A 72,089-nucleotide genomic window follows, 5' to 3' on the forward strand; every position below is an offset into this window, starting at 1 on the left:
TGGCTCCTCTCAGATTCCAGAACTTTCTGTCACCGAAATGACAGGAAAAAGTGTTTTTTTGGCCAAATTTTGAGGTTTGCAAAGGATTCTGGGTAACAGAACCGGTCAGTGCCCCACAAGCCACCCCATCTTCGATTCCCCTAGGTGTCTAGTTTAAAAAATGCGCAGGTTTGCTAGGTTTCCCCAGGTGCCAGCTGAGCTAGAGGCCAAAATCCACAGCTAGGCACTTTGTAAAAAACAGCTCTGTTTTCTTTCTGAAAATGTGATGTGTCCACGTCATGTTTTGGGGCATATCCTGTCGCGGGCGCTAGGCCTACCCACACAAGTGAGGTACCATTTTTATTGGGAGACTTGGGAGAACGCTGGGTGGAAGGAAATTTGTGGCTCCTCTCAGATTCCAGAACTTTCTGTCACCGAAATGACAGGAAAAAGTATTTTTTTGGCCAAATTTTGAGGTTTGCAAAGGATTCTGGGTAACAGAACCTGGTCAGAGTCCCACAGGTCACCCCATCTTGGATTCCCCTAGGTGTCTAGTTTTAAAAAATGCGCAGGTTTGTTAGGTTTTCCCAGGTGCCGGCTGAGCTAGAGGCCAAAATCCACAGCTAGGCACTTTGTAAAAAACAGCTCTGTTTTCATTCTGAAAATGTGATGTGTCCACGTCGTGTTTTGGGGCATATCCTGTCGCGGGCGCTAGGCCTACCCACACAAGTGAGGTACCATTTTTATCGGGAGACTTAGGGGAACGCTGGGTGGAAGGAAATTTGTGGCTCCTCTTAGATTCCAGAACTTTTTGTCACCGAAATGACAGGAAAAAGTGTTTTTTTGGCCAAATTTTGAGGTTTGCAAAGGATTCTGGGTAACAGAACCTGTCAGTGCCCCACAAGCCACCCCATTTGGATTCCCCTAGGTGTCTAGTTTTCAAAAATGCGCAGGTTTGCTAGGTTTCCCCAGGTGCCGGCTGAGCTAGAGGCCAAAATCCACAGCTAGGCACTTTGGAAAAAACAGCTCTGTTTTCTTTCTGAAAATGTGATGTGTCCACGTCGTGTTTTGGGGCATATCCTGTTGCGGGCGCTAGGCCTACCCACACAATTGAGGTACCATTTTTATTGGGAGACTTGGGGGAAAGCTGGTGGAAGGAAATTTGTGGCTCCTCTCAGATTTCAGAACTTTCTGTAACCGAAATGACAGGAAAAAGTGAAATTTTGGGCCAAATTTTGAGGTTTGCAAAGGATTCTGCGTAACAGAACCTGGTCAGAGCCCCACAAGTCACCCCATCTTGGATTCCCCTAGGTGTCTAGTTTTCACAAATGCACAGGTTTGGTAGGTTTCCCCAAGTGCCGGCTGAGCTAGAGGCCAAAATCCACAGCTAGGCACTTTGTAAAAAACAGCTCTGTTTTCTTTCTGAAAATGTGATGTGTCCACGTCGTGTTTTGGGGCATATCCTGTCGCGGACGCTAGACCTACCCACACAAGTGAGGTACCATTTTTATTGGGAGACTTGGGGGAACGCTGGGTGGAAGGAAATTTGTGGCTCCTCTCAGATTCCAAAACTTTCTGCCACCAAAATGGGAGGAAAACGTTTTTTTTTAGCCAAATTTTGAGGTTTGCAAAGGATTCTGGGTAACAGAACCTGGTGAGAGCCCCACAGGTTACCCCATCTTGGATTCCCCTAGGTGTCTAGTTTTCAAAAATGCGCAAGTTTGCTAGGCTTCCCTAGGTGCCGGCTGAGCTAGAGGCCAAAATCCACAGCTAGGCACTTTGTAAAAAACAGCTCGGTTTTCTTTCTGAAAATGTGATGTGTCCACGTCGTGTTTTGGGGCATATCCTGTCGCGGGCGCTAGGCCTACCCACACAAGTGAGGTACCATTGTTATCGGGTGACTTGGGGGAACGATTGGTGGAAGGAAATTTGTGGCTCCTCTCAGATTCCAGAACTTTCTGTCACCGAAATGACAGGAAAAAGTGTTTTTTTTGGCCAAATTTTGAGGTTTGCAAAGGATTTTGGGTAACAGAACCTGTCAGTGCCCCACAAGCCACCCCATCTTGGATTCCCCTAGGTGTCTAGTTTTCAAAAATGCGCAGGTTTGCTAGGTTTCCCCAGGTGCCAGCTGAGCTAGAGGCCAAAATCCACAGCTAGGCACTTTGTAAAAAACAGCTCTGTTTTCTTTCTGAAAATGTGATGTGTCCACGTCATGTTTTGGGGCATATCCTGTCGCGGGCGCTAGGCCTACCCACACAAGTGAGGTACCATTTTTATTGGGAGACTTGGGGGAACGCTGGGTGGAAGGAAATTTGTGGCTCCTCTCAGATTCCAGAACTTTCTGTCACCGAAATGACAGGAAAAAGTATTTTTTGGCCAAATTTTGAGGTTTGCAAAGGATTCTGGGTAACAGAACCTGGTCAACGTCCCACAGGTCACCCCATCTTGGATTCCCCTAGGTGTCTAGTTTTAAAAAATGCGCAGGTTTGTTAGGTTTTCCCAGGTGCCGGCTGAGCTAGAGGCCAAAATCCACAGCTAGGCACTTTGTAAAAAACAGCTCTGTTTCCTTTCTGAAAATGTGATGTGTCCACGTCATGTTTTGGTGCATATCCTGTCGTGGGCGCTAGGCCTACCCACACAAGTGAGGTACCATTTTTATCGGGAGACTTAGGGGAACGCTGGGTGGAAAGAAATTTGTGGCTCCTCTCAGATTCCAGAACTTTTTGTCACCGAAATGACAGGAAAAAGTGTTTTTTTGGCCAAATTTTGAGGTTTGCAAAGGATTCTGGGTAACAGAACCTGGTCAGAGCCCACAAGTCACCCCATCTTGGATTCCCCTAGGTGTCTAGTTTTCACAAATGCGCAGGTTTGCTAGGTTTCCCCAGGTGCCGGCTGAGCTAGAGGCCAAAATCCACAGCTAGGCACTTTGTAAAAAACAGCTCTGTTTTCTTTCCGAAAATGTGATGTGTCCACGTTGTGTTTTGGGGCATATCCTGTCGCGGGCGCTAGGCCTACCCACACAAGTGAGGTACCATTTTTATTGGGAGACTTGGGGGAACGCTGGGTGGAAGGAACTTTGTGGCTCCTCTCAGATTCCAGAACTTTCTGTCACCGAAATGACAGGAAAAAGTCTTTTTTTGGCCGAATTTTGAGGTTTGTAAAGGATTCTGGGTAACAGAACCTGGTCAGAGCCCCACAAGTCACCCCATCTTGGATTCCCCTAGGTGTCCAGTTTTCAATAATATGCAGGTTTGCTAGGTTTCCCCAGGTGCCGGCTGAGCTAGAGGCCAAAATCCACAGCTAGGCACTTTGTAAAAAACAGCTCTGTTTTCTTTCTGAAAATGTGATGTGTCCACATCGTGTTTTGGGGCATATCCTGTCGCGGGCGCTAGGCCTACGCACACAAGTGAGGTACCATTTTTATCGGGAGACTTGGGGGAACGCTGGGTGGAAGGAAATTTGTGGCTCCTCTCAGATTCCAGAACTTTCTGTCACCGAAATGACAGGAAAAAGTGTTTTTTTTGGCCAGATTTTGAGGTTTGCAAAGGATTCTGGGTAACAGAACCTGGTCAGAGCCCCACAAGTCACCCCATCTTGGATTCCCCTAGGTGTCTAGTTTTCAAAAATGCGCAGGTTTCTAGGTTTCCCCAGGTGCCAGCTGAGCTAGAGGCCAAAACCTACAGCTAGGCACTTTGTATAAAACAGCTGTTTTCTTTCTGAAAATGTGATGTGTCCACATTGTGTTTTGGGGCATATCCTGTCGCGGGCGCTAGGCCTACCCACACAAGTGAGGTACCATTTTTATCGGGAGACCTGGGGGAACGCTGAGTGGAAGGTAATTTGTGGTTCCTCTCAGATTCCAGAACTTTCTGTCACCGAAATGTCAGGAAAAAGTTTTTTTTGGGCCAAATTGTCAGGTTTGCAAAGGATTCTGGGTAACAGAACATGGTCAGAGCCCCACAAGTCACCCCATCATGGATTCTTCTAGGTGTCTAGTTTTAAAAAATGCGCAGGTTTGCTACGTTTCCTCAGGTGCCGGCTGAGCTAGAGGCCAAAATCCACAGCTAGGCACTTTGTAAAAAACAGCTCTATTTTCTTTCAGAAAATGTGATGTGTCCACGTTGTGTTTTGGGGCATATCCTTTCGCGGGCGCTAGGCCTACCCACGAAAGTGAGGAACCATTTTTATCGGGAGACTTGGGGGAACACAGAATAGCAAAACAAGTATTATTGTTCCTTGTCTTTCTCTACTTTTTTTCCTTACAAATTTAAGACAGTGTGTAAAAAAGACGTCTATTTGAGAAATGCCCTGTAATTCACATGCTAGTATGGGGACCCCAGAATTCAGAGATGTGCAAATAACCACTGCTTCTCAACACCTTATCTTGTGGCCTTTTTGGAAATACAAAGGTTTTCTTGATACCTATTTTTCACTTTTTATATTTCAGCAAATGAATTGCTGTATACCCGGTATAGAATGAAAACCCATTGCAAGGTGCAGCTCATTTATTGGCTCTGGGTACCTAGGGTTCTTAATTAACCTACAAGCCCTATATATCCCCCCAACTAGAAGAGTCCAGCTGACGTAACGGTATATTGCTTTAAAAAATCTGACATCGCAGGGAAAGGTTACAGAGTAAAACGTGGAGAAAAAATGGCTGTTTTTTTCACCTCAATTTCAATGTTTCTTTATTTCAGCTGTTGTTTTCTGAAGGAAACCCTTGTAGGATCTACACAAATGACCCCTTGCTGAATTCAGAATTTTGTCTACTTTTTAGAAATGTTTAGCTTTCTGGGATCCAACCATTTCTGTCACTAACTGGAAGGAGGCTGAAAGTGCAAAAAATAGTAAAAATGGGGTATGTCCCAGTAAAATGCCAAAATTGTGTAGAAAAATGGGGTTTTCTGATTCAAGTCTGCCTGTTCCTGAAAGCTGGGAAGATGGTGATTTTAGCACCGCAAACCCTTTGTTGATGCTATTTTCATGGGAAAAACCACAAGCCTTCTTCTGCAGCCCTTTTTTCCCATTTTTTTGAAAAAAAAATAAATTTTCACTGTATTTTGGCTAATTTCTTGGTCTCCTTCAGGGGAACCCACAAAGTCTGGGTACCTCTAGAATCCCTAGGATGTTGGGGGAAAAAGGACGCAAATTTGGCGTGGGTAGCTTATGTGGACAAAAAGTTATGAGGGCCTAAGCGCAAACTGCCCCAAATAGCCAAAAAAAGGCTTGGCACCTGAGGGGGAAAAGGCTTGGCAGCGAAGGGGTTAAGCAGCCCCAGATTTATGTGTTTTTGTAGACCTGAGGATGCGCCACTATCTATCACCTCCCCAGTGGTGAGATTAGCTGTGTGCAATGTCGACGTATACTTTATTTCCTCATCATGTTTTTCTTTGTCAATGTGTCTTCATTAAATTGCAGACATGGACCAAGCAGATTGCCATATCAGTTTCTTGTTGTGCAGCAAAGTCCTCCTTCCTACACAACAATATTCTCCCTCTCAACGCTGCCTTCCTTGCACTATGGTGCAAGTGATGTGGCGTTGGTGCTGGACAGCTAATGTACCACTGGCACAGGGGTGGACAAAGGGATGGCTCATATGCTTTACATTTTTGGTCAAGAATGCATTTACTGAATGTCAGTGCACGATCCAGCATAAGTTGATACACAGGCACCCACATTCACTGCCAGCGTGACCAGCGCCTCTATCTAGTTTGATGGTGTGATTGCAGCTACTTGTACTACTGCACACATGGGCCCTCATGACGAGTCTGGGGGTCCTGTGACCACCTGACTTGCAGTGGTGCTCGGAACAACGCAGTGGTCCAAAAGGCACATTGGGACCATGGTGTAAGCACCACAGTCCAATGGCCTGGCACTGCCAGGTTGCTGTCAGCCTATGGGCTGCCAGCGCCACTGGTCTTGATCCTCCAGGCCAGCACTGCAATCAGTGCTGTCCTCCAGATTATTATCCCACTTTCCCACCAGTCTTTGCCTGGCAGTCGATCGACTATGCATTAGCTGGTGGTAATGGGGTGCCCCTGCACTGCCCATGCGCTTGGCATGGGGAGTGCAGGGATCCCCATGGGCAAGCCCCTTTGCGCTTTCCAGTGCCCAATTTACAGGCAGTGATGATCACACCCCAGCATTGGCACTGGCTACGTTACAAGCCAGCATCAATGTTGTGGTGAGTTTCCCACAGAGCTGGCAGCTCCAGACACGGTTTCCACCCACCATCCCAGCCAGAATCTCGTAATGCCTACCGCAGAGGGAAGACCGTACTGGCGGACTTTCCATCACAGGCCTTTGGCGGGCAGCCTCCACCAGCAAATTTGGTAATGGGCGCCATTCTGTTCACCGACATGCACCATGTGTTGTATTTGTTCAATTCTTTGCCCATTCCCATGTGTGTAATATGGTTGTGTCTGAGTTGTTGTGGGTTCACCCTGTATGTGTTGTGGTGCACTGGTTGCAAGCTTTAGTGCAGGTATTGCTCTTGTGGCACCGTTCAGGTCAACAGCAATATGTGTAGCTCAACACTGCACCAAGTTAATTACGCAGGGAAGTGCCATGTTTACTGAGATACGGGACAGCCCTCAATTCCCTCTGCAGATGCACTGATTTGTTCTCCCTGCACCGAGACAGGCACTGTTGATGCATGATGTAGGTGTTGCTGCCTTCAGGGGTTGAATTGTTTCTGTGCCGGGTGGTGTCCCTTCCTGCACATGTACAAGTAATGTTAGCTAAGCTGGCATTTCAATGTGTGCTGCAAGATGTGACACACGTGTACTGGCAATGCTACAAGGTGGTAGGGGAGCATTTGTGTGAGATACACCACCCTGAGCCCACTCAATGGTATTGGCTTCCGTCCTAGTGTCAGATGTCTAAGTTGTGTTGGTACAGGAGGTTTGACAATATAAGGGGTGTTGTGATGGCCCAGCCCCATGGTACAGTATATACACGTCCCTCCCAGCCTATGTGTTGTATATTTATGTGGTGGAGTATAGCCCTGGTGATTGGTGTGTAACCACATTGTGTATATGTTGGGGGGCATGGCACAACCAAGGCATGTGTACATGTGTTGATTGTATGGGGATGGGTCTTATGGATTCAGGGCACGTGTCCCCATGTACTCCTTTAGCATGCACTGGATGTGTCCTATCTACCTCCCCCTTCTGGCATTTGTAAGATTCCCGTTAATTCCCCCATGCAACTTACCCTGCATATGTGGTTGGTAGTCTGCGCTGTCCTGTTCTTGGATTCTTGTGACCCGCTCTTCCAGAATGACCACTGCAACCATCTCCTCAAGCTCATCCAGGTGCTCCTGTCGAGCAGGACTTCCACCTCCAGTCTGCAGTGCTGCCTCTCTGTTCTTGGCCAATTTCACCTTAGTTCTACACTTGCAATCATGCCAGCGCTTCTTGCACTCAGTGACAGTTCGCTTCACCTCTGCCACACAGTTGATTTTGTCCACTATTTGCTGCCATATAGCCTCTGTCTGACCAAATGCCAATTTGGAGGTGACAAAGAGCTGGTGTTGGAGCTCCGTCACCTCTCCTTACAAGGAAGTTGTGCTCCTCCTCACTGAAGCAACACTTGCGCTTTTTTTCTTGTTATAAATACTACTTAACTCCTGTTACTGTTGATATGAAGTCAGTTATTGACAAGATGCATAAACAACAACCTCCAGCCCCCACCACAAGCGAGCATTTCTCCTCACAGCTGTTAACTGTCACTGCAACGGTAATGGGATGCTGGTAGGAACCAACTGGGAAGACAATGGAAAATGGGGGAGGAATGGAATGGTACACTTGGGAAACATATAGGCAGGTGTGTACAATATAAGAGGAACAGGGAATCACGGAATGTACATATTATAACAAAACATTACTATGATAAATTACAGCACTTCTCCTTCCCATAGAAGACGTTTGTAGAATGTATGAAGGCAATACCCTATTGAGAAAATCAAGTGAGCATGTAATCTTTGTGCCAGACAGGAAAAGTGCGAGCCCTAGCTCTGCGATTATTAACATCTTATTTCAATACATCAACTGACTTTCCATCTATACATTAATTCTTTTGAGTCGGACAATGAGGCGTTAATCTGTCAATGCTCCACGTTCTACCGTCCTCTAATGTTACTACTATTTTCTTCACCTCTGTTATTTTTCTAGATTTAGAAAATTTAGTTCCCCCTGCTTGACAGGTGTACGGCAGTTTAATCATCACCCATTAACCAATCTTCCATCTCCCTGACTCGGAGCCATGCTTTTGGCCATATCTTTTCCTGTACCCTTCCTGATGTCTTTTGACTTGATCCTTTATTTTATCTCTATGAACCCATTTAGGCTCTCCCCCAGCCAGCTGGGGGTCAATTTGGTGCTATAGTACTGATGTTCAACAGTGAACTTTAAACATTAACGAATGTATACCAGTAATACAAATTCATTGATATGATACCTAAGTATATTGTTAATGGTTTACTTTATACATGGTGGCCACAAATATGTCTCAACCCCACCCTTTTTGGATGAAGAAGGAGAAACAACCATACCCTGGAAGGAATGAGAGAAAATATTCCTCTCATATCTGATTACAATAGGAGGAGAAAAATTCTCTCTCTTTAGGAAGCAACATATTTTACTTCACAACTTAGATATTCAAGGGAGAAAAGTTTATGAGAATTTACCAGATCCTGAAAGCGAGGATGAAGTTGAGGCTAGCCAAGCAGGTGTTTACTATAAAACTTTCAATAAATTAGAGAAAAAAGTTTTTCACCAGGGACTGAGTTGTGTTTAATGCTCTGGAAGCAAAAGCTATCATTTTTTCCTTACCTTCCACAATTTGAGTTATGGATGCTCCGATTCCCTTCCCACTGGCATCAGTAGTTAGGATGGTTTTACGTCTGGTGTCAAAATTTCCTGAGGAAGGGGCACAAACAATGGCGCTTTTGATAGATTCAAAAGCTCCTTGGCATTCCGCATCCCATTTGAAATGAATACCTTTTTTAAGAGGGTTCGTAAAGGCGTGGTAATATCTGCAAAATTCTTGATAAATTTAGTCGTCATGTATTTAACTAACCCTAAAAAGGATTTTAATTCTTCCTTGTTTATTTGAGGAGGACGAGCTTTTACAGCATAGATTAAATCAAGTTTAGGTTTAGTTCCATGTTTGGAAATCGTATGTCCTAGGTAATTCACTAAATGGACTCCCAAACGGCATTTGTCTTTTTTTTATGGTTAGACCTGCTTTTTTGAGTGCTGACAGAACTTTTCATAATGAGTTGTCATGATCGATTGTAGAATTGGCATAAATAAGAATGTTGTCTTGGAAACATAAAACATTTTTTATCCCTTTCAAAATTTGTTGCATAACTCTCTAGAACACTGCAGCCGCTCAAGCAAGACCGAATGGCATTCTGCAGTACCTGTATGCTCCTAAAGGAGTTATAAATGAGGTTAAGGATTTTGAATCCTTGTGTAATTCTATTTGGTGGTATGCTGAGGAGAGATCAATTACACTAAAGTGATTTGCCTCTCCAATTACGCTGATCATTTCATTTATTCTGAATAGCGGAAATCTATCCACCCAAATATTTGCATTTAGGTCTCTTAGGTCAACACAGAGGCAAAGACCCTCCATCCAGACTTTTGGGTGACTACAGTTGTACTAAATATATTTAGCCAAAAATCACATTGAATGGTTTCATCAGGCTGATAAATTTGGCGCTAATGCGAGCTGAAAAGTTAGTAACCCTTTTGCGACATGTTTACGTGCCTCAAAACAGTTTTGTGCCACTGTTGCAGCATTAATGTCATTTTTCTTTACAACAGGGTGCAAGGGTTAACGCCATGTTTTTGACGCTCACCATTCCTTTGCGCCAGCTAGCCCATTCCATAAATATGGCGCCCGACTTGCGCTCAGGAATGGCACTAGCAGGCGCTAATATTTTTGAGGCAAAACTGCGTCATCGCAGTTTTGTGTCAAAAAGTATAAAAATGCCCCTATATGTGACAACATGAGTCAGACAGTCGAGCTACTACAACAACAAAATACACTAACAACACGCCATAGGATGCAATTGCAATGTGACATGAGCTCAGTTAAACATCAAAGACTGGTGGATCTTGCTGAATAAAGGGCCAATCAACGTATTTTCCACCACGTGACGCATGTAGTCAAACAGTTCACAAGCATGGTGGAAGAAGGCCATGCCTTTATGCTTTGTTCATTAGATGCATATTCTCGTGCCCTTCAGGATACAGAATCGAGACAGTTGCCAGGTTGACAAATCCATCTACCCACCACAAGCACAAGTGCCAGTCACCCCCAGCATTCACTTGTTCAACACCTTCTGAACAGATGTTCCCCATCAGGCCTCGAAGAAGATCTGCACGTATGGCGAATGTACAAGGAAAAGATACTACCCGTGCAAAAAATAGTGCATCAAAAGCATCATTTCTAAGAGGAAAGTTTTACAATTTTGTGTGTGGTGTTGTATTATATATATATTTATGTATTACTATATTAATTGTTATCCTTGATTATTTGTATATTGTGCTAAGAATTTCTGCATTTTTTATATACATTGATATATATATATATATATATATATATATATATATATATTACCTAGTGGCGGTCGCCACTAGGTAATTATAGTTATGACCTAGTTTCTATACAAAAAGTGTTTTTTTACTTGCCTATATCTTTGGTGCCGCTTGATGAATCTTCACGAGAGTTTCTTTTTCTGTGAGAAAAAGGGGGGAGGGGGCTTAAAACACTTTTTCCCCATTCATTTTTCCATAGGGATTTTGAACAGCGATAGCGCAGAAACTATTGGACGGAATTACACCAAATTTGGCAGAAAGGTAGGTCTTGGTCCAGAAAGCAATCTTTTTTGTTTTCCGCTCAGTAGTTTTTTGAGAAATTAAAGGAAAAACAAATTTGTATTAATAGAGATGCAAAGGATTCGTGACCCCTCCCAATCTTGTGCTGAGATCTGATTGGCTTCCAACACTTCAACTAGGAGGTGTTAGCAGCAATCTTGGGACTCGGCAGCCAAGTCCCAGAAAAAAATGTAAAAATAAAGAAAAGGGGCCAGGGTACAGACACCTGGTGGTGGGTCCCAGAGAGATCCCCCGGCGCTAAAAAGCATTTTTTTTCATTTTCAACACGATTCGTGGCGCATCCGGCTAAAATAAAAAATAAAAAATGAAGAACGGGCTCCAGCGCTTCATCTTTTTCAAAGCCCCTGGGTGGGCTAAGTCCAGGAGGTATTTTTTAAATGAAGTGCCGGGGGGTGTTGTGATAGTTGTTACAACTAGTTCTGAATTAAGAAGTAATTCATAACAATAAGGTAATTCAAATGCACTATGTGCTCCACAAAAAGTCTTACCAGTCGGCCTGCTCATTATTGTTTTAAATATTTTCTGTGAGCCTCTTCGTATGACGTACCAATAATTTTTATTTTTTTTAAATAGACGTTAGGCTTCAGTGACATAAATTATTGTGATGTCATCAGTATCATGCCGTCAATTCCTGGGATTCAGGACCAAAGGGCCATTAAATGATGTTACGTTCTGTGATGTTATAGAGGTCAAAAGGTGCATCCTATCACTTCCTGGCAGTTTGGTGAATTGACGGTCATGGGTTAATCCTCCTGGAGAATAACAGGAAACTGGCACATGAGTATAAGTAACATCAAGGATAGCTTTACTGGATCAGGAATGGAATCAGTCAAAATAAGAGGAAACAGGACATGGTACAAAGTGAGGAGCAACACAAAAGAGGGAACTCTCTTTTATGTAAGGAGACGAGTAAGGCAAGGTGAATGCAAAAATCTAAATACCAAAGCAGTCAAGGCAGAAAAAGCAGGAGTAGGCCTGATCAATGGACAAAGTCTTAGCAGGCTGTATCTCCTACTGAGGAAGTTCCTGAGACAGTGCCCTTCTGCGGCTGTGCCTTTTTATAGTCTTTTTTCTGACTGCTAATTGGTGATGGCTGGCTGGAAGTGCAAGAATGAGGCCTTACTTGCATCACAGTGGCCTGCATTATGGAAGCAGAGGTAACTTGCCAGCAGCTTCTAGCTTCCTAAATGTTATTGTTTCCTGCAGCCCCTTGCTATGTGGGTTGTCACCTCCCACAGTGGCCACAATCCCCATGGGGCTCTGCCCCACTGCTGCATTTTCCTGACACCGAGTCTTCCCTTGTGGCTAGGGTGAGTGGGTGAGTGCTGGTTGTAAGTACAGTTGAATACCACACAGGCTAAGTTCAGTATATGAACTTAAAATGTGACTGTGAGATGCAGCAAAATATGATTCAAAACACACCCCTTTCCTTTTCTTTTCTTTTTAAACAAGTCAGCAGTGGCAAATACCGCCGATTTGGTATGTTGCACGCTACGCTTACTTGAATGTCTTCGGCGCACATAATATTAGTTGGTGTGCCCAGATACCATATTTTGCCACACACCTATGAAAAAATAAGAGGGCACATTGCTAGAGATGTCAGCCTAAGGCAGTCACTGTGGAAAGTTTTCAGGGAAAAGAGATATAGGCCCTCATTACAAGAACACCAACACCAACAACAGCGAAGACGAGCACGGTGAGCCGCCTAGCACACAGGGGAGGGGGGGAGGAAAAAGAGAGTGATACACACACGCAACACCCCCCCACTCCCAACACCATACACACATACAGCTGCAGTAATAAAACATATTTACCCAGTACCCCTGAGCAATAATGCAAGGACAACAGGAATGTGCAAAAGTGAGTGTAATAATAACAACACAGCAGAAATACGAAAATGAAATGTAATGGTATATACATATGGACAGTGCAAGGGACACTGCGTAGTTCTCTTTGTGTGTGGGCCATAGGGCCACAGGCCAAAGTCCAAGGCCCCACTTGTCACCTGCACCAAAATGGAGAGAACACTGCAGGGGCATCAGTTGGAAAATAGGCAGGCACCTCAGGGGGACGGGGAATGGGGGGGCAACTCAGCCTGCAGATGGAACAACACCACTGGTTCTGGAGGGGGCAACATGCCCGTGCTTGGTCCTGGGGAGTGCAAGGCCACAGTCTCTCAAATGGGTGACTTGCCCACATACCCTGGAGGGGGCAACATGCCCTGTGCTTGGTCCTGGGGAGTCCAAGGCCATAGTCTCTTGAGTGGGTGACTTGCCCACTGGTTCTGGAGGGGACATCGTGCCCTGTGCACTTGATCCTAGGGAGACTGGCATTGGTGGGTATCTTACCCACTGGTTCTGGAGGGGGCATCGTGCCCTGTGCACTTGATCCTGGGGAGGCTGGGGTTGGTAGGTGTCTTACTGGCTGGTTCTGGAGGGGGCATTGTGCCCTGTGCTCTTGATCCTGGGGAGGCTGGGGCTGGTTGTGTCTTACCCACTGGTTCTGGAGGGGGCATTGTGCCCTGTGCTCTTGATCCTGGGGAGTGCAAGGTCACAGACTCTCAGGTGGGTGTCATACCCACTGGATTTGCAGGGGGCAGGCCGCACAGCAACCCATGGAGGCAAGACTACAGACTGTCCGTCGGTGGTAACTGCTGCTCAATGGTGGTGGTAGTGCAGCTGCAGCTGCTGGTGGTAGGAGGCTCCGGCCCATCCCCTGCAGCCTCAGACAGCTGCCACTGGTGATGGTGGTGGTGGTGGGGGGAAGCTCCTGCCCATCCCCTGCAGCCTCGGACGCCTGCACAACCATGATTGGTGGTGGAGGCTCCGTCTGAGTCCCTGCACCAGGCCCATTGTCCTTTCTCCCTGCTGGTGCTGGCTCCTAGCCCTTCCTGGCTGCAGTTGGGGCAGGCTCCTTGCCCTTCCTGGCAGCAGCTGGGGCAGGCACCCTTTCCTTGAGGCTGCCTGGTGGCCTGGATCCTTTCCCACCACGAGTGGGTGTGGAGACTACTGGACCCGTGGACTGGGTGGTTGAGGTGCTTGCCTGGGTTTTTGCCACCCTGGCCAGATGTGAAGGACGGGGGAGGGGTAGGGAAGAGGTCAATGGTGGAGAGGAAAAACTTCTTAGGGACATTGGGGCTGGAAGAGGGAGAAGGTTTGGGAGTGGAGGGAGAGGGAGTGGTTGTAGGAGGTGTCTGCATGGGTGCAGGTGCATGGGCTGGATGCTGTTGTGAGGTGGATGGCTGTTGGGTGTCTGAGTCTTGGGTTTGTGTACCTTGGGAGGGGGAGGGACAGACACAGGGGGAGAGGACACAGGAGACGTGTGCATGGCTGTTGTGGAGGTGTCTGCCAGTGAGGTGTGGGTTCTGCTAGGTGTGGTGGTGATGCTGGTAGTGGATGAGGATGTAGTGCATGCAGGTGTGAGTGTGGACACAACTGGGAGGGAGATGGAGGAGGAGGAGGGGGAGACAGTGGACATTTTGGATGTTGGTATGTCTGCATCTGGATGGTGATTGTGTGAGTGCCTGTGGGATGATGTATGGTGCTTGTGTTTGCCTGTGCCACTCTTGTGTGTTGTCTTGTGTGCATGCTTGTCTGCCTGTGTGCTTGGGATCGGATGGGGTTGAGGGGAATGGGATTGGGAAGAGGAAGTTGGAGGGGGAGGGTGGAAACAGGGACAATGGCTGCCATCAGAGAGGAGACCAGAGCCTGGATTGATCTCTGTTGGGCCACCAAGCCAGTGTGAATGCCCTCCAGGAATGCATTAGTCTGTTGCATCTGGGCCGCCAGCCCCTCTATGGCATTCACAATGGTTGACTGCCCTACAGAGATCTCAGGAGGTCAATAGCCTTCTCACTCAGGGTAGCAGGGCTAACTGGGGCAGGGCCTGAGGTGCCTGGGGTGAAGGAGATGCCCACCCTCCTGGGTGAGCAGGCACGGGCAACTCGCTGAGGGGCTGCTGGTAGGGCGGTGCTGGTACAGGGGTTGGTGGCTGTACCTGTAGCTGGGGTGGGCACAGAGGTGTCTGCCACCACCAGGGAGCTTCCATCGGAGGACGTATCTGTTCTGAACTGTCCCCTCCTGTCACCGCTATGGTGCTCCCCTCGCCCTCCGTCCCACTAGTGCCCTCAGCGTCGGTGGACTCTGCCTCCTGGGTCCTGTGGGATGCAGCTCCCTCCATCGCCGGTGCCTCTGCTCCTCCACCAGATGATGCTATTGCACATAAGGACAAGGTGACAAAACAAAAAGGGGGGGAGAGCCTTAGGGTACACTGGGTCAGTGGCAGCACCAACACCACCGTTGGCGTACACACCACTGTTACACAAAGGGAACAGCCCCAGGCACTATGCATTGCACTACCAGTTATAATGCTAGCATCCAAGGCATGGGGAGGGGCACATACCGCCAAATGCAGTACATCTGGGACCCACACAGCCCTGACCAGTTGTGGATGCCTACGAGCTAGGAGCAGGATTATCACTTCAGAACCCTGACCAACATGGGACCTACTCAGCAATGTCAGGCCTGGCCTAGGGGCATCCAATGACATACATCCCCACATGGGTCCCCCTCTACCATGCATAAGTTGTAATGATGGGCACTGTTCTCACCCCCTTGTGGCTGCTGTGATGCCCTCAAGCGCCCATCCAGCACCGGATAGGCCACTGCCAGTATGCGGGCCATCAGGGGGGTCAGGGTTCGACGAGCACCCCTTCCTTGTTGGGAGGCCATCCCCAGCTGGGCCTCTGCCATCTTCCATGCCCAGCGTCTCAGGTCCTCCCACTGTTTCTGACAGTGGGTGCTCCACCTGCCGTAGACCCCCAGGGTCCGCACCTCCTTGGCGATGGCACGCCATATACCCTTCTTTTGATGGGTGCTGACCTGCAGAGAATTGCACACAGGAAATGGTATCAGTCAGACCGTCCTGCCTGTTACACTTATGGCCCACCATACCCCTTCACATCACCATTTGCACACACATGGCCCAGCTTACAAGCTGTACGCCGCCCAGGGGACATTCACCCACCCCCCCACACGAGGCCTTCACACACACCACTCCATGCATTCATGCCACATGCATCACGCTCACAGTGTACTCACCTGTTGGTCTGGAGGCCCGTACAGCAGTCCATACTGGGGTACGACCCCATACTCCAGTCGCTCCAACTGCGCTGAGGTGAAGGCCGGGGCCCTTTACCCAGTCACACGAGCCATGGTAGGTTCCAGACACAGGTCACAGCAGCACATGCAGTGTAGGTCCTCTCCTGCTGAAGGTCAGATAGCAAGTGAGTGATCAGATAGAAAATGGCGGTCATGTCCGCGGCGGTGCATACCGTCACTGCGGGCGTAGATCACCATTGGCCACTGTACCCCATAGGGCACAATGTTATCCAATGAGGAGTTGCAAAGCAGTTCCCGACCGTCACTCGCAACGGCGCACAACGTAAGCGGAATTACCTCAATTCCACCTGTCCCTCTACACAGGACAGGCGGACGCCATTTCAGGAGGGGCAGGCCCTGTATAATAACTGCTCACAGTTAAATATAGGACATACAGGACAAATACCAGTTAACCATTACACATTAACATCATGCATTGTACTGTTGTGGCTCCGATGTTCATTTTGTGACCGGCTCCTCACTCTTTTGTCCCTTAGACTGCAACCGCTGCAGATGAATAAGAGATGGAGACATTCCCCTGTGTACAGACCCCTGGTGGACTTGGCAACAATGGAGGACAGGCACATTAACCTCACCTATAGACTTGACAGGGACACAATCACAGAGCTGTGGGCCCAACTAGAGCCTGACCTGATATCTGCTATCTGTCACCCCGCTGGGATTCCCCCTCTTGTGCAAGTCCTATCTGTGCTCCATTTCTTGGCAACTGGTTCTTTCCAAGTGACAGTGGGCTTGGCAGCAGGAATGTCACAGCCAATGTTCTCAATAGTGCTGACAAGAGTGTTGTCTGCCCTGATTAAACACATGTGCAACTACATTGTTTCCCACAGGTGGAGGGTTTGGCCACAGTGAAGGCTGACTTCTATGCAATGGGACATATCCCCAACATAACTGTGGCGATTGATGGAACTCATATTGCATTTGCCCCCCACCCCCCTGGAAAAAATGAACAGGTGTTCAGAAATCAAATGAGTTTCCACTCCATGAATGTTCAGATGGTGTGTTTGGTGGACCAGTACATCTCCCTTGTCAATGTTAATTATCCTGGGTCGGTGCATGATGCCTTTATCCTGAGGAATAGCAGCATCCCTAATGTGATGGTCCAACTACAGAGGCACCGGGCGTGGCTAATAGGTGAGCCCTGGTTCCCACCCAGTAGATGTTGGTGTATGGGTATGGTGTGGGACATATAGGATAGTGTTTGGCTAAATGTTGTCCATCAATATTTGCAGGTGACTCTGGTTACCCAACCTATCATGGCTACTGACCCCGTTGAGGAATGCCAGGACAAGGGCAGAAGAACGTTACAATGAGGCACATGGGTGAACAAGAAGGATAATCGAATGGACCTTTGGGCTCCTGAAGGCCAGGTTCAAGTGCCTCCATCTAACTGGGGGATCCCTGTGCTACTCACCCAAGAAGGTCTGCCAGATAATCATGGCATGCTGCATGTTGCACAACCTTGCCTTGAGACGCCATGTGCCTTTTCTGCAGGAGGAGGAGGCTGGAGATGGCCGTGTGGCAGCAGTGGACCCTGTGGACAGTGAGGATGCGGAGGCAGAGGATGTGGACAACAGAACAGCAGTCATTCGGCAATACTTCCAATGACACAGAGGTAAGACAGTGTTACTTCACATTTCATTGTCATTATTTAGATTATCTTTGGCACTGGCATGCTGTTATTTCCCACTTCTATGCCTTTGGCAACTCATTTTGCAGATGCTGGTGTCCCACTATCGCTCCTGGTGTGATCACTGCAGCCAACTACAAGTCTTTCCTATGTGAACATTACTGTACAGTTGAATTGCAATGTTTGAACCTGGTTAAACGGATACATACTTAAATAAGTTTGACATACTCCTTACTTGTTTTTTTTTCCAAGGGTGTTTATTTAAGTGCTAAGAAGAAGAGGGACAAGTGCATTGGGATGAGATGATGATGGAGGAAAGTCCAGGGTATTGTTCCAGTCTATTTATAGCACAGGTGCATTGTCCAAGGGGACATAGGAAGGGGAGCAATGGCAGTTCAAGGTGGACAGGGTGACAGAGTGGACACAAGGGTGACAATTAGGAGATTCTCATTTCCTGGCGGGGGTCTTGGCAACAGTCTCTGGCTTCTGCTTCGATCGCAGGGAACATTTGCGGGGTGGTTCACCTTCTGCAGGGGTAGGGGTGTTGGTGGCCTGTTGGTCCTGTGGCATGGCCTCCTGTCCACTAGCGGCAGCGGAGATGGAAGGCAGTTGAGATGACTGGCTAGTGGCAGGGGCCAGCTGTTGTGAGACTGCCTCCCTCATAATGTTGGCCATGTGTGCCAGCACCCCTGCTATGGAGACCAGGGTAATGTTGATGGACTGCAAGTCCTTCCTTATCCCCTGGTACTGTCCCTCCTGCAGCCGCCTGTTCTCCTGCATGTTGTCCAAGATCTGGCCCAGCATATCCTGGGAATGTTGGATCTCGGTGAGTGGCTCCTTGAGAGTCGGTTCCCTGGGCCTGTCCTCCCCAGGGCGCACAGCAGTCCTCCCAGTTTCCCTGTTGTCCTGTGCCTCTGTCCCCTGAACTGTGTGCCCACTGCCACTGACCCCAGGTCCCTGATTGTCTTGGGGGTGAGGTGTGCCCTTGAGTCCCTGCAGTGGTGGACACACTGCTGATTGACGTGTCCTGGGGACAGAGGTATGGGTATGCTGGGTGGGTGCTGTGGTAGTGTTTCCAGATGGGGGAGGCTCTGTGGTGGTGTATGACTGTGGCTAGGTAACCGACTGTCCAGAGGTCCCTGATGGGCCAGGTTGGTCATCCAGATCCAGGCGACCAGAGTTGCTGTCATCACTGTGGGCCTCTTCAGTTGGGGGACTGGATAGTGCTGGCACCTCTTCTCCGCTGACATTGGCTGGGATACCTGTGGGGATGTAAATGCTGTGTTATTGTTTCTGTGTGTGACATACAGTGCATCGTGGGTTGCCCTCTTTGTTTGTATTTGCCCTGGCAGCTTTCACTTGTGTACGTTGGTGTATTGTGGGATGATTAGTTCTCTCTAGTGTGCATGCTTTAGTGATAGGTGTCCATGCAGGTCTGTGAGTGGTGTCCATGCATTGGTATGACATGCAGGGCTTGGATTGGGATGAGTGAGATGTGATGGTGGGAGGTGTGGTAGGTGTTGGAGTGATGGGAGTGAGGGTGAGGGTGGGGGTATGTGATGGCATGCAGGTAGGGGGGTGATAGTAGTATAGAGTTGACTTACCAGAGTCTAGTCCTCATGCTACTCCGGCCAGGCCCTCAGGATGCATGATTGCCAAGACTTCCTCCTCCCATGTTGTTAGTTGTGGGGGAGGAGGTGGGGGTCCACCGCCAGTCCTCTGTACAGCGAGTTGGTGTCTTGCTGCAATCGAGTGCACCTTCCCCTGTAGGTCGTTCCACCTCTTCCTGATGTCGTCCCTGGTTCTTGGGTGCTGTCCCACGGCGATGACCCTGTACACAATTCTCCGCCATAGCTCCATCTTCCTGGCAATGGATATCTGCTGCACCTGTGCTTCAAATAGCTGTGGCTTTATGGTGCCATGGGTGTTGTGTGAGTTGTGTAGGTGAGGGTTTGTAGGGTGATGTGTTGAGGTGTGTGGTGTGGGGTGCGTGGGTGGTGTATAGGTGTAGGTGGTGTGTGGCTCTGGTTTTGTCTGTAGTCGTGGTGTCTGTCTCGTGCCAATGGTTTGTATTTGTAAGGGGTTATGGGTAATGGGTGTGTGTTTTATAGCGGTGTGTGTGTGTGGGTGTGGAGTGTGTATGGGTGTCAGGTGTATGTTATTTAAATTGTCCAATGTGGTGTTGTTTTGTATGTGTGTATTTTGAGCGCAGCGGTATGTACCGCCAATGGTTTACTGCCACTGAATGTCCGCCGTGGTGATTTGTGGGTCATAATGTGGTGGGTGTTGTTCTGTTGGCTTAACGGTGTGGGTTTTGATACCACCAGTTTATCACTGACCTTTGGTGTGGCAGACTTGTGTCTGTGGCTGAATAGTGACGGATTGGTGTGTGTATGTCATAAAATGGTGAATGGATATCCGCCGCCGCGGCGGTATGTTGCCAGCAGTCAGCATGGCGGTAAGTGGGATTTACCACCAATGTCATAATGAGGGCCATAATCTGCTGATGCTGACTGATTAGAATAACCTTCAGCCATGGTCAGACCGTAATGTGTGAAAGTGAGGAAGGACTTCTCATGTCTATGTTTCCTGCCTCTTTTTCATTCTGTGTGTTAAAACTGAAAACGACTGCCTCTGTTGTTGCCTTAAGAAGAGTCACGTCTGCGTGGACAGGTTCATTGTTTGGTAGTGAGCTTGTGGACAGTGTATACTGGATATGCTGAAAAGCATCTGTTAACGCTGAATTTTACTAGTGAATATTCATGTATTCTGAGTGTTGAATCTGCATTGAAAATGAGTTAACGTAGAGAATTAATGCACACATTTGAAGTTGTGCCTACCTGAGTGGCTATTAGTGTTCACGGAGTATTCTTATTAATGGCTTATTAATGTAAAATGTTGAGCCAATGTTTGATTGATGTAGTAGTATGTTATATTAAAGGTTATGTATTAGGTATTAGCTTTATTAGTTGTACGCCTTAACTTTAGCAAGGTCTTGGGCCTAGTTTCATGGCCTCATGTCAAGCTGCATTTTCTGGAAACGTATAAAATGGCTGCTTAGACAGTTAAGTTGTGCTTTCCACTGTACTGACCAAGTACTCATAGCTGAAATTCTTTCTCATGAGAACTGCTTGCTAGAAGATGTTGTACCAGCTAGGGAGCCAATGTTTAATGTAGTATGTGTAAGACTGACCTTCCCATGAGATGACAATGGATGCACTGACTGGAGTACAAGCTGATTCAATAGTGATACCTGACAAGCTGAATGATGGGAACAAGAGAAGTGGAGCCAATCTTCGACATGTGAACCATGTACTAGTAAATTAGTAGAATTGGAGTTTTATTTTAGTTGTACTAAGTGCAACCATGCAATTCTCTGACCAATAGGCACATGGGAAGTAGTTTTAGGAAATTTAACTTAGCCAGACTGCACCGAAAGGGTGCCACCATTTTTTCCATTATGCCATTAGCTCTATTCTTTCGAACTGCCCAGAGAGCCCATGTTTTGATTACTCTTTCCAAACTGCATGGAGAGACTTTGCTTTTCTGAATTCTAATGCGGAATTCTGATGCCTCACTGACCAAATTGATGTCCAATTGACGAAGGCTGTCACAGCTTGCTGAACCATACTGAGGCAAGGTATAAGACGATGTTACTGATTGTTATGTCTATTTGCTTTTGTTCCTAGGTACCAACCGCTATTTTTTATAGGGCCATAGTTAGATGTTTTTCCAAATTTGTGTGACTAAATTGTTTTGTATGAAGGACAAACATGCTATTCTAATCTGATGTTAGTTAGGGTTCTCACTGATGAAGTTTGCTACATGTAACAACAGCTGATGTCTTTTCTTTGCTGAATCTAAATGTATGACATTTCTTTTGCGCAGTTATTCTTGCTATTAATTTGTACTGTAACCCTAGAATGTGTAGTGGCTCAGGCTTTGATTAGATTGCGGTTCTTTAGGCGCTTTCGTCAGCCAGTATTGTTTTTGAATGTGTATCATTTGATTTTGAGATTAAGTTACGTGACATTAACATTGTCAATATAGGGAAATAAAATTCGAACTTTCAAAAACTGTAAACTGTAAACTTCGCACTTGTATAGCGCACTACTCACCCGTTAGGGTCTCAAGGCGCTGTACGCATACCACTGTGGAACCCCTCCTGGCTTTTTATGTGAGGCGCCCTCTCCTGGGCAACCCCCAGGGTGAAGCCAGGCATCCAAGCACTGTCAGGGCAGTTGTGAGATTAAGCAAGCTATTGCCCAGAGTTACAGAGTGGGACCCATTAATTAGATTAGGCACCGCCGCAAGAATTATCTGGTCCAAGGGAATTGAGCCCAAGACCCGCCGAGGTGGGAATTGAACCCTGGTCCCAGGCCAGATCTCTGCATCAGGGACTGCCGCTCTGATCATTGTGCCTTTTACATAATGGTGAGGTTATTCATGACTGAGAGGTCATGCTGTGTAGAAATTACTGACTCCTATTGATTATCAATGTCATTGGTTGTTATTGCTATTGATTTGTATTGGTACAGGGTTATATGGTGGGAACTACTTGAAGCTCAGTCAAAAGGTTCATCAGCCTATACGCTTCCCCTTATAAGTTTACTTAATGAGGTCTGATGCGCTAACAGGGATAGTAGCAGAGATTAATGGTTTGTCTCCTTAAGAGCCCATCATAAAGTCCACCGATAGGTAGTAGAGTATTTGGTCCCAGAGATAGTAGGTGAGGAAAAACAGGTATTCTCAGAGATGGTAGTACGGTAATGGTTAATATCCTACAAAGAGAAATGTAATCCACAGATTTGGTGAAATTTTGGAATTTTTCAGATTCAATGATACAAAGTGGAGAGAAGATGTGCCCCTAAGCAGTTAAAATGACTTTCCCAGAACCTTGGAGCTTGCCAATGATTGAGGATGTTCTCGGCCTTCTAGTGACAGTATGAATAAAGTAGATGTTGCGCTTGCACAGCTTATGCGTACTCCAAAGTGTGAGAGTAGGGAAGTGGTCAAACTTCACATTTGTGAGGCGCTGTGTGCTCAAAAATTGTCCATGTGGTTTTTGGTATACGGACCCTGCGTGGTCTAAGACTCCGGAGTATATTGAAAAAGTGTATGAGACACTTGGTTTTTGTTGTAATTTGTCTTGTTTAATAGGTCGATCGGGCGTGGCCGACAAGTCAAAGTGTGAGTCAAAGTGAGCGAAATACGTTTTCGACTGAGATCTGGCGAGTCCTATGTGACACCAGGACAGACCCACTGACCAGCTGAGAGTGAAAATTATGGGTCGAATTTTGCTTGCGATTCAGGGAAACTGAGAAAGAAGGAGTAGCTGCTAGAGCAAAACACTGTCAGTGAAAAATGGTAAACTTTCTGAAGAGATTGTATTACCTTACCTGTAGTAAATGGACAATTTGGGTTTTGATTTTGTTTAGTGCTCACAATAAATTGCATTAGTTTCGAGTGAGTCTGAGTTTAGGAGGACAAGCAGCAAGACTTTGAGTGCGTGTGATGTCAGTGGAGCAGCACTGGGATAGGTTGGTTAGTGAGTAGGGTCGCGCACGGATTGACAGACAACCGTGAAGCGCAATTGGTTGAGAAAGTGGGTGAAGAGAATTCTGGGATTAAAAGTCACTTCCTGATTTGATTCACAATAACATATAGGTTGAAAGGATGAAGTTTTACAAAGCTTTAAGGAGTGCTTTAAGGGGAGATACGAACGCAACAAGTATAGGGGATATTGCACCGCCAGAAGGTACACCAGCTTACATTATAATTGAAGAAAAGGGAGCTGCGCCATGTCTTTGGCTGAAACAGTGGTGCAAAGTGACAGAGAAAGATGGGAGATACCGTTTCCTGCCCACAGAACATTTAATTTGAGGAGTTTAGAGAATTTGAGGAGGGTGCTGTATGACTTGAAACCTCCTCCGAGACCAGCACAGTTCGAGGCCTTAGCAATTTGTGAATTAGTAGCTAAACAACAACAGCAGCAGAAATTTGAGCAAAGGATGAAAAAGGCTGAAAAGACACTAGTGGAGGCTAGATGGGACAGTGATCAGTGATTTTGGAGAGCCAAGACTTTACAGGGTATTAAGATGTTTCCAGTGATTACACAAGACAGTGAGAAAGAAGGAAGGAAAGCCACTAGAAAGACAAACAGAAGCCCTTCCGAGAGTAGGGAGTGGAAATCAAAGAAGTCTAGGACATTTCAGGAAGAGTCAGATGATTATGAGTTTATTTTGCAGTTGTTGAGAAATCGTCCCCCACCATATGCAGCACAAGAGATTGGTCCGAGCACCAGTGTAAATCCTTCAGCTCCAACACAGGTTAACGTGACAATGAGTTCAGTGCAGATTAATCCTAGCATGACACTGAGCCCTATGCAGAGAAGTCTTAATGCACCTATTACTCCGGTGGCACAAAATCAGGTGCCACAGCCAAATGTCTCGAGAATTTACCCTGATGTACCTATAGTGAAAACTGCCACAAACTTAATAGTGCCTACAGGACAGTTTTTTCCGAAACCGACATTGGTTCAGACAGAACCAACTCCACTTTTACTGCCTCAAGTGCAGTCACAAGGAATGCCAAGTACACTCTGATAACAGGGACACAGTCAGATATGTCTGTACTGATGAACCAGAATGCGGGAATTACACACCCACAGAACCTGAATGTTAGGCCAAGTCCAGATGTTGTATCTGTACCTGTCACCATTGGTCCAATCGGACCTTTGTTTGCTCAAGAGAATAACAATGCAAGGGGACATAGAGTCCTGAGTCAGAATTCAATGAGAGGAGGACCTAATGTGAATATCCGAGTAGTCTCTCCTATGGGACAGACCTTCGACGGAACAAGATCGTTGCTAGATCTTAGTACATTCGGAGTTCCTCCAGAGGCTAGCAGATCTGGCAGAGAAGTACGACATAGACATAGAGAAAACAAAACATTTGAAAAAGAGTTACAGGTTAGATTTTGACACAAAAGATTTTGAACACATGAGGTCTGCAGGAATGAAGGCACACCTTAGGGAGTTACTCCAAAGTGTCTAGACATGGGGCGCATTAGACAAATGGGAAGGCAGATGGGTAAAGAAAAGAGATAAAATGAAAAGGGATTCTGTGGAGCTGACTGTAAATGCGCAGCAGGGCAAGGATCCGGTGAAAATCTTACCAATGGGAGAAATTCCAGGAGGAAATTCTGTTCTTGTCCCTTGGAGCAGAAGTGATATACTATCTTTTACAAATGACTATCCCAGGTTGAGAGAGAAACCAGTAGAATGGTACCAATAGACAGACAGGTTCGTGAAACTTGCAAAATTCCTGTGGAAGGACTTGAACACTCTTTTAGAGATAGTAGTGCCAGCCGATTTATGGATAGAGTGTAAGAGGAGTATAGATTGGCCGACAAAAGAACCAGAGAGAGATCCGAATATGGGTGCGCCATCTCCTGAGGGAATGAAATATTATTACAAAGCAATCGAATTTTTTAAAACGAGAATTTCATCCAAAAACATTGACTGGCAGAGACTAGACAGAACAGCTCAAGAACCAAAAGAGTCAATACATGCGTATTATGAGAGATTATTGCAGGCGTTTAAGTATTACAGTGATAAAGAAACGATTGAGCCGAAAGACATGATCCATTTTGTATTCAGATTTGTGGAAGGATTGAGACCTGAAATTAGCCAGATGATTAAGAGTCATTTGAATTGCTGCCAAGCAAAGCCGATTGATGAGGTATTGCAGTATGCTAAGTACTGTAGTGATGAGATTGAATTGAAGCAGAGAAAGTTGAAAGAAAAGGCGATGGTGATGCAAAGTGGCACAAACAGGGATGCAGGGAAATTTCCCACAGCAGCAGCAACAGCAGCAGGGGAATGTGGTCTTTCAAAACCAGATGAGAGATAGAGGTCGCAGAGGAATTGGTAATGGAAATCGTAGTCCGGACTTGGGTACTGTAGTAGCTCAGAATGATATGCAAGAATGAAGAGAGTGTTACCTTGTCATGCTTGCGGAGCGGTCGGACATTGGAAGCTGGAGTATCCAATGATGGTGCAGGAGGGTGTTGTTCAGCAAACAGGTGACATCAACTCATTCCAAAACATGAGAGGACCGAGAATGAGAGGTCATAATCCACATTTTCATAACAATGTGAATCAAATGCAAAGTTTTCAACCCATGCAGCAGGTGCAAGTGCCATGTGTACAATTGACACAGTTGCAGCCAATGCCACAGCAGGTTCAAATGGTACCTAGACAACAAATTCAAATATGTCAAGCCCCAATGGACCAGCAGCAGGTGATGCTTCCTCAACAGGTCACAGGTCAGAAGTTTAACCAGAATAGTAAGACAGCACACCAATTCCCGTTACATAGTGAGAATGGAATAAGCGATGATTGGGTGAGCGAGAGTTCGGATTAAGAGGAATGTGTGCTTGCAGTTTCATTAGAAGTAGATTAGAAAGGCCCATATATGAAGGTAAAAGTTATGGGTCATAAAGTTTCATTCTTGGTTGACACAGGAGCTACACGCTCTACAGTTCGAACTGCAGAAGTTCCGAACTTGCCCCTTTCGAAAAGACAGTCCAGATTGTAGGAGTAGTGAATCAGTATTTAAAATTGGCAACTTTAAGGGATTGCATAAATTTGTAGTTTGTGTCCCAAGTCTGGTATCCCTGCTGGGGAGAGACTTGTTGTGTAATACCAGGTGCTCAATTACTTGTTCAAACAACAGAATCGAGATACAGATGAATAGTGATGATGAGGATGACCCGGCTCCAGAGACAGAGTGTGAGACAATAAATGAGGAATACCCACTGAATAATTTCTTTCTATTATTCACAGTGAAGGCGCTTCCTCCTGATTTACAGGGAACGGTTAAGGAGAGAGTGTGGGATTTCACAGGGAAAGAGATTGGCCTGATAAAAGGAGTTGAGCCAGTTAAAGTTCCTGTAAAGCAGAATGCAATTTTTCCCCAGATCCCCCAGTATCACATGCCACAGGACATCCTTGCGAAAGTTTCCCATATAACTGTAGAATTTATAAAACAAGGGGTCTTGAAAGAAGTGTTGAGCAGCCCATGCAATTCACCGATAATGGGATTGAAGAAGCCCTGTGGGAAAGTTTGAATTGTCCAGGACCTGGGAAAACTAAATGACATTGTGATCAAATGTTGTTCTGTGGTACCAAATACAGCTGTGATACTGTTTCAGATTCCATGTAATGCTGAATGATTCACCATCATAGACTTGTCACAGGCTTTCTTTTCTGTGCCCCTTCATGAGGATAGTCAATTTCTCTTTTGTTTCAAATTTTTAGATCAAGTTTATTGTCGGTTTCAATTCCTCAAGGGCTTTCAGAATCACCTTCCATATTCAATCAGATCTTGAAAAAGAATCTGGAGTCATTGGAATTGCCTTTCCAATCGACATTGGTACAGTAGATTGATGACTTGCTGATCACATCCAAAACAAAGGAGGAGTGCAAGTATGACACGATTGCCTTACTGAACCATTTGGGAAAGAATGGACATAAAGTGTCTCCACTTAAATTACAATACTGTCAGAAAGAAGTGAAATACTTGGGTCACTAGATTTAAAAGGGATCAAGGAAAATATCCAGAGAAAGGGTCACAGCCTTACTGCAGATGAGTCTCCCAGCCACACAGAGAGATGTCAGGATGTCTTTAGGGATGGTAGGCAATGGATTCCCAATTTTTCAGTCATTTCCAAACCATTGCAGAATCTGACTCATAATGAAGTCACTGAAACCTTAATGTTAGATCAGGCTTGCATGAAAGTGTTTTCTGACTTGAGAGGGAGTCTGTGTAAAGATCCGGCTTTAGGAATGGCTGACTACACTAAATCCTTCACGTAGTTTTGTCATGAGCGTGATGCATGTTCTTTGTCTGTCTTGATGCAGGTCCATGGAGGTGTAAACCGCCCAGAAGTATATTTTTCAGCTACTTTGGACCCAGTTGCAGCAACTTTACCAGGCTGTTTGCGTGCAGTTGCAGCAGTTGGACAGAGCCTTACACAGTGTGAAGGGATTGTGATGGAACACCCTTTGACTAGTATGGTCCCTCATTCCATCGAAGTTTTACTTACACAAACCAAAACCCAGTACTTGACTGTGCCATATTGACTTGCTATGAGACGAGCTTTTTAGGGTCACCAAATATGTAATTGAAAAGATGTGCAGTACTTAACCCAGCAACCTTACTTCCAAATGAAAATGTCGAAATTGAAGTAACTGATTTGTGCACAAAACCGAGCACTGATATTAGGGACACCCGATTGGGAGAAAATGACCAAAGTATCTTTGTTGAGGGTTCCTGTCTAAGAGACAATACAGGAGTGTTGAGAGCAGGATATGCCGTGTACACAATTTCTGGTATACTTGAAGCGTCCTGGCTTCGAGGAGTATATTCTGCACAAGTAGCGGAACTGATTGCCCTTACTAGAGAGTGCCATGTTTCTGTCCAGCTTAACCCCTTTGCTGCCAGGCCTTTCCCCCCTCAGGTGCCAGGCCTTTATTTGGCTATTTGGGGCAGGGAACGCTTAGCCCCCCATAACCTTTTGTCCACACAAGCTACCCACGCCAAATTTGTGTCCTTTTTTTCCAACATCCTAGGGATTCTAGAGGTACCCAGACTTTGTGGGTTCCCCTGAAGGAGACCAATAAATTTGCCAAAATACAGTGAAAAATTCGTTTTTTTAAAAATAATTGTAAAAAAAGGGCTGCAGAAGAAGGCTTGTGGGTTTTCCCCTGAAATTGGCATCAACAAAGGGTTTGCAGTGCTAAAATCGCAGCTTCCCAGCTTTCAGGAACAGGCAGACTTGAATCAGAAAACCTAATTTTTCAACACAATTTTGGCATTTTACTGGGACATACCCCATTTTTACAATTTTTTGTGATTTCAGCCTCCTTCCAGTCAGTGGCAGAAATGGGCATGAAACCAATGTTGGATCCCAGAAACCTAAACATTTCTAAAAAGTAGACAAAATTCTGAAGTCAGCAATGGCTAATTTGTGTAGATCCTAACAACTGAAATATAAAAAGATTGAAATTGAGGTGAAAAAAACAGCCATTTTTCTCTATGTTTTACTCTGTAACTTTTTCCTGCAATGTCAGATTTTTTAAAGCAATATACTGTTATGTCTGCTGCACTCTTCTGGTTTCGGGGATATATAGAGCTTGTAGGTTCATCAAGAACCCTAGGTACCCAGAGCCAATAAATGAGCTGCACCTTGCAGTGGGTTTTCATTCTATACTGGGTATACAGCAATTCATTTGCTGAAATATAAAGAGTGAAAAATAGGTATCAAGAAAACCTTTGTATTTCCAAAATGGGCACAAGATAATGTGTTGAGAAGCAGTGGTTATTTGCACATCTCTGAATTATGGGATGCCCATACTAGCATGTGAATTACAGGGCCTTTCTCAAATAGACGTCTTTTTTACACACAGTTTTATATTTGGAAGGAAAAAATGTAGAGAAAGACAAGGGACAATAACACTTGTTTTGCTATTCTATGTTCCCTTAGGTCTCCCGATAAAAATGGTACTTCACTTGTGTGGGTAGGCCTAGTGGCCGCAACAGGAAATGCACCAAAACACAATGTGGACACATCACATTTTTCCACAGAAAACAGAGGTGTTTTTTGCAAAGTGCCTACCTGTGGATTTTGGCCTCTAGCTCAGCCACCACCTAGGGAAACCTACCAAACCTGTGCATTTTTGAAAACTAGAGACCTAGGGGAACCCAAGATGGGGTGACTTGTGGGGCTCTCACCAGGTTCTGTTACACAGAATCCTTTGCAAACTCAAAATTTGGCTAAAAAAACACTTTTTCCTCCCATTTCGGTGACAGAAAGTTCTGGAATCTGAGAGGAGCCACAAATTACCTTCTACCCAGCGTTCCCTCAAGTCTCCCAATAAAAATGGTACCTCACTTGTGTGGGTAGGCATACTGGCTGCGACAGGAAATGCCCCAAAACACAAAGTGGACACATCACATTTTCTCAAAGAAAACAGAGCTAAGGACAATAACATAGTATTAGTAAGGGACTTCTTTGAGCCTACATTAACTTTTGGCACAGCATATGCACACTAGAACAACCTGACATGTTTGCTTACACCGTTAGAAAAGAGCTTCTTACATCAGACAGATGAAAGGAGAAAAGGCATTAAAGGAGAAGTTAGAAAAGGGCTTTGAGAAAAGGACGTTTAGAAATGATTATGCATTTAGTGAAATAAAACACAAGGGAGATTAGCTTTAGACGCGCAACACGTAGGAAAGCTTTGTGTATATAGACCCAAATCTAGTACTGACACTTTATTTGTGGGAACGAGTGAATATAAGCATGTGTTTTGTTTCAGAGTAAATGGACATTTATGTTGAATGGACAGGATCCAACGATTCCTGGTATATATTAATTTTTTGGCCCTGATGCTGATTACTGTCTTCCAAGAGGATGGTATGGCACATGTTATTTGGGAATAGTTTTCCCAAAGATATTCCAACTTGATGACTTGAAAAGATTACCAAAATTGACTGAGTTACATCACATTAGACAAAAGAAAGAGTCTCCTTCTGGTATAGTGGGAGATATTTGGAACAATGATTCCTTCAGTAGGAGTTGTTCTGAATTCCATAAAGATTCAAAGGTTGTCTACTATTGTGGATAACATGTTGACAGCTTTTTCAGGAGCCATGATTCTAATAGATACAGAATTGGCTGTGGAACGATCTATGACTCTTCAGAACAGCCTTGTGTTAGACATTCTTTTAGCAAAAGATGGTAGAGTTTGCAAAATGCTTAATTCGAGGCAGTGCTGCTCGTACATTCCTGATAATAGCAAAGACATTAGAAGCTTACTTACTAATCTGACTAATGAAAGTGCTGATTTGAAAGAGTTGAAAGAACCAGGTGTTTGGGAGAAAGTTGGCAAAATATTTGTTTCAATGGGAAATTGGCTCAGCAACATTGGGAAAGGGATAATATTGAAGAAAATACAAGGGATATTGGGCCATATGTACGAACACATTTTCCCATAGACACAGAATGGGTAAAACCCTTTGCTACATCTGGCCCATTGATTATTGTGATTTGCATAATTGGAGCATGGGGAATATGTAAATTATGTAGGATGATCAAATTGAAGAAAATGAAAAATGATCAGAGGAGGGAGGAAATGAAAAGGGAAAATTTGTTTAGGCAAAATTCGAAGAGGGAAAGAAGATTAAGAGGGACCGAAATGACAAATTTTTAAGCTGAAGCAAAAAGAAAATTTGTGTGGGAAGATTTAAGTGTGATGACACATTTAGTCATCAGAGAAGGAATTGTGTGACGCTTAATTTTGCTAATGAATATTCATGTATTCTGAGTGTTGAATCTGCATAGAAAATGAGTTAACGTAGAGAATTAATGCACATGTTTGAACTTGCACCTACCTGAGTGGCCGTGTTATAATATGTTATAGTTTTTCATTTCATGCCTACTTTGCTTAGCTATGAGGTCACAGAATGTTGGAGTGTTACTATATTGCTAGATTTGCAGTTAGCAAGAGTGGGATGACCAGATTTAGTTAAAACAAGTTTTCTATGACATTCAAAAGTGTGTTTTTCCTCACTTTTGTTAACTAGGCCTTATTTAGGGCCTAATAGCCATCGTATCTGAAATGGATTCCCCTATGTATCCCTCTCTTGACCATCTCCCTTCTTGCTATTTCTGCAGCAGACAGTTGAGTAGCGTTTCATTTGTTTATTTCCACTGCCATTGTTTATGCAGTTCTCAATGAACTTTCCCCTGCTCGGTCACAAAACTCCCCACTATTACTTCAAGGTCCTTCCACTGTTCACTTTGCCCTATTTATTCTTATAACACGCTGTTGTTTATGTATCTAGTTTGTTCCAAAAATGATTCAAGAAGTGAGATAGTGCTTAGGTGCTAAGGCAATGTGACGTTGCATGAGACTGAGCTCTGATTTGGGATAAAAGTAACCTTTTCCATGACGCCACAGTGATTCTGCAGTTCTGTTATTTTCAAAAAAGTATACAAAACCATTGATTTTGTGAGTGGGCCAGAGACTTCCAGTTCTACTAGGGATGCTGTTCGTTTTCCTCCTGATTGCGCTGCCCACTTGGGACTTAAAATAATTCTCAATTTTGAAATTTTCTGTGATGATATCTTTGCTGAAAGGCATTATGGCATTGACTCATTACCACCTTCTTTTGAATTTTTATAATAAAACACTTTAACTATTCTGCAGATCTAAGTTTCAGTCATTGAAATGAGCCCTTTTCTTAATTGACTATAGTCATACATTTTTAATGTAGTAGGAGGTGCCTTAACTTGGGGACACTTTCCCTCATGAAATTGAGGTTTAACACCTTCTCCAATTCATCAGATTGTGGCCATTCTATTGAGATCAATTTTTGGGATGTCAAAAGTTTCTGGGTCTCCTGCATCCACAAATGTGTGGTAGAAAGGCATGGTTGCAAGTTAATGTGCACCTCCTTTCTGCTTTAGAGATTTTCCTCCCTTTTGACCCAATCCGAATGTTCTTACTTTAATGGATTTTCCAGTGTGGAGTTTTCCTGGAGGATTTTGCTGAGTTTTTGGTAGCACTGGGCTTGCTCCTGAACAATTGGAATTTTAATTATGAATAGGGCAGAAGGATTTTGATGATTGAGAGTGTTTAAGTGTGTTATTGAAGTTTTGAGTCTTGTGGTGCACAGTGGATTGTCCTGGTGTTTGTGAGGCTTTCGTAACACAGTTTTGATTTTGGGTTCAATAGGTGGTTTGATTACTGTGGTTTTGACGTACTATTCTTATTTGTGATTTGTGTCAAAAACGTTTTGGTTTTTATATATGGTTGATTAGGTTATCAGATTAGTCAAAATCTAAGATCTTGAGATTGTTGTTTAACTTGTTTACATAAAGATACTGAGTTTTGCAAGGCGCTGCATAAACACAGACAGGGTATTCTGACTCTACACATTTTTCTTCCGTGCGTTGGTGTGTCTAATCTAGGTTAGTATATTTTGATCCTGAGTGCACAGGAGTAAATACACTAGCCAGAAGTGTACTGCCGCCGGATGGGAGACTGCCTAGTATGGATTGAGATTGACAAGTGCTATGAAGAGGCTAGTCTTGCTAATGTTGTTTGTGAGATTTGCCTTATTCTAACTTGCTACGTTTGTCCTATTTAGGTTAAGCAGACAGATTTAGTTTGGTTTATTTAGCATGTGGTCAGTGAGAAAGGCTATGCAATTGTTTTTCATATTCAATGAAAAGTTACGGTGTGATTGGTTAGTCATCCAAGGAGTCGCATTGGGATTGGTGAGACATCACCACAGAGTCACACTCCAATTTACTGGTTGCTTTCAAAGCTACACTGTGATTGGTCAACCTTTGGCAAGGCTGTGCTGGGATTATCTATTGATCGCTAGCCTGTCTTGTGTGGATTTTGGAATAATTTTGAGTGACAATTATGAGTGCTGTGTTGTAAAGCCCTAAAGTTCTTAGTGTGGCTGCTAGGAGGGGACAAAAATTACTTGGAGAGAGTACGCCTGTATATAAAATGATGGCAAACATTGTTTGTATACGTGTACCTGGATTTCTGAATGTCATGAATATACTACTTGTGACAAAGACTTACAATTTCATTTGATGGGTGCCTTTAACACAAGAAAGCTAGATTTCCAGAGGCAAACTATGTATGATAGAAAGCCATAACCTAAACCTACACTATTTGAAGCATTGAACAAATGGGATTGGATGGCTACAGAGAAGGACAGAAAAAAATGAAAAAGCAGGTGAAATGTTCATTTACAGAATGGTTGGAAGGCAAGTGGGATCAACATGAGAAATACTGGTGGGAGGATATGATAAAGGGAGTGAGAGCTTTTTTTGCAATAGTCAAAGAGATGACAGACAGAAAGAAAGTTGATGAGGGAGACAGAGAGAACAAGATTCAAATGAGGGGAATAACTTTTTTAATGATATTTTGAATTCCAGACCTCCTCCATATATATATGAATGGACTTCGGAGATAGTGGCAGAGTTCTCTAATACCTGATCCAGGTGCAGTTGGAGATGATATGGGTGTACAGTAATGTCAGCATTTACCATTTTGAGCGCATCAACAAGTGCCGTACCTGGAAATTCATTGACAATTTTGCCAAGTACTAACAAAGATCCTGCTGTTGTCTCTTCAGTTTCAAGTGACATGTCTGATGCTACTGTTACCATTTGATCTACAAAGGAGAAGGATATTAATGTTGGGCTTTCAACATTTAATAAAATTGTGCAGGGAGCCATTGACACAAACAGGTTATTGTAATACAATATGAATGAAATTAGACACCCGATAAAAGAAGTAGCAAAATTGCACTCAAAGGAGATCATCAACTTGAGGAATTGGCTGATGAGTGTGATGTTGACATCAGTAAAATGAGAAATGTGCAGAGAAATTCTAAAATGGATTTGACAAATGATGAAATAAAATAATTGAGTTTATTAAACTTGCAAGCTCACATTAAGGGTTTAATGAAAAGGCAAGGATTGGAATAAGTTGAAGAAATATACTCGAAAAGGTGGAAGAAGAAAGTTACTACCAAAAGAAAAAGTTCTAGAAGCGGGCAGTACTACTGATTCCAACTGAGAGCCAGTTTCAAAGTTTCCCCTGAGAGAAGTACATGTAGAGAATTATATGCATGTGCTATGAAGGAGACATAGGGGGTCATTATGAACCCCCGTGGTTCAGCCCGCCATGCCGGCGACGGGTGAAAAGACTGCCACCGGCATGGCGGGCTGAACTGCCATATAATGAGCACACGGCACCGACAGGCAGCCTGATGGTGGAAGGAATCATTATCTGACAGGGCAGTGCTGCTGTCCCTCAGATAATGATCCCTACTGCCCCCAGCCTTTCCCTGGTGGGTTACCCCGTCAGGGAAAGGCTGGCGGAAGGGGTGCTCCGGGGCCCCCCTGGGGGCACCTGCACTGCCCATGCACTTGGCATGGGCAGTGCAGGGCCACCTGTGCAGTGCCCCATCACGCAGGTCACTGCCTGATTTACGGGCAGTGATCTGCGCAACGGGTGCAGCTGCACCCGCCGCACAGAGGCATCGATGGCAGCTCCATGGAGCCTCCTGCAATGTTCCGGCCAGGCATTCTGCTGGGCCGGCGGGCAGAAACAATGTTTCCACCCGCCGGCCCAGCAGAATGTTCTTTATGTGGCCGGCAGGGTCCCAGGGGGGCTGGCGGTCAGTTAAATGACCGCCAGCCTGAACACGGCGGTGTTCATTATGAGGGCCATAATCTATACACTTTCACAATTAAATTATCAAACCTATGAATGGAAGTGGTACAGGGAGGTTCATAGATTGACAACAATTTCACAAATGCAATGGGCTGATTTGAATGCATTCTTTGAGATCTGTGGTCCAAGTGTAAGGCTGCTGTTACTTGGTCAACTGAGGAACCATTTAGGGTTGTGCCTAAGAATGCCCTGTTTGATATGGTTGCTAACAAGTACAGAGAAGTGACATACAATTTTAAAAGGAAAGTGCTGAAGAAGGAAATTAACTGGGTTTGATTGTGAAATCTATACAAGAGCAGAAATAGTCAGTGCATGCTTATTGTGAAAGGCTCATGCAGATTTTCAAGAAACATAGTGGAGTTAAAGATCTGAGAAAGATGGTGTTAACAGTTTCAAAACTTTCTTTGTTATGGGTTTGCATCCTGAGCTCAGTTCAGATATACAACAGAGTGTGATGTGCTGGCAAACTACAGGTATAGATGCAATCCTGAGGTATGCTAAATACAGTAGTGATTAGTTTGATACAAAGAAAAAAAAGAACAAGGAGAAATTGATGGTTGCCCAGATGAAGCAGTTCTTGAGCAATGGCAAGAATCAGTTGATGGGTTCTGATTTGGGTTTTGTGTCATCTCAAAATGCTGGAATGTATGTGATGTCTTCAACACAAGGGGTTAGAATAGGAAAGGAGATGTGTTGGAAATGGCCCTTTCTGCAAGGTTATCCCCAACCTTTTGCCTTTATCCTCCTATTTTTCTTCTTTTTGTTGGCTTTAGGACTCTGAGCACTTTATCACTGCTAATCAATGCTAAAGTGCATGTGCTCTCTCCCCTACAACTTGGTATAATTGGTTTACACCTGTTTGGCTTATTTAATTTACCTCTAAGTCCCTTGTAAAGTGGTATACCATGTACCCAGGGCATGTAAATTAATTGCTACTAGTGGCCTGCAGCGCAGATTGCGCCACCCACAGACGTAGCCTCTCAAACATGTCTCAGGCCTGCCACTGCAGGGACCTGCATGTGCAGTTTTTTGCCACATTGACTTGGCAAGTCAAACTACTTGGCAAGTCTTGAATTTCCTTTTTGCTACTTCTAAGTCACCCTTAAGGTAGGCCTTTGCTAGCCCCTTGGACAGGGTGCTGTGCATGGAAAAGGTAAGACATATGTCTTTATGCACTACATGTCCTAGTTGTGACTAACAGCCTATTTAGTTTCTCACTACTGTGAGTGCTGCTCCTCTCATATGATTGCCATTGGAAATGCTCTGACTTATGTCTAAGTGGTATCTTGTGATCTTTGAGGAATAGCATGGGCATGTTTAGTATGTTTGGAATGGGAGTGAGAAATGCTGCTTACTTGTGTAGGTGGATTTTTTATTACCATTATAGAAATGCCACTTTTAGAAAGTGAGCATTTATCTGTGATTATGACTCTGGTGTTTTGCACCTTGACTCCACTCCACGCCTGGGGTAGAGTGACAGCTGGGCTTTGTGAATACCTCTCAGACAGCCAGTACACAGGGAGGGTGAAGGTGTAACAGGATTGCATCTACATACTAAATGGCCTCCTTAGGGTGGGAGAGGCGGGGTACACTTACATTTATATAGGCTGTGTCCTGCCCTCACACAAAGGGCTCGTTTACCCCCTACTGATGTCTGGAGCCAGTGCTGGAGGAGAAGGGGGCATTCCTGGAACCGGTTAGTGCTGGTCAGAACCTCCCGTTCCCTCCTTTGTGGAAGCTGAGCAAAAATGAGGATAAGCAAGGGAGGCTGTCCCCCACGTGGGGAGAGCACTTTTGTAACTGGGACTGAACCTCTGCCAGAAGGACTGCTGGACTGCACAATGGACTCATCTGGGCTGCTTTTCTTTTGTTGCCTTGCTGCCTGGTGTCTGCTGGGAGTCCCAAAGGACTCATCTGAATTGGGTTTCTGTATGCGGCCCTGTTGCTAGCTGCCCCCTTACTGTGTGGGTCCCCAGACCCTGTGTGGCTGCCAGGAGGAGCCACCACTGTTGGCTCTGCTGTGCTGACCTTCCTGGCCCTGTGTCCCCCCCCGAGTATTCTCTCAGGGGCCAAGGCAGGGTATATATCCTGGGACCTCCCTGCCCCTCCCCCGCATGCCCCTGGTTCTTTGCAGCCAGTGCAAGGCATACCTGGATCTTTTCCCTGAGTTTTTGGAGTATGACTTGTGACACTGTGAAGATTGTTTTCCCAGCCCTGCGCCCAAAGTGACTGGAGATAAAGCGAGCCTGGGGGGAAGGAGGTCACTGCACGAGACTGTCACTGCCGTGCCCAGGTGGTTAAATGAACTCTGCAGTGAGTTGTTTCCTTTTAATATTTTATTTTAATTTATTGCGCGCAGGGCTGGGTGTACTGCCTCTGATAAAACTCTGCCAGAGTGTACGACAGGCCGACGGTGTCAGCACTGCCTTCCCCTCATCCCCAGAGAGTGGGACTTAATTCAGGAAGATGGCAATGGGGTCACCTGAGCACAGATTCTATATCAGGACCGGAGGCTCAGATTATGCTATCTCTTTCTTTACTGAAATATTCACAGCAGCCAATGAAATCACAACAAACAAACAACTACATTTCCCAAGATGCCCAAGTCCTTGCATCACATGTACCAATCACCTAACGTGACCTTAGTCTTTATAAGTCTTAACCTCAAACGTCATATCCTCTTTCTTTGCTGCTTCGCAGCAGATAAGTAACATTTTCCTCTCTTTATGTCCTATATTGTATGCATTTAATGAATCTATATGTGTAGTTGCTGAATTTTCAAGCGACGCGATTCCGCTCGCTTTTCCGATTTATTTTATAGGTGTTATCGGCTTCCCGCCGAGTTTTGCCTCTGTTTTATGACCCCGGTTCTGGTAGAGTGAAGCGGGAGTGCTCTACGCGCCGAGCGCGTAGTCTGTTTTCTATGGCAACGAGTGTTGCCGTGCGCGCACGATCTTAACGAGCCGATCTCCTTTCCCTGTACTCCTCAAGGAGATCGGTTCATTTCTAAGAGCGGCGCGCTGGGCATCGAAGTTTGCCTTTTTCTTTTGACAAACAGAGAGTTACTGCACCTCCCTGACGCCCAGCTTAAATCCTTGCTGGGTTGTAAAATTTAAAAATAAGGCTTTGCCTAGAGTGTTGATTACAGGCAGCTTCCTCCACATTTACATTTGCATTTGCTTTTTGTATATATATATATTTATACTTATATTTATATGTTTGTATATATTTATATATATATATATACATTCTAAAGTGCCTGTAAGGGGTTTTTCACTCCCCCTTTATTTTTTCTGACTGTGTTGTGAGTCTATTAATAGTACCTATGGCTCAGTGGAGTGACCAGGATGCAGGGTACTACCCTGACGATACTGACAACCAATTGGAGGTGAATTTGGTTGAGGCACTAGATTCCAGAGTGCAACAGTCAGTTAATGATGCCTTGGTAAGAGCACTTGGCCCATTCTCAGGGCAATTGTTAGAATATGCCCAATCTCAGGGCTGGATGGCTGGCAATGCATCCCCCCTCTCTGAAGAGACTATTCCTAAGGTACCCTCAAAGTCCAAGGCTAAATCTAAGAACCTGGTAAGGGAGGATCCTTCTGGAGATTTACATGCAGATATGTTTGAAAAATTGCGTAAGAAAAGGAGTGCGGAGCATAATTATAGCACTCAACAGGATTCTTCCTCTTCTGGGGATTATGACAATCCTGATTCGGATGACTTAAACGAACCAGCTCCCAGTAAAAAAGCCAAAAAACAGCCTACGACCCTGCATTTGTTAGACTTTGACCCTTCAGATATTATGCATCCTAGGTCTTCTAATTGGGTTCCATCTTCGGAGGTTGCTCAATATGTGCACGCAAACATAAGAAAAGGTTTTGATAAGGAGGTTCGCTCTCGACTTAAGGCGGAATGCCCTAGACCAGATCTGGACAATAATGTGATGGACACTCCAGAAATTGACCCAACTATGGTAACATTTTTGAAAAAATACGCGAAGGATCCCAAAAAAGGTCTAGATAGATCGTGGCGCCTCTGTCAAGATAAATTACTTGATATGTCAGGCCCGCTAACAAAAATCTTAGATTTGGCTGTCGCTTCCAAGGAGTCGGACACCCCTGTTAACACAGACGTCCTCTTAGGCTGGGCTCAAAGAGCGGTGTGTCTGTTGGGTAACACTAATTGCGCTATTTCCACCGAGCGCAGAAAGTCTATACTCATGCGAATGGACCCAAAATTAGTAGATTTGGCATCTTCAGAAGCGGGTCCGGCGGCCGAAGGTCTCCTTTTTGGCTCGTCCTTCATTAAAGAACTGGCAAAATTTTGCTCTACCTTCTCCACCCTTGATAAGGCTCAGTTGTCCCTCAAAACAGTTTTTAGGAGAGGCCTTTTTATCAGGGCTGGGCGTTATGGCAGACGAATGCCCGGCCGAGGTAGTTTTGTCAGTCCCCAGAACTATTACCCGAGAGGTAGAGGTAACTGGTCCGGAGACCAAGCAGATGCCACGTTCTATCCTTCCCGCCCCTGAGGAGGGAGGTCCAGATTCCGCAGGGGGCACCGCAGAGGTCAACAAGGAGCTATTCAAGACTCCTCCTTTACCGGTAAGCATTATTCAACATTCACAAGTTATGCTTGGAGGAAGAGTGAGACTGTTTGTGGGCAAATGGAAAGAGATCTCTGGGGATCCTTGGGTTATTCAGACTGTGACAGGTTTTCATCTGGAATTTATCAGCACCCCGATCCAATTATCCCTTCCTGTAAATATGAGTTTTTCTCAACAAAATCTGAATTTTATAGATTTAGAGGTGCAAGCTTTATTAAACAAAGGAGCAGTAATTCTTTCAGCCCCTCACACTTCCGGGTTCTGCAATCCCATCTTTGTAGTAGACAAGAAGGGAGGAGGTCATCGTCTGGTGTTGAATTTAAAAGACTTAAATTCTTGGATAGTGTACAGACACTTCAAGATGGAAGGGATTCACATGTTGAGAGATATCCTTTTAGAAGGGGACTGGATGGTTCGGTTAGATCTAAAGGATGCCTACCTCTCAATTCCGATTTTTGCCCCTCACAGGAGATTCCTTCAATTTCAGTGGAAGGGTCATTGGATGGAGTTCACGGCTCTCCCGTTCGGCCTGTCCTCGGCCCCATGGTGTTTCACAAAACTGTTGAGACCAGTGGTGGAATGGTTGAGAACCAAGGGTGTTCGCCTTATCATATATTGATTCTTCCTGCGTTAAAAATTTGCAACATCAAGAGGGAGTTGAGATTGGCTTTATTCAGTCCGACAATTTGTCTAAGGAACATTGCTCGTCTGGTGGGCCTGTTAGCCTCCTCCATTCAGGCAATTTTTCCTGACCCCTTGCATTATCGAGCTCTACAGAGACTGAAGATACAATACTTGAGACAGGATTTGAGTTACTCAGCTTTGATTCCTCTGACCCCAGAGGTCAAGGAAGAGATTCAGTGGTGGCTTCACCACATGGAAGCATGGAATGGCAGGGCCATATTCGGATCTCATCCAGAAGTTGTCATAGAATCAGATGCCAGCCAGTGGGGTTGGGGAGCCCGCTGCGGCTCGGTAGTGACAGGGGGCCGTTGGTCAATGAAGGAACAAGATCTTCACATCAATTGCTTAGAACTTCTAGTGGGGTCCTTTGCGATAAAGAGCTTATCCCCGCTCAAGACAGACTGCTGCATTCTTCTGCGAATGGACAATATTTCGGCAGTACGTTATGTCAACAAGTTGGGGGGAACAAAATCCAGAGTTCTTGCGGAGATAGCCAAGGAGTTTTGGCATTACTGCTTGAGTCACAGGTTAGTGGTACTGGCAGAATATCTTCCGGGAGATCAGAACACAATAGCAGATTGGAACTCCAGATACCTGACGGATCCCAGCGATTGGAGACTGGATCCAATGATTTACCAACAGATAGTCCAGGAATGGGGTTGTTGCGAGATAGATCTCTTTGCGTCTCGCCTCAACACTCAGACTCCGAAGTTCTACAGCTGGAGACCAGACCCACAGGCTATAGCGACAGATGCCTTTTTACAGAATTGGTACCCTGTTCTGAGTTATGCATTCCCTCCATTTCTCTTGATTCCCAGAGTCCTGTCTCAAGTTCGGAGGCAGAAGGCAGATCTGATCCTGGTGACTCCATTGTGGAGGTCTCAGCCTTGGTTCCCTATTGCACTTCAATTAGCATGTGCTCTGCCATTGCTCATTCCTCCTCGTCAGAACCTGTTATTGAGTCCGGAGGGCCTTCAACAACCATTGATTGTATCAGGGACTCTAACGTTGATGGCATGGAGGGTTTCAGGACAAGATGGAAAACCCCAGGACTTTCGCAACAAGCTGAAAGCTATATCAAGCAGGCCTGGGCAGCTAGCACCCACAAGAGGTATGCTTCTGCATGGCGTAGATGGGATAGTTGGTGCAATGGAAGGGGTATTAATCCCTTGGAGTCAAGTATTGATTTAATTATCAATTTTTTGGCTGAATTAGCTTCTTCACGTCTGGCCTATAGGACGATTAATAATTTCAGATCGGTAATCTCCTCGGGTCATATACACATTGATGGTAAACCGGTAGGTGAACATCCCCTGGTGTGAAAGCTGTTGAGAGGTATTCGTTTCTCGAACCCCCCCAGGCCAAATATTCTGCTCTTTGGGATGTGAACATTGTATTCAAATTTTTAGATTCTTGCCCAGTAACAAATATTTATCTTGCAAACAGCTTTCAGCCAAGCTATGTTGCTATGTTTAGTCTCATGTAAGAGGGTTTCAGATGTTAGAGCTTTAGACTTATCCGGTAGGATTTACTCTCCGGAAGGTGTTACCTTCAATATTTCTAGGAGAACTAAGACTAATTGCAGGTCAGTATCCTATCCTTGGTTTCCAGACAATTCAAAGTTATGTGTGGTACAGTGTCTTAAAGATTATGAAGTGGTTACAGAGGAGTTTAGACAAAACATGAATGGGCAAGTCTTAATTGCTTTACAGAAGCCATTTAAACCAGTTTCCTCGGCCACTCTTGCGAGATGGATAAAGTGGCTAATGAATGAAGCAGGTATTGATAACAGTCATTTCGGTGCTCATTCAGTTAGAGGAGCCATGGCGTCAAAATCATTTGCTCTAGGTTCCAGTCTGGAGGACATCATGAAAACAGCAGACTGGTCATCTGAGGGTACTTTTCGTAAGTTTTATATTAAGCCTGTGCTAGATGTGGCCTCTGTAGTTATGGGTCAGCTTTGAACTAGCATAATCCGAGCCTCCGGTCCTGATATAGAATTAAAAAAATTCTAGCTTACGCGTCAAGAATTTTCAATTCTATTAAGGACACAGAGGCGAGGATTATCCCACCCTCTAATGAATAAAGGTATTTGTATTTATACGTTTATGATCCCTATTCATTTATACCCTCCCAGTGTGATTTATTGGGGATTGAAGTGGGAAAGTTTTGTGATTACTGTTGTTCTACCATTATGAGATATTACCGTCCTGTATTTATCACTTATTTCAGGTTCGGATCAGAAGAATTCTTGATGGTTTCATCCTAGTATCTGCATTTTAAAAGTTCATTCCTTCCATGAGTAAGAAGCCGACTTGAGGATCAGTCTGGTTTATCTTTCGTTGGACGTTCCATTCAAGGATGAGGTTCTGTGTCATCCATTGCAGAAGAAGGTCGTTGGAAAAGAGTTTAAAGTTATTAGTTTGATCAAAGAAAGAGGATATGACGTTTGAGGTTAAGACTTATAAAGACTAAGGTCACGTTAGGTGATTGGTACATGTGATGCAAGGACTTGGGCAACTTGGGAAATGTAGTTTTTTGTTTGTTGTGATTTCATTGGCTGCTGTGAATATTTAAGTAAAGAAAGAGATAGCACAATCCTCGCCTCCGTGTCCTTAATAGAATTGAAAATTCTTGACGCGTAAGCTAGAAAAAAATGTATTCCCCCACGGTGGCGTATGGCCGTCAGGAGCTGATGGAGGGATGCTCCTGCCGTAGGAGTGGGGGTGGGGTTTGGTGATGTGGTTGGCCACACGTCAACAGAGAAAGGAGAAGGTAACCCGGCCCGTCTTCCAGGAAGCATAACAACTGCTCCACGCACCCGCAGGAGGACTGCAGCATTCCTGAATGCAGGGAAGACGGAGCGAGGTCTTCCCGCATAGTGCAGCAGATGGTGGTCCTAACCGCTGTCTTGAGACAGACCGCGGGAGCAGTACGGGGACTGTTTTCTTTCTTTCCCTTCCACAAGAGCCAGGAAAGCTCTGAGGAGGTTCCCCATGGATGGTGTCCCCGGACATAATCACCACAAACACTATACTGTGTAAAACACTGCCCTGCAGTTGCCCACACGTTCATGGGCAGCCACCATTTGTGCTTGCCCTGCGCAGTCACCTCGTGATATTTCCATCTTGTGTGACCTCCTGCCCCCAAATCCCCTTACCTGGGACTGGGGCCAAGAAAGTTGTCTACCACCAGTGGGATGACACAGTAACAGGGTGGAAAAAGGCAGAGGGGGATTGCCTCTGGGACTATTCGCACATGTTACCTTAATCATTGTAGTGGGAGCACAGGGACCTGCTGCCTCAATGGGTGTACGTGCTCTTATTTAGGGTGTGATTTATGACCATCACTGACAGGATAGCGAGTACAATTTCAGGGATCGCATAGAATGTGCGATATTGCTGACTCATGTGTGTTCATTTTCCAACCTGCATACATCCGGCCCTGATGTCAATGATGTAATTGTGTCTTGCATAACCAGGATAATAAGCGTATCTCAGGAGTTACACTGCGAGTCTATGTCAGTTGGTCTTCCAGAAATTTTTCCAATATAACATGATTATATAACATGAGTGATAACAATGTTTCTATGACGTGCAGTATGGAAATGTTCCCTTTATTTGCATCATGAGGATGTGTTGACATTCATGATAATTTGTTTGGGATGATATGTGCCTTTTGGGGATGATGATGATTTAACAACTGCTTATATAGCAGGGTACTAGTAACTTATGTGCTGATCTGACAACTACTTGTGTAGTAGGGTATTACTGAGACACTTCGTTTTGTCTAATAATATTTTCATGCAATACAGTTTATTTTTATATAACCTTGTTGTAGAGTCTCCTTTGTGGTGTATTTATTGTGTCATGTTTGTTGTTCAAAAGCTTTACACATTGCCTCTGGGATAAGTCTGGCTGTTCATGCCAATCTACCAAGGGGTGAGCAGGGGTTATCTGGGGTGTGTAGCTCTCTTGCCCTGACTAGAGTGGTGGTCCCTGCAGGGTAAGGTGCCTATCATAGCCAGCAAGGAACCCCATTTCTAACAAGATGGTATTGTGAACAGTTCTGGGATAAATGCAAATATTGATATGTTAAAGAAGAGCACTGTTTGTCATCAAATCCAGGATGATTTTGTTCCCCAGATGCAGCGGAATGTGAATCAAATGCACAGTCAATAACCCCTGCCCGACCAGCTCTTGCGCAGAATATGCAATGTCAAGAAAGGTTTCACATTAATATGCCTATAGCACTGTGTTGCAGCAAACTGTGAAAAACAAAATGGCATACAATCAGAGGTACCAACAGAATCCATTGATTCTGAGTAATGGTTTTCCTCAGTTTTCTCCAGAAAATAATTTCCAATGACTGTGACTGAGGGGAGAGGATTTCTTACTTAGAGCAGTCCTGGAGGTAGACCAAAGTTGCTCTGACGTCAATGGCCACCCTGTTTCTTTCTTGATAAATACGAGGGCTACCGTCTGTACATTTTGTTCTGTGGAGGCTCTAAACCTACACTTGTTGGTAAGTGAAATCCAAGTCGTAGGTATTAGCAGTAAAACAATTGTTAACCAGGTTGCAGCAGATTTCACTATTAAAATAAGATCACTGGAGAATAATCATCATTACATGGTATGCAATTCATGTCTTGTCAACTTATTGGGCAGACACTTGTTTTGCAAGATTAACTGTGTGATTTAGTTCACACTGTATATTATAGCAGTTGAAACCCATGATGAAGATTGAGTGTTTAAAATTAAATCACATGATTCAAGAGTTCAGTTGTTTGCAGTTTTTACAGACTATGTTTGACTCTGGATTTAAGCCATACTGTAAAATAAAGGGTATGGGATTTCACAGGAAAAGAGATAATATAAAGGTCAAAGCTTGTTAGGATAAATGTGAAACCAAATGCAGTTTTCCCTGGAATTAAGCAGTACAAACAGCTAAAGAGACAGAAGAAGAAATGGAGCAGGGCATTTTGCAGGAAGTGTTTGGTAATCCTTGCAATTCTCCCATGACGGGTTTTAGGAAACGGAGTTGTAAATGGCGAATTGTGTGAGACCTGCAAAAAAATACATAAAATAGTGATTCCATGTTTGCCATTGAGACCAAAGCCTGCAGTAATATTGTTCCAAATCCCAACAGATGCAGAATGGTATGCAGACATTGACTTATGCCAAGCATTCTTTTCATTCCTCATCACGAGGACAGCCAATATCTTTAAATTTGCACTAGCTCCCTCACTGGTTTGTGCCTTAGTTTGGTAGAAAAGCAAAAGATGGCATCAACCGACAATTGAAGTTGAGCCTTTAAATTAATTAAACATTTACAGTTTGAAGCATTGTTAAAAGGAATACCTAGGAAATTGATATTTTGGATTTTAACCAACTTAGTTCATCACTATAGGACTTCTTAGTTTTCTGTTTTTGAGACCACAAATCAGAGTGAAGGCTTTGAACAAAGTCGTCTTTAGCCCAAAATCTCTCATGAACAATCCAAAGGCACCTTGGAGGATTTGTAGACCATTGACTGTTCTAGCAATTAACACTGCATCATCTGCATACAGCACTACTGGGTCTGGGCGGTTGCCCAATTAGAGCATGTCTTTCCCTGCCTCAAATAGGAAATTTGCTAGGCCACTAATATAAATGAGAAATAAAAAAGGAGCCATGATGCAGCCTTGGTAAAGCCCTGTGGTAGAGCTGATGCTAGACAAAAGTTCACCATTACGTACTTTAGCCAAGGAATGTAAATACAGCCACTGAAGTGAATCAATCAGGGCTTTTTCAAAGCCCAACCTCTCCCTTATGTATTACAGTTTAGGTCAGTGGACCATGGAGTTGACACAGGAGAGATCGATAAAGGCCATGTGAACAACCCCTCTCCTGGCCCTGACATATTTCCCAAAGATCAAATGCAAATTGAGACTTTTTTCCACCATACACAACCTTGGGCAAAATCGAGTGTATATCGGAGGCAAAATCCATACTGTATATCAGAAAAGATCTTATTCTCCTCCACCCAGTCTTCCATCCTCCACCCAGTCCTCAATCCTTTGCAATGTTACCTTGTTGGCAGTACTATGCAGCAGAGAGATGAGGCGATGGGTGGTAGAAGCTTGGGAGGTTCCTATTCCCCTTTTTAAAAATTAGGACGGGGCGTGGCCTGACGTGCGATGGGGTAGGATGGAGAGAGTTCGTGCTCCGGGCTCCGCTGGCCCTTCAAAGCTATTAATGGCACTTTTTTAGCCACCCACTACTCCGCAACTGTGTTTCGCTGGCAAGCCTTGGTGCCCGGGCCACCCTGTAACTGCCACTCCTGCCAATAAGGATAATTGGCACCAAATTTCTGATAGCGATCCCCTGGCCACTAGAGTGCCCACCACCTTGCCTGGGAACAGGGGCCTACATGATCCACTATCACTTGCCTAGGGGCTGCTTCCAACCACCAAAGCTTTTCCCACTTCGCCAGCATACGCTCGCCTAGCAGCTGGGGCAAGGCGAGTGAGTGTAGCTGCCCATGAGGCACGGCTGGGTGGACCCAGCTATTGGGTGACTGTGGAGTGGCAACCCTACATCCTGATCCCTGGGCCGAGCAGAGTATGAGGCCCTGAGAAGATGACCATCTGGATCTCCAAGTGAGAAAAGTACCATTGCAGCCCCGATCTCTACAGCGGGACAGATCTGGTGGTCCGGCACGGCAGTAGCGGCGCCCCTGCATATGTGTCCCCGGATAGACTTCTGCCCGGAGCCTACCCCAGACTGCACGGTGCATTCCTTCTGGGCCGCAACTGTGGAGTTTTTATCAGGTGCCCTCTATTTTTTAAGTTGACTCACTCAGGAGGTGCAGAGGGGCCTCTGGAGGCCTCGCGCTACATCCAGGTGTCACTACCACTATAAATGTGTTGTTACATGTATACATATGTAATACTCCATTGATGTGTAATTTCTAGCACACACTCATCAGTGTAGTGCGTTACTGGTCATAAATGCTGTAAAACCACTGTGCATTGTACAATGCATTTGACAGTATTTTGGGAGGAGAAAATATAATTTTCTCTGACAAGGTGCACAGGAGGACCATATAGTGTATCTTGGGGAGTGGACAAATGTAATGTGAAATATGTGCCATGGTTTTTCAGCCAGCAATGTATTGTCATCACTTTTGTCTTACTTATCATATATGTAGCTCTGGACACAGTGACTGATGCACCTATTTATATGAGCCCACAAATACGTACTCGGGGAGAGAGAGGAGACGACAACCTCCAGTGCACTGTTAATTTCCAGACCTTTAGACCATGGAAGAAAGGGACGTAATGAAATAGTTTCATATGAATAGGCAAGCTATACAAGATCTATGTGGTCAGTTGGAGTCAGATCCCATGCCTCAAAACATTAACCCAACATGTATACCACCTATTGTGAGACTCATGACAGTATTACACTTTCTGGCCACAGGGTCCTTTCAGTGTACAGTGACCATAGCTGGTGGTATGTTACACACTATGTTCAGTGGTGTTTTTAAAGATGTGTTATCAGCGATAATGAAACACACTGACAGCTTCATCAAGTTCCCCAGACTTGAGGATCTAGTCAATGTGAAGGTTGGCTCCTATGGATTTGGTCACCTCCCACATGTGATGGGAGCCATTGATGGCACCCATATTGCATTAGTACCACTGCATGCAAGTGAACAAGTCTATCAAAACAGGAAGCATTTCCATTCTATCAATGTGCAAATTGTGTGCTTGCAAGACCCATACATTTCAAGCGTCTTTGCTCGGTTCCAAGGTTCAGCCCTTGATTCCTTTGTACTGTGGAACAGCACCATACCCCAGCTGATGTCACAACTGCAACCGGAGAGGGCCTGGCTGGGTGGTAAATAACATCTGTCCTAGCATTGTGTGTGCAAGTAACATCTGTCCTAACGTTGTGTGTGCAATGCCAGTTGCTATAATCAGGAAGTATGGGACTCATTGTAGCTCTTACGTCTCATTACAAAACAGGAGACTCAGCATATCAAAACCATCCTTGGTTGTTAACACCGCTGAACAATCTAACTACGCCAGGGGAAGTCCGCTTCAGTGAGGCTAATGGAAGAACACGGCAGCCAGTTGAGCGGGCTTTTAGGCTCATGAAGGCCAGATTTCGCTGTCTGGACAAGACTGGGGGAACCCTCCTCTACTCACCCGGGAAGGTGCATCAGATCACTGTGGCCTGTCGCATACTCCATAATATCGCCCTGTGAAGGAACATACCTTACATTGCAGAGGAGGGAGAGCCTGAGGTGCCACTGGGTGAGGAAGGAGCTGACTTGCAACAAGACCTCAACAGCTTTTTCTCATGAGTGTAAGTATGTCATGAGATGTCATGACTTTGACTTACCAATGAACTCTTGTCGTGATGATGTAATATGCTTAGGGAAAAAGTGTTGGGAGGCTTAAGCTCCCGAAAAATCTGGAAAAGGGTGTTTGATAATGAAGCTTTTGACACAATCACATTTAGTAAATGTAGCTTTGTTTATGTCAGATTTTTGTCATGGACTGCGTTCTCCGGACATTTGCTGTTTGGTTTCATAACTATACTCTTTGTTTTTGTGTTTGTTTAGGTACTTTCACCATGGCATCTTTATTTGGACATTTCAGAGTTGTGACATTGGTAGGTATTTGATGCTGTTGGGACATACAAAGTGGACATGGATTGTTCCTGGGAATGTATGTCACAGACCTTGGGTGTACAAGACCTGTGCCAAGACAACTTGCACAGGTATAGGATGGAAGTTAAGGAGACTCCATTGGACTCGTTTCTTGTTGTGTGGTGGCCATGATCCATTATGTGTGTCATCATGTGGTCAGTACTTATGTAGTTGTAGGCCAAATCCATGTTAGTTTTGTGTCACATTGGCTAAACACTCTTTTTGTTTGAACTGTATGTAGCTGTTAATGTGTTTCATCATTGCAGGCCAAAGTGTCTGTGGCACATCACTGACATTTGTTTGTGTCATACCACCAGATGCAGAAACACTAGATTGTAATGAGCCTGTGATTAGGAGCTATTGTACTGCCATGTGTGTGAATGTTGCATTTTGTGATGTTGGATTTCGCTTTGTGAGGTGGGCAACATGGCTCCAGCTGATGACATCAATCAAATTCATTTTTGCCTATTCTACAGGACAATTTCTGATATATCCCTTCCTTCCATGTTCTTGAGGTCTGTACCTGTAATTTTATCACTTACACACATGTTTGATTTTATATGTAGCTGACATCTTGCCAACCTATGATTTGTCCACTGTAATAAAACTTTTCTTAGACAAGACACTTGTATGTATGTGTTGCTGCGGCATGGTTGTGATCCTGAGCTAAACATTGTGTACATGCAACATATCCATGCTTACACAAGTAGCTTGTTTTGTCATTGTATAGTTGTGTGCCGAGCTACACAAGTGGGGAACAGTTTTTATTGGCACAGGCGGGGCAATGCTGGGTGGTAGGAATTTTGTGAATTCCTATAGATTCTGGTAGTTTTCACAGAAATGTAGGGAAAATGTATGACTTCAGGCAAAGATGGAGATTTGCAGGGCATTGTGGGTAAGAAAATGGTGTGGGTGCATTTGAAGCGCAACATCCCGGACTTCCCCTGATGTCTACCTTTCAGATGTGACTGGGTCTGGTAGTTTTTTTCAGGTAGGACCCTACCCACGCTCAAAAAGTGTAGCTGCTCACCATTGGAAGTGGGACGATATTGGGAGTTAACCAAGTTCTGCTGGCCCATAAGCGAAATAAACACCCAAAAGAGTCAAATCTCCTTTTCCTTGCCATCGGGATGAGATGCTTTAGTCAGTGGGTGGTTGGGGGGAGGGCAAAAGACTGTGCCCCATTTGGGGGATTGGGGGCATTTCCTTGCCCATTCTGGGCAGCCCCCACCCGTAATAGCACCTGGTGCCTAGTAGGCTTTCTGTCCCCCCAGGGGGCAGATCAGAGGCTATTGCCCCTATTTGTTCCCTCAAAGGGGGAGAAAGACTGTGCTCATAATTTTTTGGGGTGGGGCATTGACAGGGCCATCATTTCCCGCCCCCACCTGTACACTAATTACATTTTAAAAAACAGGTGTCCTAGTGGGCTTCCTGTCCCCTCCCCCGGGGACAGCTCAGGGGCTATTGCCCCTATCTGCCCCCCAAGAGGAGGCAGAAAGGCCATGCCTACTTTTCTGGGGTGGGACATTGACAAGGCCATCATAGCAAGCCCCACCTCTATAATAATAATAAAAAAAAAATCCTTGGTGTGCTAGTAGGCTTCCTCCCCCCACCTCCGGCGGCATATCGGGTGCTATTGCCCCCATCTGCCCCCCCAGGGGAGAAAGACAGTACTCTTTTTTTTAGGTTGAGGCATTAATAGGGACTTCATGGCATCCCCCTTCCCCACACTAACTAACAAAAAAATCCTTGGCGTCCTAGTGGGCTTTCTGCCCCCCCCCCCCGGGGAGCAGATCGGGGGCTATTTCCCCCATCCACCCTACTGGGGGGGGGGAGGGGCAGAAAGACTGCACATTTTTTGGGGGGGTGGGGCCTTGACAGGGCCATCATGGCTCCCACTCCCACTAAATATGCAAAAAACTCCATCCAAGTGCTCTTTTTGCCCCCTGAGGGTGGGGGCAGACATACTATGCCCATTTTTTATGGGGTGGTGGCATTGACAAGGTCATGTTGCCCCCCCCACCCCTACTCTAATTAAATTTAAAAAGTCCCTGGTGTCCTAGTGGGCTTTCTGCCCGCTCCCCCCCCCCCCGGGGGGGCAGAAAGACTGTGCCCACTTTTTTTGGGGTAGGGGCATTGACAAGGCTATCATAGCCAGCCCCCACCCCTACACTAGTAAAAACAAATCCCTGGTGTGCTAGAGAGCTTTCTGCCCCCCCCCCCGGGGGGGCGGATTGACAGTACTGATTTATTTTTGGGGTGGGGCAATAATAGGACCATGATGGCCAGCCCACACCCCTACACTAATGAAAGAAAAAAAAACTGATATTGTAGTGGGCTTTATGCCTCCCGGGGGCAGATCAGGCATATTGCTCCATCTGCCCCCTGAGGAGGAGGGGGGCAGAAAGACTGACTATTCACAAAATTCTCAGGAGCAGCAAAAGGGTGATCCCCAAGCAGGGATCCACTTGGGAGGGGCATCGTTGGAAAGGGGAGATTACCTTCCTTCCAGTGATACCTCTCCTGCCTGCCTCAGTGCTCAGGGGGCTGAGATAGGCCCCTGAGCACTGAGGCAGGGAAAGTGAAATGAGCCGATCAGCTCATTTCACTTTCAGTTTCATTGAAATGATGTGAGCGTGCCTCGCACGCTCATTGTCATTTCAATGAAAACCCAAAACACCCTCTGGAGGTGGGGAACTTGTTCCCCACTCGTGAGACTGTTTTTGGAGAAAGGAAATTCCTCTGGTGCCTGCACCAGAGGGATTTCATGTTCGTGTGAAGAGGATGGCCGGGGGCATGGGCATGGCATGGGCAGTGCAGGGTCCTGCATGCCTAGCACCCTCGGAATGCGCTCTGTCTGCAAAGCAGACAGAGCGCATTCCAAGGGTGTTAGTCAGCCCCCTCTGTGCTACGAGATAGCACTCGGCTTCTTTAAGAGAGCTGAGTGCTATCTCGTAGCACTGTTCCCACCGGTCAGACCTGCCGGAATGCTCTGTTTCAAGGTTTCCGCCAGTCAGCAAGGTCAGGCCGGCAGAAACCTTGTAATAGGGCGGGGGACACCACAGCCATGGTGTCCTCCCCTCGAGTTTGGCGGTACTGAGTTGGGACCACCAAGCTGGTAATGAGCCCCTACATTTTTTAGTATTTTGGTTGTGGGCTCTTGGGAGCAAGTGATTTCCTCTACTAAATCTTGTAGTACATGTCTTTGATTTCGGTGATATTTGGGGTGTAGTTGTGTTCTCTTTCATTAATAACAACATCATCTTTTGTAGTCAACATCTAATAGCAAGCATTAGAATAATATTTAGTACATTTCAGAGTGATAGTTTTAATGCTTGTACGTTCTGAGCTGTAAGTGTATTCCATGTGAAGGAGTAATTGCCTCCCTTTCTGTGAGGTGATGTATCTTGCTCTTTCTGTCATTATGCCTGAAAATAGTGTAATGATACAAATATTTAAATGTTAAAATATTTACATTACATTTGTCATTGACTTACAAAGTGATGTTATTCATTTTCTATTTTACACGTGCGCATGTGATCTTGCTGGTAGTTGCAGAGTTTCTTTTCTGGTTTTACATTGGGGTGTTGTAAAATGGGTGAGGTGGCTCCTTTTCTGTTGAAAAAAAAGTTTTTTTTTAAGTTTTACTACAAATGTTTATTTGTTGGGAGCTAGTGGGGACTGAGGGAGTTTAATTTAATTTTTAGAGGTTTAGGGTGATTTATTCTTTAGAAATATTTTTTATTTACTTAATTTGTGTGAGCCTTTTTCCTGGTATGTGAATGCTTTACTTTTTTGGTAGATTAGTAGTTTCTCAAATGTGTAATCATTTCTCTGTAGTATCTACAGTTTAACAGCTAAGATACGTAGAGTTTTTTGTTAATTATTTATTAATTTACAAATTAATTAATTTATGTTACTTAAAATAAGTGTTTTACTTATTTTAGAAAGTAGTTGTATGTATTTTTCCACCTCTGTTTTGACATGGTCTTTGGCAAACACAACGATTTTCATAGTTGTCGCATTCTGTGTGCCTTTTATATTGTTAATTTACTTGATAATATAATTTTATTGGTTACTTTGCTTTATGGTTCAGTCGCTATGGTCGTTTAGTTTGAATTTTTTTCATTTATTGCCTATTGTGGTGAATGCTAGTTAGTGTTTATTTTAAAATGTTGAATAAATATTTCTATTTTTTGTTTGGTATTTTGGATGCATTATTTATGTATATATTTAACATTATGTTAGTTTAATCTTCATATATTAGTACTTCTTGCACAGATATGTGTTTAAATAATAATTTGATGTATTGAAGTATATTTTTAGGGGGTTGTTTACATTTATTTTAGTGCTATGAAATTGTTATAATGTTGTTAGCATATTAGTATTTTTTTTCAAGCTTAGTTGTGGTTTTTGGCTAACGTAAATTATTGTTATTTTAAGGCTTAGTAACGAAGTATCTTTATTTTTTGTGATATGTATGCAGTCAATATTGTGTGTTGCAATATGTTTGGCAATTTATATATTACTTCAAGGAAATAATAATTTTGTATCTGATATTTTTGTTATTGATATAAGTAAAAATAGATATTTATATCAGTTTTCAATATTTGTTTGTTAGTTGAATATAGGAAAGCAATACTTTTTGTGAATGATGTTTATTTTCTGATATTTTGGTGAATCAATTAAGGTGCTATCAATATTATGTCTTTCATCAGTTAAAGAGAGAATAATTTGAATGGAAAATGCCAAAGACTGCATTTATCACTAGCTTAACTTGATGGAGGAATAGATAAAAAAAAGCATAAAGTGATTTAGATTGTGTCATAATTTCTGACACATTTGTTTAATTGTGCTTTTAGTAATTAAAGAATAATCAGAGGGGGATGTCAGGGACGATTTTTATGCATTTGTGTTTTCATGTATTATTAACAAAGTGCAAAATGTGATTTTACACTCATTTCTACATGTACACACTAATAGTATGCAGATTTTAAATGAGTTTTCTATGACATTCAGAAGTGTATGTTTCCCGTTTTTTGCTAATAAGGCCTTAAATAGGGCCTAACTGTCATTTTATCCAAAATGGATTCCCTCCCTTCCCCATCTCTCTCCTCACTGTCTCTGCAACACACAGGGCCATATTTATACTCCGTTTGCGCCGAAATTGCGTCGTTTTTTTTGACGCAATTTCGACGCAAAACTAACGCCAACTAACGCCATATTTATACTATGGCGTTAGAGGCGAATAGCGGCAAAGTTCCCGGAATGTGCGTCATTTTTTAGCGTGAACCCCTTCCTTGCGTTAATGATATGCAAGGGAGGCGTTCCCGTCTAAAAAATGACTCCCAGGCCTTTACGTGGTATTTATACTCCCGGGCAAAAGAGACGCCCGGGAGTTGGCGTGGCTAAAAACGGCGCATTTGCGCCACTTTTTAACGCCTGCTCAGGGCAGGCGTTAAGGGGCCTGTGGGCTCAAAATGAGCCCACAGGTGCCCTCCCATGCCCCCAGGGACCCCCCCTGCCACCCTTGCCCACCCCAGGAGGACCCCCAAGGATGGAGGGACCCACCCCAGGGACATTCAGGTAAGTTCAGGTAAGTATAATTTTTTTTTTTTTATATATTTTTTTGGTGGCATAGGGGGGCCTGATTTGTGCCCCCCTACATGCCACTATGCCCAATGACCATGCCCAGGGGACAGAAGTCCCCTGGGCATGGCCATTGGGCAAGGGGGCATGACTCCTATCTTTACAATGATAGGAGTCATGTTGATGGGGGATGGGCGTCGAAAATAAATGGCGCAAGTCGGGTTAAGACGATTTTTTCGACGTAACCTGACTTGCCCCATTTTAAGACGCCCATGCGCCATTTTCCCCCTACGCCGGCGCTGTCTGGTCTACGTGGTTTTTTCCCACGCAAACCAGGCAGCGCCGGTCTGATTGCGCCGTCTAACGCCATTCCATAAATACGGCGCCCGCATGGCGCTTCAGAATGGCGTTAGACGGCGCAAAACTTTTTGACGCTAAACTGCGTTAGCGCAGTTTAGCGTCAAAAAGTATAAATATGGGCCACAATTACATAAGTTTTCATTTGTTTATTTCCACTGTCATTGTTTATGCTGTTCTTGATTAATGTTCCCTGTGTCAGTTACAAAACTGCAAGCATTACTTTGAGTCCCTTCTGCTGTTGACTGTGCCTCATTCATTCATATAACATGCTGACGCCGATGTGTCTAGTTTGTTCCATCATGTCTGGATGACATTAACATAAAGGGGGCAGAATAAATATCCATGTAGTGGAATAGTGCCTAGGTGCTAAGGCAATATGACGTTTTATGAGACTGTGCATTGATTTGCTATAAAAGTATCCTTTTCCATCACACATCCAATGATTCTGAAGTTCTGTTAATTCCAAATAATGTATAAAGACCCTTGATTTTGGGGTTGAGACAGAGATTTTTCTGTTTTACTAGGGATGCTGTTCGTTTATCTCCCAATTTTGCTGTCCTCATGGGACTTAAAATAATTTCCTGATTTTGCAACTGTCTGGAATAATCTAATAACTTAGAGCATGGGCACTCGCAGTCATTTTTCCAAGGGCCACAAAGTATAGTCTGTGATATGCTGAGGGCGTCACGCATGCCAGCAGGGTGAGGGTTGGTGTGGTGTAAGGTAGGTGTAGGGAGAAGCAAAGCATGTGCACAGTGTAGACAACAAGCTGAGATTTCATGTTGCTTCTGTGTGCCACTGACACCCTAACCTTATGCGCCACATATTAAAGACAAATAATTAAATATTGATGTAGAATGTGAGAGGAAAAGATATACTCATCTAGTGGCTGAATTGCACAGTGTGAAACCAGAAAAACTGGTTTCTGTCCTGGTTTCTCTGCTTCACCAAATTGTGTGATCCTTGGCAATTGTTTTACTTTACTTTGCTTCCTTTTTCATCATTACCACATATGAGAGAATACACAACTGCAGGATGTGTGCGTACAAAACTTTAGCTTGTCTTTGATTTCAAGCCTGTTTTCTTGCACGCCGGCTGCCAATTACTGTGCTGTACTCACTGGGATGGGTCTTCATCCCCCACCTTTCCAGGCATTCATATGGGGGCCAGCTGAGAGTTGGAGCACTACTTTTTTTAACCATTTTTATTAAATCTGCTCAGCGACATCATTCAATGCAATACACTGACATAGTATGCAGACACTATAAAATTGTGCATCATGTAAACAGGGTTGTGATGGCATCCTACGATAATCTGAGGAAGACTTGGTTCTTATCATAAACTAACATAACCAACCGAACATGTGAGAGCATGCTGCAATGTTTCTTCTGTGCAAGATAATTATTAACGGTAGCTGGAGTCCTATCTAGTCCAGAGCTTCAACAATTAGGTCAAGGCATGTCCTGACGTCCATTACATAAACATATACCAGCAGGCTAATTTACAACATCACCTAGGTATAAGGTAAAAAAGAATACCAACTTGTGAAGGGGAGCCAGTCAAAGGATTTTACAACATGGAAGGGACTATAAGGCAACATAAGCACAGATGTATAAATGGCTGTGCATCTTTGAACAACTGGCCGTGGTCTCCCAGGTACATGGGGAATGCAGTTTTTCCAAGGTGATAGCATTAGTCTGACTGGCCCTCGCTATAGGTTTGTATGTTCATTAAAAGAGCTTCCCAGTCGGCTGCTGTAGGGTACTTCCGTAACCCACAAGCTTCTTCTCGCCTGAGAGCCACCACCTCCACCCATCCCCACTTAAGTGTTGCCTCGCACCAATGAGACTTGATGGGTAATGCTGTGGCTTTCCAATACATGGTTATGAGTCTGTGTATAATTAACAGTGTCAAATCAATAAATCTCCGTTTGGCTCTGGACATTTTGGGACGGGGAAAAAGTTGCAGCAAGGAGCCCTCCAGTGTACACACCCCAGTTCAACCAGTGGCCTCTGTTAATGCTGCGGAAAGAGCTTCCCATAGTGTTGAGGCAGCCAGGCAGCTCCAAAACATATGTTTCATATCAGCCTCTAAATGTTGGTACCAGGGGCATTCAGCGGGAGACACAAACATACAACGAAGTCTCACTTTGGTAAGATAAGCCCTTTGGAGGATATTGTGCCGAATATATTGGAACTTAGCATCCCTGGACACTTTCCTGGTATAATGGAGCACTCCCTCCCATTCCTTTCGTGTTAGATCTCTCTGCCCATGTCCACCTCCCGGCATCTGTGAGTCGCTGCAAGTAGACCATAGAACATATGGTGTGAGGGCACGCACAAAGCAGGTGATGAGACTGCGTCTGTTGCCATTATGCATAGTGTTTATAACAAGGGGTGGTGGTCAGGTTCTGTGTCTGTGATACCCCATAAGTTTTCTAATGCAGCCAGCAAGATACTATATGCTAGAAAATGTCTCATCAGAAGCCCATACCTCTCCTGTAAACTGTCATAGGGTACTAGTACTCCGTCTTGAAATAATGCGTCAAGCACGTTGGCTCCAGCCGCCTTCCAAGTCTCTATCCCACCCTACCCAGCAAGTCCCTGAATGGAGAAATGGTGTGCAGAGGAATCTCTGGTGAGTATTGGGTTATGCAGGACATAATGCACAGACTAAGACTTTTATGCGCTATCCTCAACAGCCCATTATCGTTAGGGGGGAGTTTGGCTTGAGGTAAGCCTGTCTGCTGGATCAGCTTCTGTGCGCGAGCAGGGTCAGGAAGGCTGAGTTCTTCAGTGAGGCGGCCCGCTAGCCATCATGAAGGCCACTGCAACTGCACCGCTAAATAATAATTTTTGAAGTTCGGGGCTCCCAGCCCTCCTCTTTCTACTGGCAGTTGCAGTTTACGAAGTACGACTCACTCTCTCCCCTTGTGCCAGAAGAAGCTCCCCTGCGCAGAGTGTAATGGGCGGAATGTGGATTTAGGGATATGGACAGGGAAATTATGAAAATAATAAAGCCAACGGAGAAGCATTACCATCTTAGCTAAATAAACTTTGCCCTGAACTTTCAGGGGTAAAGTGCTCCAGAATGCCATTTAGGGGTGGAGGGATGCTTTGGCCCGGTAAGGTTACCATCTGCGAGGTCCTTTGTTGAGTGACAAATGTTTATACTCAGGGAGCAGAATATATGAGGTTTTCATCGTAAGGGCTGAGTGTCCATCACAAAACGTTGACGGGGTCAGTCTGGATGTAAGGGAAATAAACAAGACTTTGTCCAGTTTACCCCCAGCCAAGAAGCATTGCAGAATTCATGCAATATGGCGCAGATGTCAGCTATACCCTTCCGGACATTGCATATATATCAGGACATCATCCGCATACATTGAGAAAATGTGTATTTCATCATGGAGTGGAATGCCCCAGGCCTGGCCCTGGTCCTGAAGCCGCTGTGCCAGAGGCTCCATCTCCATAGCAAAAAGTAGCGTAGACAATGGGCACCCTTGCCGTGTCCCTCTGCTCACTGGAAAGGATGGGGATATGCACTGACCAATTTTGACTCTTGCTATGGGGTCAGTCCAGAACAGTCTAATAAGGCCTTGCAGTCGACCCCGTACACCGAAGGCTGTTAATGTTGAGAACTAATACCCCCAGTCCACTGTATCAAAAGCTTTCTCCAAGTCCAGCACCTTACATGCAGTGTATGGTCACCGGACTGTGGAAAGCTCCATCACCGTATGTAGGCGGCGGATTTTCAATATATTGGATCGCCCAGACACAAAGCCATTCTGGTGCAGATGTAGTAACCATGGAATATGTTCATATAATCTACCCGCTATAACGCTGAGGTGCTGCTTAACTTTCAGTGGCGTCCTTCAGTGCGGGTGCCTCTCAAACCTGTTTTCTTGCCCGCTGCCTGCCGATAACTGTGCTATACTCACTGGGGTGGGACTTCATCCCCCAGTTTTCCAGGCAGTCACATGGGGGCCATCTGAGCGCCAGAGCACTACTTAATTTTCAGCAGTGACCCGAAGTGCAGGTGCTTCTCAAGCTTGTTTTCTTGCCCGACGGCTGCTGATAATTGTGCTGTAGACACTGGGGTGGGACTTCATCCCACTGCTTTCCAGGCAGTTATGTGGGGGCCAGCTGAGCGCCAGAGCACTACTTAACTTTCAGCTGGATCCTGCAGTGTGGAACATGCATGGGCAAAGACAGGGCCAAGAGCCGGGTCTGCCCATCCATAGCAGGATGAGGCCGGGCTGGGCCAACTCACTTGGTTTTGACTACGGGGTCCCTGCTACGGTACTTTGTATCCACTGTTTTATTGTTCAAGTCTGGAAGTGGGCACCTCATTGTAACATGGTAAAACAGAAGGCTCTCCCACTAGTTAAGGCTGCTGTGGTCGGAAATGCTACGCTTTCTGGCTATATTAGGAAAGCGGTGGGCACCTTAAGTAAAGAAATAGAGAGTGTTGAACACCGCCTATCTGCCACACTAGCTTCAGCCCCTGGTACCTCATTGTCTCTTCAATCAATTGTTCAGCCACCCAACGAGGCTTCACCTTTAACGGTTGACCCACTACAAGCCCCATTAGATGCCTCTCATAGGGCCGTTGATCAGGAACATGGGTTGAATAGCTGCTTATCACCACCAGCTAGACCTCCTCCAGCTAAGAGGAAAAGACATTAAGTGAAAAAAGGGGCATCTTCAAAGTGTCTCCCAACCTGCAATTGGCACTCTCGTTGCTGATGTTGCCATTTGCCCTGCACTTACTAACACAGTTCCTTTGGAGGTTTTGGCATCCTTCCAGGAGACATTGCTCGAAGGTGTTAGGAGTTTGATTCAAAGTCTGTTTTTATCCATCACCCAGCACTGGGAATCAATTGAAGAACCCCTGTCTGGCATAAGGGACTCACCAGTCACCCTCAGCCTTTGCCTGCGCTAGGACAAGTTTAGTTGGCTGTCGCCAACAGGGACAATGGCCCAACCTCCTTTAAGAGTGAGGTCACTAGCAGTGATACCCAGTGTGGTGTAACTCTTTTATCTCATTCTATCTACATTGTCTATACGACAACACAGAATTCTATGGATAATACACGGTGGTCAACTAAACCATTGCCTTTGGCTAGTCTTTAAATGCCTACCTCAGCCATCTTCTTCCTTGAACCAGTGGCCTTCACTGCCATCTGACGTCCCTGAGAGAAATGGAATTGAGGACTCCTGTGATCCAGTGACAATTAATTTACCACCTGCTTGCTTCCCTTATGTGTCAGTTATGGTTAATGTGCCCCCTTTAACAACTGGAATTAGTGACTCACCGGAGCTGCTAAAGAACAAAATTATTTATTGACTCCATACGAAACAGATATGCCCACTTAGCATGGCCAATGAAATCTTGATGACAAGATAGGTGAGGTGGATTGTCCAGCTAAGGAAAGTGTTCCTGGGGGATTGTATTATTGTACATTTTTTTTAAGCAACCAAGATTTACAGGGGAGTCCTTAGCCAGGCCGATGTCAATAGCCCCATTTGACAGGAATATTGCTTTACTCCCACTGGGCTTCTTTCATCACCATCTGTGAAGCCCTGTACATGCTATTGGTAAATCGAACAACCAAATGTTGTCTGGGCGTTATCCCTTGTACAAATCCCTTATAGCCCTGTGTAACAGATATCAGGCCTTGAGTTTGTTGCATGATAATGACTGACTCAATCATGGGGAAGTAACCACCTCCTCTCATTCTGGGGATCGTCGGGGGATCAATTTACTGGTTCCAGCAGTAATACCGTCTAATTCTAAATAATTATGTCCATCTGACCACGAGGCCTGCACCATAGCCAGTACTCTCTATTCATCTATAATTAGCAACAAAACTACCCGTGGCCCTGCTGAATTTTTCTCAGTTGAGTCTTCTTCAAGTGACACTTAGCAGAGTTATGAAGATGTGTTTAAACTCATTACCTGAATGTGTGTGGGGTGCAGATAAAGCTGAACCCCGCAGATTGGTTACACTTCACTTCCGAATCTAATATTATTTGTATTCAGGAACCACGGGGTGTGGATGTGACCAATATTGAGGGATTTTCCTTCCACTTTCTGGTGGCTGCACCATCTTTGGTAGGACGTGCTAAAGGAGGGCTGCAGATTCTAATATCAAATAAACTATCAGTTACTGTCAAAAGATCTTCTTCGTCGTACCCAATTCACATTTTCTGTGGTTAGAAATAAGTGGTGGCCCCGACTTGATGATAGTTAATTTCTATAACAATGTATTTGACTTCTCCCATAGCCTGGTGGTCCATGCCCTTGATGCTTGATTGGAAGCCTTTTTGGGCTCTATTCATACTAATTATGTAATGGTATGGGCACGTGATTTTAGTACCCAGATTTGCCCTCTCCCAGCTAAGCAGATATGCAGTCTTTCTAGCAATGATGGGGTTAGTATTTCACATGTCCCCCATCATGGTTATGGGCATGAATTCCCTAATTTTTAAATATGATTTTTCCTTGTTAGGGTGTAAACGGCAAACTGATGGGCAACAGATTCCCCCTTTTATTGGGATAAATGTCCATACCATCATTGATCATATCAAGATTTCTCACTCTGTTCGTGACCTGGTTTGTGTCCCTAGTACTATTACGACAGCAATGAGCAGCCACAACCCTGTAGAAGGTGCACGTACAACTAATACTGCCCCAAATAGGCCTAACGGTGTTCGCATTAAATGAACTAGACTAGACCCCAGCAATGTTTTGGAGCAAGTGGTAAGCAGTGACCTAGTTGGCTTTGCTTACTGTTTGGAGGTGGTGGTAACCATGAAAAGTTGTTGTCCTCCTTCTACCAGATTATTTGTACATTAAGTTCCCATCACACAAGACCATTTAAAAACAGTAAAATTAGAACCTGGGGTGGTTCGATCACTCATGTTCCGTAGCTTCTAGGCACCTGAAAGTGGCTCTTCACTGTTCCCCTAGGGACGACCCACTGGCTATCCCTGTGCAAATAATATAAACAGGCTCTAGCAGCCAGTAGGAAGGTATTACAGGAAGAAGCCTGAACCAAATTGGTCCAAGCTGCTGAGACGAAGGATACAAAATATTATTATTATTAGTATTATTATTTCTCCCTTTTTAAAAAGTGGCAATTCCGGAGCGTAATTCCTTTGTCCCTTGTGACTCAAGGATGGCGCATTTTCAGCTATCTTTAATTCCAACCAGGTGGGTAGTGGTTTATCTGTGTGCGGTGCAGCAGTGAGTGCATGATCCCTTCCTCCTGGGCAGTCTCTATAATAGTACCCATCTACAAAAAGGGCGATAAGTCAGATCCCAAATGTTATCGCCCCAGTCCCCTCCCAGATCATTCAGTGAAACTGTTGAATAAGATACTATTAATAAGATTGGAGGAATGGGCCCAGAATAAATCTGTTCTTTCCGAAGCACAGTTTGGAGTCAGGAAGGGCCTTGGGACGGCTGAGCAATGTGTGAATGTTGAGTTGTTGATTGGGAAGTTCACTAGGGCTAAATCTGGATATCCTCACCTGTGCTTTGTTGATTTAAGCAGTGTGTTTGATTGGGTAGAGTGGTAGACCATTCTATTCTCTGGTCAACCTTGATTTCCGTGGGGGCTCCGTGGGAGATCATCGGCTTCCTTGCATGTCTTTATGAGAATTTATCATCTAAGGTCCGATATGGCCCTCAGGGAGAATGCTTGCCCCCATTTAGGATAACAAGGGGTGTTAGACAGGGCTGTGTATTGGCTCCACTTTTGTTTTCGCTGTTTGTTAATGGGGTTGACAACACCCTCCAGGCCTTGCAGGCTGATGCACCCACCATTGCTGGTCATTCAGTTCCTGTGTTGACAATGTTGTTTTATTATCAAGGACACCCACTGGCCTGCAGAAGTTGATGAATGCATTTGGGGTCTTTGTGGATTCCAAGAAATTGGTGATTAATGGAACCAAAACCTATACAATGGTATGCAGGAAAAAGTGCAACAATGTAAACTCTTCTTTATGGAGAATACCCTGATATCTAGTGTAAATTCCCTTTAGTTGTCTGGGGATTTTATTTTCGAATAATGGTACCTGATCCCTGCACATTCAAAATACTAGATCCAAGAGGAGTAGGTACTGTCATGGGATTTTCATGTTTTCCCATAAACTGGGTAGCCGACCTGCTAGGGAGACTGTAGATATATACAAGGCCAGAGGGGTGTCCACTGCCACTTTGGGGATGGGACTGTGGGGTTATACTGCCAGTTACACTCCTTCAGGTAGAGGAAAATCATTTTTTTAAATGTCTGTTGTGCTTACCTGCTTCCGGCTCTTCCATGATTGCACAGAATTGCAATATTTGGAGGATCTGATTCTACTAAAACCATTGTTACTCTGGTTTTCCATACAGTATGAAAATTAAACAAGATTTATTAAGTCAGTTATTTCAGACTGCCTTACTTTGGATCACGTTTCTAGGAATCCTCGCCTTTCTTTTCTTAATGCATCTTTTAGTCATTTTTTGTGTTGTGATTTTTAATTGATAAGATAGAACAATGGCCCTTAAGTTCAATATAGTACAGTATAGTATACAAAGTGCAGCAGGGGAGAGGACAAGGGGAGAGGTGGGGAAAATGGAGATTGGAAGGGGAGGAAGGGGAAAGGCACACATTGCAGAAAATACTAAAAGTAACCACAAATAGGAGAAGCCCCAACGTTGGGGAGCTGGTGACCCAGGTGTTCCACTGGGAGGAATAGTAAGCAGAGACATCCATCACCGAGGGCAGGAGTACTCACGGTGGGGAAGGGGAGAGTATGGGTGGAGGAGTGAGGGTGTTAGAGCAAAATCTTTTAGTATTTTATTTAATTCGTCTTTGTTGTAGGATCAACAGCATGCACAAAAGGTGCGGAGGAAATAAACTTACTCCATACGACCTCAATCACTGTGATTGTGATCCTATCACTAATTGTGGTCTCTCTTCGACACTGTTGTGTTGACTAGCATGCGGGGAATTCCTCCTTATGGCCACACAACCCCCACCTCCTCATCCTGTCCTGTTAAAGTAGACTATTTACCTCCTTTTAAATAATCTCCTTTACTTTGCAGGAGGCTGCAGGCATACATGTGTGTGTATATATATGCAGGGTCGATCAATAATTTTTATGGGTATCATTAGCTTCCCTCTTCAGTTGAACACAACATTATTTTAGTAGCACGTCCATTACATGCAGGATACCCAGAGCAATGGTTCATGGGATTACAACTCCCATGAGCCACTGGGAATGTCTGCTCGGTGATGACGCGGCCTTGTTTGTTTACGCAGGGGTTCGTTAATAATTTTTACAGGAACCATCATCTTCCTTCCTTGGCTGCACATCATTTCCCTGGTAGCATGTCCGGAGCTTTTGATTTTTGGGGGGAAGACGGGTTGTGCTGAGGAGAAAGGAAAGAATTCCACACTTGAAAGTACAACAGCTGGCAGCAGCAACCTCTGCAGAGTGGCAGAGGCGGACGCTCCGCACATACTAGCAAGTACGTGGCCGATTGCCACAGCTTTGTGCGACGTGAGACTTTTCTTGGTTTGTTTGTTGGTTTATTTTACTTGCACTCATTGTCAATGGAATAAACTATTCAGCTTGTCTTCACACGGCTGGCTTTATTGCGCAATAGTTCCCAGATAATACCGGAGCTATAGAAAAACGCACATTTCATTAATGCCCCGGTAAGAATGTCAGTGAGCAACAAAAACACAAACGTCTTGCTTTACTGTGCTACCTCCTGCCACAAACGTCATCACAGCTGAGCATCTGTGAAGACATGGGGCATGCTTGACTGCATCCCCAAGCGTGATTTATTTTCCATAGTTAATATTGGAAACGCCCACGGGTAACAACAAGGTGGAATGGGAATTAGTTGCACAACACAATTCTTAAATAATATCTAATTCCCTATGCTCTCTAATTAAATTGCACTCTTTTCAGTTTCCATTATCTCAAATTTTTTATTGTATCTACATGTAATCATTGTGCGCATCTGTTCGGATTGGAACACACAGTACCAAGACTTTGATAAACAAACCGAAGTTTAAATAACGACTTTCCTTAAAGAGACATCTCGGCAAAACATTTTTCTGATTAAATACAAACTGAGCAATATCAGGTATTTGGTGCACAGCAATGAGACCGGTGCATCTTTGATAAATATTATTCTTTAACTGAAAAACAATGGGTGTTATATTACATAAAGTAGGTTGCTGTGTGAAAATGTATTTTAGTTAGCTTTGCACAGCGCTACGCGTTACCGAGGCCACTTCAGAGCACTAAATGACATTCACTACCGACTGCTGTAGCTTGTCTCTCATTCTAAGCTCTTGATCCGCATTGTGCATCGAATGTCTGTAGCCTCAGACTGCTCAGAGTCAGGGGGTGTAGGAATTCCTGTCTCTGTTGCAGGTCTGAGAACTTTAAGTTGCATAGATTGCTCTCAAACCCACACCTCTAATGACTTAAAAGTATTTTTGCTTAAATAGTTCGGCAAGAACTGGGCACCACAAGCACAAAAACACGTGAACAACAAATATCATTTATTTGGCACCCTTAAGACATTTACTGTGACGTCCATATTTCGAATACATCTAATATTTCTTAAGGAGTGTATAAAAATAACCTAGTGGAGAAACACTTGCTGTTGTGGGTTAAGCGGGATAGGATGTTTTGTGTGTTACACTGTGTAGCGCTACAACCAAGGAACTGACATTTAACCGCTTGCTCGCACGATATCTTGTGTTTGAAACATTCTGCGTGATACCATTTAATCTTCTCCCTTCACACAGACAATTTACCTCCCTAGCACTCTGAAGCGGTCAGTCGATGGAGTATTAGCGGCAGGCCTTTAGGTGGGATGAATAAACTGAGAGGTCTCTCAGAGGGGTGTGGCCTATGTAATCAAGGGCGTGGCTTAAACACATACGCTAAAAATATATGCTTACCATAGCGTTACGCCTGACTGGTATTTTGCGGTCTCTTTTCATCACTACGTCCAGATGCAATGCAACACCTGACACTACACCTGAAACAAGCTAGTTCCTTTTGTCTCCCTCCTTCACACTCATGCTCAGGGTGGCAATGGCGCTTTGAAGTTTCAGAAAGCGCAACCTCAATCTGCAGTATCTGAGCGCTTTGCATGACAACCAGGTACCACACATTGTTTTTGTCTCTCCTTCGTGCCCTGTGGTGGCCCTGCCACTTTTATGTTTCATAGAGAGCGAACTTGTTTCCTGTGTAGATCATAGATTGTAGAGCAGTGTGCTAGAAGAGTCACAATTTTGCTGCTGTGATGGACAGTCGTGTTTATCATAAAATCGTGCTTTCTGATTAGGAACAATGCTGTAAAATGTCCTGAGCCTGTTGCTGATACCAGTCAGTAACTGTATTGGTTAATCACATCTTATATGATGTTTTGCATGATTAATTCATTATCCCTTGTCTCGTGATCATGAAAAGTTTCTGCGATCAGAGTAAACATGTTCAACAGTTTTTATCTGAAGTGAGATGTATGTTGGCGTATCGAGTAATAAATAGCCTATCTGTGTCATCGCAGGCCATTTTAGACAGTAGCTTTCCTCACTTCCTTGTATATTCACTGCATTCCTTAACAGTTTATATAGCATGTTGTTGAGATGTGAGCTTTCTTGTCCTCAATTTCCTCATGCAAATGCTGAAAGAAGGCTTCACAAATTTTTACCATTCTGGGTTGTTGGGGCTACGTTATCTTCTTGGGGTGAATTTCTTCTTGGAAGGCCAGAAATCACTATTGTCCGCGGCTTCTTCCTGTTAGGAGGTTTTCATTGAAGGACTCTTTATTCCATTTCAATCAGGGACATGTTCTGTGGTGTTGCAAAGTGCCGCGTAGAAAAATAGCAAGTGGTTCTTATTAGGATTCTTGTTAATAAAGTATGTCTCTGGGCTTTAATTGAAAATAGAGCCTTGTTTCTGTTGTGTTAGGTTGTTTTTTTTGTTGTTTACTAGGCTATTAAAGTTTGCTACTGTTTCTTAAATATTGCATTAAAGGGTAAAGGAAAGTCTGTTATCTTTTTTCTAAGTAATTTAATGCTTTCCGCTCCCACACACCTTTTTATACACTCCTATTGAAAACGATGATGATGATTCACAAGCTAGTATCTGTAGTGGTTACCACAGCAATGGTATAGCGCTGACACAAACGTTGCTTTCTCAGTCAAGTAGCAGCTTTCCCCACCTCACCCTGGTGTCCAGGGGTCTTGGGGATGTGATGGTGTGTGGTCAGGTGCAAATCTGTCATACTGTTCTGACGCTCAGGGGGATGGTGGGTGTCTCAAGCTACATCACTTGCCCTCTCCCATCTGAGTCTGACTGTAGACACCTGACGGAGAATGTTGTCAGTACTCTGTCCTCAATAGCGAATGAGACATTTGCTATCATCACTGTGCCTGCTGTTTACTCTCCCATTGAGAGCAATGCACAGAGAGCTCGTATTGGAAGGGAGAAGCAATGCCATGGGGGTGTGGGGGGGGGAGACAGAACGTGTCGTAATAAGGATGAGAGAGCCTGAGGCAGAAGGTTATGGTGCGACATGGGTGTGTGATTGCCCCATTATTGACACACACATATAATCCAACACTTTAGACAGACCCATGCACCAAGAACCGCACAAATATGCCTTGAAACCGAGGACATCTGAACGTATGTGATCCCACAGGATTTTATGCACAAATATGAATTTGCCACACTTCCACATAACCCACCATCTGCTGCATAATAAGCAGATCTTATCCATAAAATGTTTACAGCGCAAATGGCTTGAAAAGCTATAAAAAATTGCAACACCGAGGGTGCATTGCCTCGCCTTTCACTTTGGAAAAATTAACTTCCTGATTTTCATTTGCTCATTTTTGTGTTTGTTCATTAATATTGGTTACAGTTTTGCTCAGATAGTGATAGCATGGCCACTTGACATGCTGCTATGGGGCTTTTGTCTGCAAGCAGGAAGCAAAACAGAAGAAAATGTAATTCAAACAGGGTGTAAAGTATGAATAGTACCTTATAATGAAAACAGATTGTTTAGTTTTCATACAAAAGCATGTTTACTTCACAGACCCTGTTCTCAAAACGAGCAGTTATTTTAAGAGGCCACCTTGATTTTAGACGGATTCCAGTCATATTGCATTTTGTAAGCCCTGATCTCTTGAATCCTTATTTGTTTCCTAGAGAGAAACATGTACATAAATATGAAATAGACTTTCCTGTGCTGCAGGGCAGTTTCTTAATGGGAAAGGGGTGCTTTCAAAGGTCATGTAATGTGACCGTAAAGAGGACCCAAAACTGAAGGCACTTTTTAGAGTGATAGTGGGATGAGTGGTATAAATGAGCAGGAGTTTTTAGGTCGACCCCCAAATAATAATATAAATATAATAAATAATGGAAATATTTTAATTTTTTGCTGCAGATAGAGGAAGAAGGCAAATGAAAGTGCTTTAGTTATATGCAGGGCCACTGGAATTATGTGGCAGAGAGGACCAAATTATGCTACAGGGTTGACTAATTTATGTGGCAAGAAAAGTCAATTTATGCATTTACAACACCAATAGCTCTATTTCAAGCAAATGTGAGACCTATTGCATTGCAAATGCTTGTTCACATTTAAAAGCAGGAAGATCTGAATAAACACACTGTAGCTTTTTATATGTTTTTTTAAACTTCAGAAGTGTTGCCAATATTATTTATCATGTGTTACTAGTATTCAGCATCGTTATGTCCATCCTAGGTTGTGAGTGGGTACAGTTCATCATTTGGTTGCTTTCGCTAACATGAAGACCTGCCCACCGGTCACGACCACCCCCCACCCATGTGACGGTCTGTCGAAGCACTCAGCACTTTAGCCTATTCTGTGACTTTTATAAGAATCTTAGGTGGTACTACCTTAAACCAATCTTTCTTGCCCAGAACATCAGAGATTATAAGAATACACTGAGTTACATGTTTACGCTTGTGGATCCTCATGTTATGTTTTAATGTTGCTCCATATAATAGGGGGTCAGTACCACTCGGAAAGCGTACTGTGTGTTAGGCATGATAAGAGGAGCTGATTTTTTTTTAAACTGGTTTCGTTCTTGCGTTTTTCTGTTGTATATTTGTTGTATGTACTTTTATGGCTGTTTTTAAACTTGACGAATAATGTAATTGAATCAAATCGATTTAATACACCATAATGTTGTGCCACTTATAATAACAGCCTAGGGTACACACAGGGTGCACCTGACAATGACTTCCCTCTTGGTTCACTAATGGCATTGTTGACAGCAGTGGCGTAGCGTGGAGGGTGCAGGGGGGGCCGGCCGCAACGGGCGCAACATCTTGGAAGAGACTAAATCCACGGGTTAGGGGGCGCAAATTACTTGCCTTGCCCCGGGTTAGGGGGCGCAAATTACTTGCCTTGCCCCGGGTGCTGACAACCCACGCTACGCCACTGGTTGACAGGATAGGTCATGAATTCTTCCAAGATCATGTTTAAAAACTATCACTTCTTATAAATATCTCTCAATGCAATGCTATAATCTGATGTATTAAGATAAAACACTTGCATGTTAATGAAATACACTTTTTAGAAGTTTGAAGAGAGTTTCTCATGTTTTACATGTTTAATGCAAGATGTCTTTAAAAACGAAAGTGTTCTTAAAGATCCTTTGTGCAGGACACCTTATTTGATTATTTACTGTTACTTTAGTGAAGGTGTAAATAAATGTTTGCCAGTTTAACAGCTTTCTCTATGTTCCTGCTCTGTCAAGTGAGCAGCAGCCTAGTGCTGTTATTTAACAGGTTGTTTAACAGGAGATCACAATTAAACGTCAGGAAGGCCATATGCTGCACTCGGGCCATACTTTGGGTACCTCTGGTTTAGAGGCATTATGGCATTGAATCTGTACCATCTTGTTGTGATTTTTTTGTAAATAAAACCCTTCACCTATTCCCCTGATCTATGTCTCAGTCATTGATTGGCCCTGTTATATAATTGACTATATATTTTAATGTGTTCGGAAGTGTCTTAACTTGGGGACACATTTCCCTCATGAAATGGAGGTTTAACACCAGCTCTGATTCATCACATTTTTGCCAGTCTGTTGAGGTTAATATTTGGAGTGTCAAAAGCTTCAGGGTGCTCAGCATGCACAACTGTTTTGGTAATATTTTTATTAAATATTAACTGAAACTAACACTGAATCTCAGGATGATAACCAGCGGTTTGATAAATAAAGTTGAGTGGAATAGCAGACATGGTTGTCAGGACATCTTCTCCAATTGTTTTTACCAGAATATTGAGAACTTAATATCAAGCTGATATTATGGCCAAAATATTGACCAGCGCAATATTGCGAAGATTATTCTCCATAGTTAAGTTCAAGTTTACCATACTTAACTTTGCAGATATGTACATTGATGATGTATCATCAACGTATGCAAATGTGGATTTAAGGAGATTAAAGTTATGCTTTGCTATATATATTTATCTTTGTAATATAGTGAAAATAGATATTTTAGCTACAATTTATTGTATGTTCTCTATTTTAGTCTTCGATATTTACACATACAACCCCTACCTTGGTGTTCAAGATCACACTAAAGAATAAGGTGCTCAGCTGCTGAATCACCTATTTTTCTGTCTGCTGCATCCATTACAGTGGAGAGGAGATGAAATCTGGGCAGAAGTTGTAGCGGTATATACTTACAAGCAAAGTAGTGAGAACTCTGAGAAAATAGTTCATGTTCTGGTTGTAAGCATATCCACCTAGTACACTGAATTGCTGTCACAGCTATGGCTTTAGTAACCACGGGGAGGAGGGGCACCTGACCACCGACCTTGTGTTAATCTACAAATAATTTAGATGCCCTTCGCTCAATAAGCCATGGCACACTGACAAGATTCCACTACAGCTACTAGAAAGGCATTGATAAATGATATATTCATGTAGCTCAGAATTCTTCAACTGATCAGTTTGGATGGGGTGGCACTTCCAAAATATTTTAATGAGTCAATTGTGTGGTGCTGGGTACCGCCAAGAGGCTGCACCTCCCTTATAGGGAAGATGCCGTAGCAAAAGTGGCAAGATTATATCACGAACTTGGAATTTAAGAAAATACTGTAAGTGAATGGAATGGCATGTGATAATCTCTAGTGTTTGGGCTGTAGGGAGAAATAGTATCACATGAGTGTCATCGTGTGGACCCTTGCTCACAAGGTGGCTCAACTTTGGAGAGCACCATGAAGTGAGAGACTGTCAATGATAAGCATATCCTTTAATTGAAAACAGATATACAGGATATTCACCTGGGTATGACATAAGAGGAAGAGGAGCAGAAGGAAATGACCAGGAGTCGTACACAAACCATTACAAGTGAGAGACGGGGATATGGTGAATTTTAATGACAAATATGTACTAGTAGGCACAGGGTACCATACAAAAATGGTGACTGGTCTTTTCTTGCCTTGTAGGAGGTTTATGTGTCTGAGTATGTGTGCATGTTCCTAGTTCGAGAGCAACAGAACACTGAACAGGGGGACAGCCACCAGAAAGATATGGTCATTGTGGGAAAGTCAAGGGTAGGCTGTTTTGCCAGGAGTGATTTGATGGCATTAGGAAAGCTGTCCACATCCTGAAAACATGAAAGGAGGGGGCTTGTTTACTGGGTTTTCCTTTCTTGTAATGTTTGGTCTCTAGTGTGATGATATCCATAATCTTGGCCTGGAGCTGTCCCTCAGACATGGAGAGTCTGTTTCCCAGGTAAGCTGAAATATTTTTTTGGCGGGATTTATATGTGATGCTGCCTATCTTGAAGATGGTCTGGGCAGGAATGTGGAGCCACTGTTAGTCTTTTAACGTGCGTTGGTGTGGCTGAATTTCCTCAAGCCCTGGATGAGCTATACTGCAGCATGTAGAATACCTTTCAGGTGTGCCAGGATGCTATCAGGAACTGCTGAGCGGGGCATTGCCTCAACCCAGATCATAGAGGTCTAAGGCTTGTACAATTGCGCTGAAGTCATCTTTTGGGAGAAACAGCTTCATTTTCTTCAGGAGTGAGAGTTGGAACCA

Source organism: Pleurodeles waltl, chromosome 3_1 (assembly GCF_031143425.1).
Source record: "Pleurodeles waltl isolate 20211129_DDA chromosome 3_1, aPleWal1.hap1.20221129, whole genome shotgun sequence".
Classification (NCBI taxonomy): Eukaryota; Metazoa; Chordata; class Amphibia; order Caudata; family Salamandridae; genus Pleurodeles; species Pleurodeles waltl.